This window comes from Hesperophylax consimilis, chromosome 4 (genome assembly GCF_061612785.1).
Source record: "Hesperophylax consimilis isolate HC1 chromosome 4, BYU_Hcon_1.0, whole genome shotgun sequence".
Lineage (NCBI taxonomy): Eukaryota > Metazoa > Arthropoda > Insecta > Trichoptera > Limnephilidae > Hesperophylax > Hesperophylax consimilis.
The window spans coordinates 39,455,096-39,527,184 of record NC_142839.1 but is presented as its reverse complement, the minus strand read 5'-3'; the positions used below and the strand labels follow the sequence as shown (position 1 = coordinate 39,527,184).

Here is a 72,089-nt window from a genome sequence, read left to right as displayed (position 1 = left end):
TTCTAGAGGCGATGACTTAGATTAGGTATTATCAGCGCCTTGTAAATTCGGCGCTCGGAGCGTACTGCTCCAATTGTACCAGCGTAGGCTCGGCCCTTGCTGTAAATATAGATTTTCAACTGAATTGGACCAACCATATAGAAACAAAAACTGAAAATAATCTTAGATACTAGTACTGTTTTGATAGCTCTTGAAATATTTGTATCGGGCCGCAAGTTTCTTGTGAACGAAATAATAGAAAGGGGAACAGAATGGAACTCTGCAAGGATGCCACTACAATATTGAAAGCTCTACCTTGTATTTGGTGTCCTCAGTGTTCCTCCTTTCTGCCAGCACAAAAACTCCACGGCGAATTGCACTTAACCCGGAATTGAACTAGCAACCTGTAATCGGTTGCGCGGTAGAAAAGGTAGTGTCTAGGTACATCCTGTCTCCTGATGACAAAGATGATGGAACGGGTATGGGGGTAATTAGGGAATAATCTATATGTTAAAGATAACAATCCGCCCGCCAAAATTAATTAATTTTCCAACACCAATCGATCGAAACTGGTCGATTCCGAAAAGAAATACAAAAAATATGGAAAGAAACCTTTCTCCAACGTTTAATCTAATCCTGATAAACAAGGTACATGTGAAATTATAGATTACACGTCCATGACAATGAAAAGAACCCGTAAAAACTTAAATAAATCTAAAGGCGGTTGAATCACAGATAAGCTACAAATGCATTGAATTCATGAAAAACAAGAAAATATAAGAACATAATTTTAAAGAAGGCAAACTAAAAGAAAACGTTACCCTATATGCTATAGGTAACAGACAATGCTTTATTGCAGGCCGCATATAGACACCATCGCTAAATTGAACGGAGGCTACTATTACGATCCCGTCAGAACCCGGTATCACTTATTTTATCCTACCAATCACTGCTTGGAACCTTTGAGGCCATGTTTCGTTAAAACTAATTGTATAACAATTCTAATATAAACATTCTATATCCCTTTTCACTATCCATTCCCAACATTTGCTATTTGAAAGGGGACGAGCCGTCTTTAGAATACATGAGTTCCTAACACCTTAAAAAAAGTTTTAACTCTATAATTTTTGTTTTTGTTTACATGGCTAAATTCAAATGTGAAAATCTGGCCGTAAATACGTACATCTTTAGAAAAATATCTAGAAAAAATATATATTTGGTATAATTTTTTCATGTATTTTAATCTAACTTTTAATATTTTTAACTTTTCTATTTTCTTTAAAATGTATTTTAATCAATCAGTTTTTTGTATTGTTTTTTTTGGTTCAGGCTTATTTTTTAATTTAATATATATAAGTGGGTACAGTGATGTTATATAAGTATATATGGTTACAAAATATATTTATAGCAATCTCACCATAGAAGAAACTGGTTCTTGGGCTTGGTGGGCGAGTTACACTAATTATAAGGAAAATACTAAAACATTATGCAATAGGTAAGTATATATATAAAAGGAACAATTGAAACTTCTGGTATATGTGTAGTTGTACATATATAGGATTCTGTTACATACCAGTTATTGAGCAATAAAGAGAGTAATTAGGAATATCTAAATACAGTGGAGATGAATATAGACTGATAATAAATACAGATACAGGGAAAACAGGCAATTATTTAGTTAATTATTTCTGAAAATATAACTTCAGTTTTATTTTAAGTTTGTTGATATCCTTTAATTTCTTTATTTCAATTGGAAGGTTGTTGAAATACTCTATTCCTAAATAGGTATAGTTATTTTGCATTTGTTTGGTATTACATTTTGGTATTTTGATATTGTATTGATATTTTTTTGATAGGTGGGTTTCAAAGTTTTTGACTATATTATCTTTATAAATTTGGATAACTGCATTTTTCTTGAAGATATCCTCTACTGGTGGCACCCCGAAATTCGCAAATAGCGTTTCTGTTGGATTCGTGAAGGGTTTCTTGAAGATTAGCTTCTGGACTTAAGTTAAATCTTTATTTTTTATTTCTTATATGATTTCTATATTACTTCTTAGTTTTACCATAGCCATACCATAATATGGGCAAAGCCTAGTATGGTAGTTGAGAAAATCACTAAAATTGTAATCTTTTTAAATTTATAAAGTAAAAATAAAAAAATAGTTCGTATCATGTTTAAAATTCACCAAAAAAGATACTTATACATATTAACTTAACAGTCATCACCTGTAGTATTTACTCCTAGACAGAATTTTACCTGTCTTTTATTTCGCTTATAATTTCGTTTTATTACTATTTATAATTCTTCTAGAAAATTTACACATTATTGCTTATTTATTACTTAACACACAATGTTTGTGAAATACTTAAAATTTTATCTAAAATATTTTTTTTATTTTTTTTATTATTTATTATAAATTTTTAAAGATACAGGTATATGCAGTCCCACAAAGCTGTCACACATGACGGCTTGTCTGTAGGTTCTACAAATAATATATATAAAACATTTTTAATTTTTAATACATGTATGACACAAAATTATACAATAAACAATATCACAAAATAATATATATCAAAGTACAAGATTTTAATAATATATATTAAAATCTTAAATCATACAAATATGTTAAAAATTATTATTACACTCATGCACAGCCATTATACCATTGTGGGATTTTTTCACATACTATTTTTTTTGTTTGTAATTCCTTGTAAGTATTTTTTTCGCATTTTATGTGTATTTTATTGTTCCAATAAAACAAAAACAAAAAATTAAATAATTTAATAAGAAGTCGTAACTAATGATGAAATTCAATTAGAAAAGGGATTACCTTGCCTCATGTATTTAAGATATTATACAGTGATAAGAACTTCAAGGTATATTATTCTCGTCAAGGAGAAACTAAATACTAAATAACATCAATCGCGCTAGTCACTACTACACAGCATTTATATCAAGCATATTTGCTTACTAAAATTCTCGCTAATTTAAAGTACTCTATTCCAACACCGCCAGAGAAAATGGCCGTATTAAATCAATAACCTATAAAGCAGATAATGTTTGAAAAAAAATAAACATGTGAGATATAAGTCAAACAGCAAATTATGCAAATACGGCAACCGGTAGCAGGTACCCAAGGTAAATAGTAAATTTATTGTAGTGTGGCAATCTACCAATACATATCGATGTACGAGTATGTGACACCTCTGGGATCTGGCTTAATATCTGCTTTACACGATAGTTTTTTAATACCGATCCCCATATCGGGATTCATATGAAAAATCTTCGCTTACACGATCATCATTGTCATACTTACGATTACATACAGATAGTTGCAATTAAAAAAGAAATAATATTTTAAGACGGTACTAAATCGTCAAATGGTTATGTTCAACACCTTGGAATCAAGATCGCAATGATGAAATCATCCGTTACTGTCATTTGCAAACAGTGTCACGTACTTGGTCGTTATCCAATCGATGTTTTTGTTTACCCTTTCGTCGTTCGAACCTTCATCATAATAATTTTTATAGAGGTACCTATGCCTTGTCAAAATTGGCTACCTGATCACCGTATATTGATCGATACTATATTTGTATGTTATTTTATCAATAAAATTATGTTATAATATGAAGTTAACACACTTAAATATTATTTATTCTATGAAATAACAGTACGTTTTTAAAGTTCTCGTGTATGATTTAACAATATGATATACAATACCTAACAGTAATACACATTTAATAAATACACATTGCAGTCTTTTTTTATTAATATTCAAAATATGAAACTGAATAAACATGCAACATGTTCACATAATATAGTGACGTAAAACAATCATGTCCGCCATCTTAAACTGTACGAAAACCGGTAACAACATAAATATGCTACTAACGGTACCGACTACCAAAACTACGCAACGCTAGGAATAGACAAACTTGATGAAAAAAAGGATGGTGTAAAGCAGTCATTAGGCTGTATGATATGTGGTGACCTTGCGCGAAGGCTGTACGGCCTAGAGCTAGAGAGCCTACAAATTAGAAGGAACATCGTTTCTTCGAATAACCGTGACCTAACCAAACTATGGGCCACAATATTATTTACTCACCAATTTCTTATCACAATTTAGTGCGGATATCTAAAGAATTCCGGCAGTGTGCCAAAAATGACTAAATGCAAACAAAAGTGGGAACTCATTATAATCTCAATTGTTGATTGTTGATTGTTTTAATTTATTTATAAATACATTATATTTGACATATGGCTGCCTGTTTCATGGTGACCAATGGAACATTATTTTGTATGAAGTCTAGTGTAAACATATGAATTAAATACATAAACATGACGAAAATTGAAAGACTTGGATAGAAAGTAGAAAATATAAAAAGACATGCAGAAGTATTAGATACGTCCGTCACTCCTGGACACATTGATCCTCAGATTCCTACCCACTTCTCATACATTTTTCATTCCTAGAACATCATTTCCCAAAAAAACCCTCCACACAGCACCCCCAAAGATGATAAATGCCATGATGGATTTTTTTTTCCTGTGTGGAGCTAATGAAAAAAAAACTCGTTTTTAAGTAGCATTTTTTTGGACAATACCATCTCGAGAGGCCATATAAAGCTTCAAATAACTTGATTGTTGAAAATAATCAACCCGCAAAAAAACGTGTTTTTTTGCTAAAATACATCTATTATAAAATGGCTTTTAAAATTAAAAAAAAAATGGTATGACTAGGGATCGAACCTTTCTTCCCAAAAACTGGAGCCGATGACTCTAACAATCTCGCCAAATGCCGATCTGGTGGGAACGATATTTACTTCAAATATTGAGTAGTGTAATTTCATCGGATTTCAGAGAAATGCGAATATATCCGCTGTGTACGTGATTACCACCAAAAGCAGAATGCATTATCGTCGACAGCGAGTCTCCCATCTCCCAAGTTTCAGCTCGATCTGATTTCGGAAAGTGGATTCATTTCCACTTCCAAGATTTTGTTACGTAATACAAGTTACCCTATAAAAAGGATGCACACTAGCCCCAATTTCCCCTCACTAGTTGCGACACACGCGACCAGATGGTCGAAATACGTGATCGACTTGGACCACCCAGACTGCTCGCGGTCAACACGGGCGGCCCTAAGCGCGCTTCGGCAGTGCAAATCCGACCTTGGTCTTAGCAACACGGTCGCTCACGATGGCGAAAACCCCTCGCGGGCATGGCTTGCATGATTACGCAATAACGGACGCGATCTCGTTCCAGTTTAACTAGATACATTTCGCCATCAAACTAGCAGTCATGTTTATTATCTCGGTTCGAACTAAACTCAATGGAGTCCCGTTCTCGTGTAAAATCCCGAGTGCATATTACCACACCATCAGTACCGCTGCCTTTTAAGCGCGGGAAACCTGGGTCAACATGATGTACCACATCTCAAGGCGAATCGTAAGCTTTCAACCTTCCCCCTTTTCTTGTGTTCAATTCTCGTAAATTCATGTAGAATCCACGCTTTATCTGGTCGTCACAAATTAGTAGAGAGAGTTAGTAGGGAGATCTATGTCAACCTGTATTTCTCGAGACAATTAATATACCTTGTGCCTTACTACCCATGTGTTATTATTGTGTGATAAACCTACCTTTTGACCTCCTAACCGATGGACGAGCCTGATGACCAAAGAAGCTGCCCGCCCCTGATAGTACACGAGCCTCATCTCTCTACCATTTTATCTGAGCTTAGCCAATTTAATAACCAGGTTCGATTCCCGGTTTAACCATATCTTAGCACTGGCGCAAAAACGTGGTTTTTTTTGGTAATTAATCGTCCATCGGGAGGTCAAATTGGAAATAATCTTGTACTCCTTCACTCTGTTTTCATGCCTTGTTTTGTATTAACCTTTGAATAACAATGTTTTCTTCCAATAAATCTTAGCTATTCTACAAACCATCGCGTCAAATTTAAAACAACCGTGTCACATTAAAACCATTTGGTGTCAAATTACAAGTTTTACGAATCGTCACTCGACAAAATTTTAAGTACCGGTATTCCATCACAAGGTGCGCAACCAACATTTACTTCTTTTCGGACATCTCAAACATCACATAGTGATCCAAAACCACAATGGTTTACTTTCCAAGTGCAACTATTAGAGAGAATGAACTACAATAATCTACAATTCAACAGTTTCAAATCTTGTACATGATACAAAATAAATTCCTTGTTAGTGGAGCCATAAGCCAGCATCGTTCTGCAAAATACATAGACAAGGAAAACTAACGCCCTTCTGTCATTTGATAATTCCGCTTTATATGTAATAAAGGTGGGTAGAGTATCCTTTTTGAAAGAAAAGTCTTGAAAGCCGACTTACCCTTTACATATAATTGAGATTCGCGATTGACGTAAACCCGGACCCTCGGCGCTTCTCCGCAATGGCCTGTCGATTGTCCAAGGGAAAGGGAATCTTTACGAGTAAATAACCAAACACTGGTTCTGCTTAAATTCAGACAATTTGTCTCGAATCACAAACAACCCTCCAATTAATTGTTGAAAGAAACAAACAATACTCTCTCGAAATCTGCACTTTGAAATTTTTTTTTTCGGAAGAAATTTTTTTCAAAAATTTCCTTCACTCATCTAGGACTTTGAACTTTTTCGGAAATTTTTTTTCAAAACGCACAATCTCAGGGACTTTTCCACTAAAATTGCAAGGAGACCCCTGGCCGTTTTTTTCTCAAATCAAAGACTTGGAAATTTTTTTCAAAAAATTCCCTTCACTCATCTAGGACTTTGAACTTTTTCGGAAATTTTTTTCAAAACGCACAATCTCAGGGACTTTTCCACTAAAATTGCAAGGAGACCCCTGGCCGTTTTTTTTCTCAAATCAAAGACTTGGAAATTTTTTTCAAAAATTTCCTTCACTCATCTAGGACTTTGAACTTTTTCGGAAATTTTTTTCAAAACGCACAATCTCAGGGACTTTTCCACTAAAATTGCAAGGAGACCCCTGGCCGTTTTTTTTCTCAAATCAAAGACTTGGAAATTTTTTTCAAAAAATTTCCTTCACTCATCGAGGACTTTGAACTTTTTCGGAAATTTTTTTCAAAACGCACAATCTCAGGGATTTTTCCATAAAAAACACAAGGAAACCGCTGGCCATTTTTTTTTCCATAATTGGAACTTTGAAAATTTTTCGTAAATTTTTCAAAAGCGCACTATCTCAGGGATTTTTCCATCAAAAACACAAGGAAACCGCTGGCCATTTTTTTTCCATACTAGGACTTTGAAAAATTTCACAAAATTCTTCACCTACCATCACAAGCAAACCCCTGGTTTTTTTTGAAAAACAACCAGCCACACACTCAGACAATTCTTTTTTCTTCTCACAAAGTCTAAATCAACTTCCACAAAATGAATCCTCAAAACAACACCTTAGGCATAATAGCCAACATCTGCTCTCAAAGTACTCAAAGTTTAGAAAAGGAATTAAAAGACAGGAATATTTCTCCTTTCAACAAAACCAAAAACGTCCTGATTAAGTACGCAGCATTTCACAACAGGAAATACATAAAAGGACTGCAATTTCAACCCGGCAGTATAATCTCTGACGCAAACAGATACAATCTACGCAGGAAACATGTTACCTTTAAGGAAAACGACACAGTTTGGAGACGCAACAACACACTTTCACAAGGTGCTTTGTACTTCTCTGCAAAACTAGCTCCTCGCTTTGTTAAAGCAAAAGTGCTGAGAAAAATCTCAGATGTAGTGTATACCCTATCAGACGCCTCTGGTAAACACATCGGTAACTACCATGTGAAAGATATTGTCAAACTAGGAAGCGTGGACACAATAGACACCACCTTCACTAGGTCACACACACATAGCTAACAAACTTTTGGCTCTACCTTTGTCCCACGAGATTTGGCCCTCGTGCAGACAAACAGCATGTCTCATCGCGTTAGTTTCATATAAAAACTCGCATTTCGACCTCTGCAAGGTAACCTTCTCATTTTTTCTAAAAACACAGAAGTGTCAACTGTGGCTTTTAATCATTTCTCACCCATACATGTACTACTATGCTCTTTTGTATAAACCTTTTGTTATTTTTGTTTCTTTGTCACACCTCACCGTGTAATGTATATAAATTGTACTCATATTTTGTACATATTCTTCTCTGGAACTGATCATTCCAGTCAAGAGACTTTTTCCACCTCCAAAACGATTGATGCTCCCGGAGTCATGACCCTGGACATCAGTTGTCAGTCGTCACCATTCTGACACTTACGACACTAAATATATAACTATTTTTTGTCTTAACTACCACAAAAAGTCACGTACAACATTATATGTAAATGTTTTTTTAATTCTCTCATGTTCTTTGTTTTTCACATTGTTTTTTCACATTGTTCTTTCACATTTGTTCGTCACATTTGTTCCATTGGGCTCCATCGTACATAAAACAATGACCCTTTGCAACATACACCCAATTGAGGTGAATTTTCTACCCCTGTAACTTGTAATCATAATGCGTGTGTAAATTCCAGTTTGGTATCGTCATTTGATTCATGTTTACAAAGGTGTAACAAATAAAAGTTACAATTACCTTTTTTTAAAGTTTTTTCAGTTTTGTCTAAAAAATTGAATGGCGCTCAATATTCCCATTTGCTCTAATTTGTTGTTTTTTCAGAATTTGATATTGACACGTCAATTCTGAAAAAGGTTGTTGTAAAGAAGAACAAACCCCGTTTTGTCCTCCTCATCAATAACAATAACACCTTTCGGTCACATTGAGTATGTAAAATCTTAAGATCTCAACTTTCTGACCCCAATTTGTTATATTATGTACTATATTTTGACTTAAATGACATTAATTTGCCTTGTCAAATACACCGAGCCAGGTCACTTATATTAAGTCATCCTGTGTCTCTACGTGCCTCTTGTATCTACTTGTAACATAAAGTTCACAACATTCGTGTTTGTGGCAATTTTGGCAACACCAAGTGTGTTCCCCGTTTTGTGTTTGGTCATTTTAAGTAAGTAAAACCCTAAAAGGTCTTAAATAAACCACTACAAACCTTTTTGTAAGCAAAGAGTAAGTAAAACCGAGTAGGTCTCTTTTGCTATATGTATGTCTTGTCTAAGACATCCTTATAGGCATATGTTTTGTATTATTGCCAACTTAAAGCATAAACCCAACCAAAGGTTATGCCATCTCAACATTTTGTAAGCAAAGAGTTAGTAAAACCAAATAGGTCTCTTCTGCTATACTGTGTGTCTCGCGTAAGACATCTTTAGGCATATGTCTTGTATTATTGCCAACTAAACGCATAAACCCAACCAAAGGTTATGCCATTGTCCTTTTTGATAATACCAATAGCCACTACTTGATTGTTTTTGACATTGTGTATGTATCTTTTTCCGGTATTGAAACGGTACTTTTTTTATTATTGAACGTTGATATGTTATTTTCATGATACATGAGAATGTTACAATATCCACCATGAGACGAGGGATCGTTATAAAATCTAACGCTATACATGAGAATGTTACAATATCCACCATGAGACGAGGGATCGTTATAAAATCTAATACTATACATGAGAATGTTATAATATCTACCATGATACGAGAAGTTCGTTATAATTACTTTTTTTACTGGCTCACATACACTGTGGCCAAAGAGATAATTTGTTCCATAAATGGTTATAAATATCTATGTTGTACCGTCCTTTCAATACTAGGGTTCTTTCGTAATTCGTTCAATTTCTACATGAGACGTGGAAACGTTATAATATTTACCATGATTCGTGCGAACGATACAATATCTTGTTGTTGTTTTCTTTAAATAAGTTGACACTCTGTACTTGTTCTACCAGACGTAGATCATTTTACCCTGACTTGTCGCCCTTAATTGGGACCCTTTTGTATTACTCATGACACTGAGGGAAATGTCCTTCACTGTAGTGAGAAATTTTTTTGTTCTCTTCAAACAAACATGAAGCTGTGCATTCAGCAATTTTTTACGCTAACTGATACCTGTGGACTTCTTGTCAAGCGGACCCAAGAACCATCCACTATCCATTGACCATGGACTAGCCATCAGCTTCACTGTTGGTTATGAGGTATCGTGTCGTGGGAGTTAATTGAGACAGTGACACAAAACCACCTAACTCGTTGTCTGGGAGACGAATAAGAAAAACTCCCAGGTTTGTGAAGCTTGAGCAAGGGTCTGTCATGTTCTCACAAACTGTAGAAGATTAAAAACGACCCCTGATCTTTCACCAAATACACGTGAAAGATTAGATTGTTATTACTGTGTATTCTCCTTCACCTTTTCATCAAATTCATGTATATGTGTAAAGAGTTAGGAAATTTGCTGGTTGATATATTTCGTCCTCACATGGAGATCGAATTGAGAATTAGCTCAGTCACTATCAATTTTCGCTACTCAAACCCTCCATCCTTCACCCTTCCATCAAATTCATGTATATTTGTAAAGAGCTAAGAAATCTGCTGGTTGACCACATTTCGTTCTCTGAAAGAGATCGAACGGAGAATTAGCTCCATCACCAGCAGACCTTCTCGCTCAACGCCATTTTTTCCTTATCCCTCATTATTCTTGAGGTTGATTTCATGAATCTGGAAGGTGTACCCTACGCACATAGCGTATCGTCTGTCTATAAGACAATCTTTATCCATGAAATTTGCTTCAAAAAATTTCCTTTTTCACCCCATTCCTTGGTAATCAACACATTTCTTGTAATTTTGAAAGTCGTAAGATGTTATCGCTCAAGCGCTAACACCGGCCATGGAAGGCCAACTTCTTTCAGAAACTTGGTGTTACTACGGCACAACCTTGTAAATCAAATAGGTAACCTCACGCCAGTCGTGATAGTTTTTTGTCTCCCCAATCTCGGGATACTCATGGTATAGTCAGCACACTAGATCTCTCTCTACTCTCTCCTCTCTAACCAACAACGTTTTTTTGTCTTTTTGTCTTTTCTCTTGAACACAATTTGTTTCTCTCCAAACGTTTTTTTTCATCATTGGTCTACCAGGCAGGTAAACTTCAAGAATTTTTACTTTAATAATAACCTGTCCCCGGATTAAAAAGAAGACCAGCAGCCCTCCTCATCACCTGCAAGCTGAGCTTCACTTCTTTGCCGCCTTCACTTCCATCACTCACTTCTCTCCAATCTCTGCGTACCAAAAACACCCGACCGCACCCAAATTAGGTGTGAGTCGTGCGTGCAGTAGCAAATCAAGTTGTCTCATCATTCAAACCACATTCAAAAGAACCAACCTCAGAGCATGCCAGCTCAAGGTTAGTTATGTTCCTGCAATCAACCATTTGCCGTTGTGCAACCAACCACTTGCCGTTGTGCAATCAACTATTTGCCGTTGTGCAATCAACCACTTGCCATTGTGCAATCAACTACCTGCCGGTTGTACAAATCAACCACTTGCCATTGTGCAATCAACTACCTGCCGTTTGTACAAATCAACCATTTGCCGTTGTGCAACCAACCACTTGCCGTTGTGCAATCAACTATTTGCCGTTGTGCAATCAACCACTTGCCATTGTGCAATCAACCACTTGCCATTGTGCAATCAACCACCTGCCGTTTGTACAAATCAACCACTTGCCATTGTGCAATCAACTACTTGCCATTTGTACAGATCAACTACTTGCCGTCGTACAATCAACTACGGGCCATTGTACAAATCAACCACTTGCCGATGCGCAAACTCAACATAATAGCCATCACACGCATCAATCATCAATCTACTCACTGGTATAACTCCAAGTTTTTACCAACTTCATTTCACCTTGACAACCACTGCTCCACCACATCAGCATAATGGAATTCACGCTGGTACAACATCAGAACCCGGATACTTCTGGCCCTCAGCATCACCATCTCTCAACCACAACCAAGAAGCACAGTTCAATTTCTATGGCCCTAGTGATACTTGAGTGCAATCTCAAATGGGTCAAGTTACAGTGAAAGTGTAACTTTAATAACTTCAGTGAAATTACGTCTACTTGGTACTCAACAAACACTACGCTCTTCAAACTTAGCTTACAGACCAATGAAATTTTAGAGTCAGGTTGTTGTCTTTTCATCACTGCATAACCTTGTATGTTTGTCTTTTCATCACTGCATAAACTTGTATGTTGTCTTTTCATCACTGCATAACCTTGTATGTTGTTCTTGTCATCACTGCATAACCTTGTATGTTGTCTTTTCATCACTGCATAAACTTGTATGTTGTTCTTGTCATCTCTGCATAACCTTGTATGTTGTTCTTGTCATCACTGCATAACCTTGTATTTTGTCTTTTCACCATTGCATAACCATATTTTTTTTTTCTCTTTGTTTTTTTTGCAAATCAACACTGTTTTTTTTCTCTCTCTACTCACCTCACGACAAGATGAAGAGGATTTTTAGTGCCTAAAGCTTCATTACCACGTCGCCTTTTACTGGCGGAGGGGGAATGTGTTACGTAATACAAGTTACCCTATAAAAAGGATGCACACTAGCCCCAATTTCCCCTCACTAGTTGCGACACACGCGACCAGATGGTCGAAATACGTGATCGACTTGGACCACCCAGACTGCTCGCGGTCAACACGGGCGGCCCTAAGCGCGCTTCGGCAGTGCAAATCCGACCTTGGTCTTAGCAACACGGTCGCTCACGATGGCGAAAACCCCTCGCGGGCATGGCTTGCATGATTACGCAATAACGGACGCGATCTCGTTCCAGTTTAACTAGATACATTTCGCCATCAAACTAGCAGTCATGTTTATTATCTCGGTTCGAACTAAACTCAATGGAGTCCCGTTCTCGTGTAAAATCCCGAGTGCATATTACCACACCATCAGTACCGCTGCCTTTTAAGCGCGGGAAACCTGGGTCAACATGATGTACCACATCTCAAGGCGAATCGTAAGCTTTCAACCTTCCCCCTTTTCTTGTGTTCAATTCTCGTAAATTCATGTAGAATCCACGCTTTATCTGGTCGTCACAAATTAGTAGAGAGAGTTAGTAGGGAGATCTATGTCAACCTGTATTTCTCGAGACAATTAATATACCTTGTGCCTTACTACCCATGTGTTATTATTGTGTGATAAACCTACCTTTTGACCTCCTAACCGATGGACGAGCCTGATGACCAAAGAAGCTGCCCGCCCCTGATAGTACACGAGCCTCATCTCTCTACCATTTTATCTGAGCTTAGCCAATTTAATAACCAGGTTCGATTCCCGGTTTAACCATAACTTAGCAATTTGCATTCATTCATTCACAAAAACAAAAGTAAAATTAGAATAGATGTATAAAAAATAAAACTAATAATACTTTTCCTTCATTCAAAATTAATTTTACTTATTTTTCATCATGTGTTGGCAAAATGTCGTGGACCGCGAACAAAAAGACATTCGATAATTAGGTGTTTCTGACTTCTCTATTTTTTTATTAATGACTAAGAGGTGAGTTTTGAGTTTCGTTTTAAATTAGTAAAATATAGTTAAAACAAGTTAGAAGGTCAAAATCTTTCAATTGGTAAAACTATGAAAAATTGGTGAAACCCTCAAAAATTGGTATGTCAAATACAACTCTAAACATACTAAAAAGTGATGTGATGGAACGTAAACAGAACGTTCAAATTAACAAGAGAAAAAGCAAACCTCTCCCAATCAACCAAGGAGTACCTTAAGGTAGCGTACTAGGACCATTACTATTTCTAATATATTAAATATCCCTGTCGAAGACTTAAAATACAATTTCTTATTACATACTCTAAAAATACATACATTAGAAGATAGACGTAAAATAAACGATTTAACGTTCTTATTCAAAATACTTAACTCTAAATTCGACTGTTGTGAACTCCTGCAACTTATAAACATTCATACACCCACAGTAACAACACGACAAAATACAATATTCTACAGCAGCACACATAAGCGTAACTACATTGCCCACTCTCCGATACAACGACTTCACACCGTGGGAAATCATTACTTGGGTGATGTTGACATATTCAATACCAACTTGGCAAGTTTTGTGGATCATTTAAAACATTTATTTCAACAATACTCCTAAACACATCATGTAAACTTACAAATAGCTGTAATTTTCTGTTTTTGTTTCTTGTGTTTGTATGACTTGTTGCATAGCTTTTATCAAATGTAATTTTATTCTTATTTTTTATGTTTCAAAGTATCTTTAAAATTAAAATTATACTACCAACCATGTAAAAGCCCTCTGGGCGTTAAATAAATAAATAAATAAATAAATATCAATGATATCTGTAACCTAGAAACCAGAGGAAAAACATTAGTTTTGCTGACAACCTACAAAGAAGCGTAACATGAACTTGGCGTTCTGCAAAAGTGGCTTTGAAGAAATTCCCTCACACTTAATATCAATAAAACAAAATTCTTTATTCTTAAATTACATACATGCCAAGGAATCTATCAACATAATCAAGGTTTATCATGCCTCTGTCATACTATAGCACACTCCAAAAAAATCAAATATCTTGGAATGATAATCTCCGATGGAACTCACACATTGACGCAATTAAAAAAACTCACCAGATTCATATACTTCTTTAGAAACATCCATAATATCTTCAACATAAACGGCATTAAAAAAGAGTACTACGCTTTATATCAGTCACTAAGGCTGGCCGCATACATAAGTTTTCCGTATTCGATTTCCGAATTCGTTTTCCGTATTCGGAATTCCGTGAGAGCGCAAACGTTCGTTTTTCTTCATTCGGAATGTATAAATGTCAGTACCAGTGTTGCCAACAAGGGCGATATATCGCCATTTAGGCTACTCAGAGCGAGAATCGGCGCCGAAAAAACCTAAAAGGCGACTGGTCGCCAATTAAGCTACTTCAAAAACATCAATTTTAAACATGTCCCGAAATTCTCTAGCCACCCCCCCCCCCCATGAAATTTATTTTTCCGGTTACAAATTTTATATTTTCTTGAAATTCTCTAGCCACCCTCCCCATGAATTTTTTTTATTTTCTGGGGACAAATTTTATTTATTTTTTTGAAATTCTCTAGCCACCCCCCCCCCCACGAAATTTTTATTTTCACGTAAAAACATCAATTTTAAACATGTCCCACCTAACAGCAAATTCGGCTATTTTACGCTACCTTATGTATGAGAAACGGCGATATTAGGTCAAGATCCGTTGGCAACACTGAATTACGAACGGAAATTTCCGTACGTTTGCGTCGGCACAAACAAACTGTATGCAATAGCTGCGTTCCACGTGACGTCATTAGGTTTTTTCCATTCGGTTTCTCAGAACGCGCCGGCTCGCATTCGGAACGTGCGTAAGGAATTTGTTCCGTTCGGAACTAAAACGAACGTGTGCGGCAGTTAGTGTATTTTCTACTGATTCCGTGCATTCGGATGTCCGAATACGGAAAACGAATTCGGAAATCGAACACGAAAAACGTATGTATGCGGCCAGCCTAATAGAGTACGGGATAACTGGTTGGGGGTCTGCCTTGATCACTCACACAGAGCAGCTCAACATAGCCCAAAAAGGAGTACTAAAGATAATTATAAAGGTTCCGGTTAGAACTCAGACTGCAGAAAGATTTAAAAACTTCCTATATAAGTTTACAATGCAGAAAAACTTTACTCAAAACATATTGAATATAAACTGAAAAAAACGTATAACAATACTCCACTGCCCAGCATAAATAGAGCAATAAGCCAAAATATACTGGTTACTCCTAGCTTGAATACTTCGTTTGGACAGAGAAATATTAAATTCTATGCTACGAAATTATACAATGCTCTACCAAATCAAACAAAAAAAATAACGTAAGTTGAATGGCTGAGAGAACAAAGTGATATTAAACTTACAAACATTATAAAGACGATGTAAAAACAACTAAATATGTACATAAGTTTAAAAACTAATGGCCGCTTCAGAATAGGAAACCCTAGTGACGACTGTGAAAAAAATGAATTTATACTTATTGAAGTGAAACTTCTTTACGCGCGTTATGCAATTTCGAGGACCGGAGTAAAACCAACTCATGACCGTCATCAAATATCGTGATCATTTCGCTATAGGAGCCTAGCCAATATTATATACCTATTTTCGGTCGCTCTCCTAACTCAGCTTCGCGGTCTAGAGGCAAAGCGCCCGATTTTCGTCGTGAAGAACCGAGGTTCGATCTCCGCTTTAACTATTTTTTTTTCTTTTTGTGATTTTTTTGATAATAATTTTTTTTAAAGTGATAAAATGCTCTCGTGCTGCGACTTTTAGATATTTTAACTATATGATATTTTGGTACATTAATAGTAATAACATTAATAATAATTATTAATGTTATTAATAACATTATTAATAACATTAATAATATTAACATTAATAGCATTAACTGTAATAACCGCGGTCTAGAGGCAGAGCGTTCGACACTCGTTATGCAGGACCCGGGTTCGAATCCCATATTTTTATAACTTTTAATTTTTTTATCACATGCTACTTATAAATATGTCAATAGACAGAAAAAAGAGAGAATGAAATGAAAAGAGAGAAAGAAGAATACTAAAAGTTTCACTTCCGTCGTGCGTAGGCTTGCCACACACTGTATTTTATACTTTATACCCACATCATGTATAAACATTGCCATTGAAACTAATTTAAATACATATTTTTGATCCATATAGTTCCCGCGAGATTAGGTAAGAAGAAAGCAAGAGATAATAATGTATGCAGACGACTCCGGATCTCCGCAGCGCTATCAGCGGCCTCGCGCGTAAACACTAAACACCGATTCCGCGGATTATTTGAAAGAATCCATAGCATCCTTATCGCTAAAGTCTGCACGGCCCGATCGAGTAGCCGCGACCCTATCTCCGCTCTAACAGTCTGCCAGCCTCACTCGGCCCAGTCCTCACTCCTCAGTTAGTCCGAGACCGCCGTCCGCATTGTCCGCAAGGCACCCATCCATCGCGCAGTGTACATAACGACGACAGGTGGTTCCCTGACCGATGTTGGTCGACTCAATATAACAGTGTTTACAAGTTAGATTTATTTTATCAGCCCGACCATGGCTCCCAAGAAGACCTCCGTCGCTGACAATGGAACCAACTATTCCTTCCCCTACATGAGGGAGGTGAACACCAGGACCAACTGGGAGAACATGAAATTGTCCTGCTGGGACCCCAATGAGCAAACTGTCTTGGGAAGGGACTTGAAAGGATGGGGTAAGTACACTCTTCAAACAGGTTATTCTATAACACTTAAAACAACACCCTAAAAAGAAAGAAAATAAAATTTTAACAAAAAATACATATTATAAATTTGTGTTGATTTAAAGACTCAGCACTCAATTGATGAATTTTTGAAAAATTCGTTTTTTAGTAATATAAAAAAATTCAGCCTGCGAATGTTTGCGATCGCAAAACTCGAAAAGTATTAGTAGACCGATATTGCTGAAAATTTCAAAGTATGTTCTTATTGGTGCCAGGAGTGTTTAGAGTGTGGTTTGCGTGATATAAGAACGTGGGGACGCCCGAGGAATACTTAACGCAATATTTCTGCACCGGAATGATATAAGGAGTCGAATGAAAGTCGATGTAATGTAGTGTTTTTAACAGTAACATAGTAGTGAATGGTAGAAGTCGGAGACGTCCGAGAAAGACATAAGCAATAACGAAGTGTCCACTAGTTATTTATAGTAATTTATTGAATGATTTCTGAGTAGTGATTTACTTATATTTGTTCCATTGACAGCTTCAATGTGTTCTCCTTGATCTGATACAACTTATCAGCCAGTATAATAAACACAAAGTTTTATTACTTTTAGAATAAATAACCTGACAACTTCTACTGATAACCTACCATACTATTGATCCTTGCACATGTACAACGCTTGGAAATAATTATCGCATAACAACGCTTCGTGAAGACGTGCTATCAAAAATATTAGTGAATATTATTTTGAAAATCTTTCTAACAGTATAAAGATGATAATTCAAGAACTAGAAGTCTTTTATAATTGAATTCTAATAAAGATGTTCGTCCACAGGGGCTTACCGGTTTCCTAGGTTACTTAATCAGTTCATTCAGTCTTTTTTTTCTTCTTTCTGAAACTAGTTATTCTACTACAAAATAAGGAAAAAGAGCAGTTTATTTATTTATCTATTTGATTGTCACGTCAAATGGTTTATTCTTGATTACTACGATTAAGATGTTTGTGTCAATATTATTCAAACGACCTTATCAAAACTATTTCGTCTGAATCACCTTTAAAACTTGATGTAAAAAAGTACACTGGTGCAGTATACGTAATGCAGGTAACATTAAATGTATTACTTATGTCAAAGTAATAAATATACATAAATCTATTATGAATTGACACTTCTCTGAATATAACTTCTGAGTTGATGATAAATTAGTTGTAAATGGATTTTTTTATGTCAGCTTTATAAGTAACGCAATCATTGTTCAAAGAGCATATTGAACAGATTATTTGACATCGTAATAATGTACGTATTTTATCAAAAACAAAATATAACTGATTTTTACTCGTCGACTAGTTTTAAAATACCCCTAAATTCCAATAAACAAAAACAGTTACAAGCTAATCGGAATTGTATACTTTAGATTTTTCTTGTATTTACTCAATTTATCAGAAGTTAGTAATTATGAACAGCCACAAAAAAGTAACAAACATGCGATTGGCAGCATTTCATACAAAATGTTTTTCAAATGTTGAATTGTCTGTGACATCAAATAAAACAACATAATATTTTTTAAATGTGAATATCTCACAACAGTATTACAGTACTATTTTTTTTTCTTTGTTGCTTTAGTATGTACAGGTATTAAAACTCAGATATTATTGTTGAAAACTGTAAGATGAGAACAGTCTGGAACCATTAAGACTTTTTGTATATTGGGGTATGTACTATGTTGTAAGGTTGAAGGTAGAGGATAGGCGTGATAAGGGGAATAGAAAGGTGGGGAAGCACCTAGCTATTCAGATTTGGTCACCAAACACGGCTAAAGTCATTTCAAGCAATGTTTCAATTCTGAATTGTGGTCTTACACCAGAGCGATACTGAGAGCATCTTCCACTCTAAAATATATAAATTGTTAAATAACACAAACTAATCAATTTTACTTGCGCACGCCGGGATTTGAACCCGCGACCTTCGAATTGCTAATCAAGAGCATTACTCCCCAACCACGGATGCCGTCAATTGTGGTGCTGTGAGATTAGATAGAGTAGGGAGGGAAAGAAAATTGTGAAGACAAATACGGCTCTAGCTATTTCAAGCAATATTTCATAACATTTTTTTAATATGTTCGGATTATCACTTGGGCAACATTGTTTTTCATCGAAACCATCTTACCAACAAGTTATTCACATGCAAAACAACTTAAGCCGTACGAATACATTTTATAATCCGCTAACATTTAATTAACCCGCTCTCTGCGGGTTATTCCCAGTCGATTTATTTCACGTCAATGCACACGAAAGTAATAATAATCGAGTCACAAGTCTCCGCTCGTGATTAGCATTTAAGTTTAACAACCAAACTATCAGTAAATGTGTTTACGATATTGTAAACATAACCAAAGTCAACAAACTACAGATATTCTGCGTCATACTCTGTAATAACTTTATGATTGTGTCTGTAAGAATATCATACAAAACACACACTGTATTCTTGAGAATGAGGTTCCAAAGCAACAGAAACAACTTGTACAAAATATAGCCTTTAGTCCGCATGCACGAGTCGATTACTACAATACACAATAAATGAAACTTCAGATTTTTTGTCGGTTTATAAATGCAAATTGTTCATTTCATTGTAATTGTTCCGCTAAAATTTGCACCCATGTTCCAATGATTTTCAAATATGGTGTGCGTTTTGTTTCAACCAATTAATGTACGTATTACATTTTCTAAGTACCTACATCAATTCTGACAGCAGAAATTACGATGTCTGTTTTCTATTGAAAATTTTCCATTCATATCCAAGAGGTTACAATGTCAACTAAATTCATATTTCGAAGGTCAACAACAACACACTTCATACGAATCACTTTTCTTACAAATTTGCCTACAAATAAACGGTTTTGGCACACACACTCCTTGCCTTATTCAAATTCATACATGTTCACGCAATATAAAAGTGAGATGAAGACCAATGCAACAAGTCAGCGGCGTAGCTATAGCATTCACACGGGAGGGTCTCGACCCCGGGGGGGGTGAAAGGAAAGGTGAGGGGGGAGGGATGAAATTCATTGTAAAGTTTTTTGAGACATATATTTTCTCAACTTATTATTTTTTATGATGAATTAATACATTGATGAAAGAGATAGTGCAAATAATGTTGTTTTATTTCTCAGAAAAGTAACCTACGAGCACTATTTTATTTTTTTCAAACACAGTAACCAGGCCTATGGGGGGTTTGTGCCCCATAACAAAAATAAAATAAAAGTGAATTTCAATATTACCAGTTAGACAAGCGTACCTAAAAACATCAAAACTCCGACAGTAAATTCAAGCTTTGGACAAAGACACTACCAATACCATGCTATAAAAGCATTCAACAGTGTAAAACTTGAAATTAAAATTGAGGAAAGTAAAAATAAATTCACACACAAAATTACAAAATGGATTAAAGAACAAAAAAGACAATTTTACCAAAATGTCATGGCATAAAATAAAATAAAAACCTACACGTAACACACAAAACCAATATAAACACATATCACTCACAAACACACAAGATTATATTTTAAATGTATTATTTTCTCTTTAAATGTATTATGTAGATTATATTTTCATATTATAAAATGAAGGCCTCAGCACCGGCAAGCCACCCAGTGAGGCCAACATTACTGGAAAATTTTAAAATGTAAAAAATATTGTACCAAATAAAAAAAAATGATGTATTTAAAAAATAACACGAAAACCATATGCTTAAACAATTTTCCTCGTATATTTTTTTAATATTTCCAAAAAATACTCTTCTTAATATCTCTGAAAATTTACTAATAAACCAAGCAAATTCCATCAAATTCCTATACGTATATTTAACAAAAATTTAAGTCAAAAGATTGTCTTTGGAAATTATAAAATTACTCCCTGATAACGCATCATTAAATTCCGCACGAAGATACGAAGTTAAGTCAGTGTTTGTTAGAGCTTAAGTAAAGCCACTCCACTTATCTGGCCGCGCATAGGTTAATTTATGAAACTCACTTATCTGCGTCTACCTGTTCGCTAATTATATTTATTTCCACACCAATTTTGCATTTGAACGCAACCAAACTGGTTCAGCTTAAAACAGTTCATATAATACGAGTATTTACAGCTTCAACGCACCTACGATATACATTATACCTTTGCATGGACTCTCTCATGTACTTTGCGCCACCTTCAAACCAGTGTAATTGAAATTAAGCATTGGCTTGAAGAAGTAATTTAGTTAATTAACATAAATCTGAGGATAGTTCACCTTCCAAAATCAGTTTAATATTTTCTAAAAAAATACGCAGTGTGCTTAAAACTCTTGACAGGCCAAGATGCCAAACAAAACGTCTGTAGCAAAGTGGGTCTTCCGACGACCCCATACATTTTTCTGCATATGGGCTTTTAAACTATATAAATCCCAATTATTCAGTCAATTATTAATGGTAACTTATGTATTTGCGCAGGAATACTTAAAATACTAAAATTAAATGTTAAGTATTTAAGCTAATATAAGGAGAATAGTAATTTTGGGTACTACCTAATCCCCCACTTGGCTGCTGTGATGCAATAGTGTTACCCGTACTTGAGTTTCAGTTAAATGAAGGTTTTTGATGGTAGCGAGGTTTCTCTATGATTTGAATTAGATGGGATATGCACTTGACCTTGTCCACAAATTAGAAATGAATGTAATTATTTGGTATCGAAAATCTTGAGACGTCATTTGATTGCTTTTCAACATAATCAACAATAAATCATTAAAGATGAATGTAAAATTATTTATATTGGTTTTGTGGTCTAAAAGCCTATTGTTAAAGCTTTCTATGATTTATTTCTACTGCTTTTGAATTGTGAATACAAAGATATAATTATTATCTTTGTTTATAACAAGTTTATAACAAATGATATATTAACCTTGTTTATAATAAAAGATGTATTATCTTTGTTTATAATCAAGGATATATTATCTTTATTTATACCACGTTTATAATCAAAGATATATTATCTTTGTTTACAACACGTTTATAATCAAAGATTTATTTTCTTTGTTTATAACCCCTCTTCGTACATGGAAAAAAATACGTTAAAAAAAATATTGCTAATTTATTAAAAATGTGGTCAAATTGTTCGTATTTCTGTTAAAAACGGGAGTGCAGGCCTAACGAATAAATTGAGCGATTTTCTAACAAAGTATCAGTAAATCGCGAATTTGTTATGAGGACGGCGGAACACGTTTTCCGCCGTTCTAAAATATTGATATTATTGCAGTCCATCATATTATCAGGTAAATAACACCTCCATGAGCACGTTTTCCAATAGATTCTGTATGGACTCATATTTTATCACGAAATGGATTGCCATCGCGTCTTTAAAAGAGTATTTCAATAAATCAGTCAAGCTTATTTTTCTCCCTGTAGGAAATTTTTAAAATGGAAACGATTTCATTACGACGTGAGGTTGAAGTCTAAATACATTTACTTTGAAATAATAATTAAATTGATAGGTTATGTTATAATATTATGGTTCTGATTTCTGATATCATCTTAGAAAAGAATAGTCCATAGTTATAAGTGTCCACGTACCCTAGACTTTCTGGGTAAAATATATATTTTAATATGTGAGTAACATCTTATAACAAAAAATAATCCCAGGCTTTCAGTGTATGTCTGAGAGTTTTCTGAAATTGTTGACAGATTTGTTCAAATATTTCCAGGAAAACTCACTTTACTACAAGCCAGTTTACTTAGCAATGTCAGTGTCTCCATATAATATGTAAATGTCACAAAGCAAACCTGTTGCTTCATGCATAAATATAAACGAATATCATACGGTACCCAGAAGCGTATTGAGTCGGAAGGATACTGTTACGATTCCTGACGCAGCACGTGTACATTATCATACGGTACCCAGAAGCGTATTGAGTCGGAAGAATACGAGTTCGATTCCTGACGCAGCACGTGTACATTATCATACGGTACCCAGAAGCGTATTGAGTCGGAAGAATACGAGTTCGATTCCTGACGCAGCACGTGTACATTATCATACGGTACCCAGAAGCGTATTGAGTCGGAAGAATACGAGTTCGATTCCTGACGCAGCACGTGTACATTATCATACGGTACCCAGAAGCGTATTGAGTCGGAAGGATACGGGTTCGATTCCTGACGCAGCATTTTTATTTCCAATGTTACTATGTAGTAGAGGAGAGGCGTATTTATCGTACCCAGTAAAAGTACCGGGTATTTTCATGCGGTACTTCGACATAACATAACAAATCCCCAAAATTCCTGGTTCCAAAAATACTCACAAGTATTTTATATTGGGACTGAGTATTTATTACTTTCTGTCCCCAGTCCCCAGATACTTAAGAGTATTTTGTAACCGGTATTTTTCGTACCTGTACTCACTGTAGCTATTGAAGGAAAAAAGTAACGCCAAAAGCACCAAACACGAAAAAAAATGGAGTGTTTTATAGTTACCCCCCCATAGATTTGAAATTTTTTTGTTACCTTTCACAAAAAATCTGTAACAACCCCCCCTCCCCATGGATTCCAATAATTATCTGGGGAATCAACTTTACGTAGAAAATTTGTGGCTGTTGTGCAGTAATTATATTTATTTATTTATTTATATAATTTGTACATTTATTTTTAACAATTACAGGTAATATAGCCTAAGACGTTATAATTGTACCATTTATGCAGTGTATATGCAATGCCAAAAATCTCGCAAATGCGCTATAGGACACAAAAAATAAATTTATCTACCGCATTCAAAAAGCACGTAGCTCTCCCCACAGGTGAGTTCATAAATAAATTAGTGCGGCTTGCTCTACTATATAGAAGATTGTGATGACGTCCTTGAGAGTGAGACTCTGGTACAAAAAAATTTAATTGGGCCAGTATCTCATTAGATAGACTAGATAAGTGACCGTTTATTAGTTGAAAATAATATTTAAGCAAAGCAATACCTCTACGTGTCTCTAGGGAGTGGTAATTGGTCATGCCTAATATATAAATCGATGGGTAAAGCCAAGGGAAACGTCCATAGAGCCGCGAGAATAAAAACCTTAAAAAAATTTATGGACTCTTTCAATGCGTAAAGTGTATGTTAATTCATGTGGAGCCCAGTTGAGTATGAGTACAGTTACAAAAAAAACTGTTAAAAATACTGGTTACAAAATACTCACAAGTATTTTATACTGGGACTGAGTATTTATAACTTTCTGTCCCCAGATACTATAATCCTTAGTTCGGTATAAAACACTCTTAAGTATTTTGTAACCGGTATTTTTAACAGGTATTTTTTGCACCTTTCCTCACTGTACCCAGTAATGAAAAGTTCTCACAGGACCCACCTCTACTATGTAGGAATATAAATATCCCGAGAATGAGGGTACCAGTTGCAAAAAATTAACAAAATTGAGGGAGTCCAAAATATAATGATATGAGGCAAAGAATTGGTAAATTGTTTTAGATTCCAAAACTTTTCCAGAAGAGTTCTAAGCAACTATCGAATCTATTTAGACCATGTATAATAATACATCAATGATTTGGACCTATTGTGAATAGCCAACATATATAACGTATTTCTACTTAATAATAATTAAATCTGTTTTACCCTCACATCAAATCCGCATTTTTCTTTCCCCCAGTTTTCTAATGCATGACATTAAATTTGGATAAGTCATGGTGCGCATTATAAAATGTGGATTAAAGTTTAGTGAACCAAGAAATGTATATGTAGCATTCGCAAAAACATTGGTAAAAAATTAAACATTTATTAAAAATTACAATCCTTAATAAGTGAAATCATCAAACACAACATTTCTGCTGAACTTGATATCCAGGTAATGTATCGCATTTCAATATTTACCCTTTTAATGAAATTGTGTAGGCACAATGACTAGCGAGAATTGAGAGACCTATTACATTCACGATTTACTTTGTGATGTTGGCTTTGTGTTAATTTGATTTGTGGCAATCAGTGTTACGTTATTTGTTCAACTTTTTATAACAAAATCCCAAACATCGTCCAACATCAACAACGCAAAGAGTTTCATAAGTCTTCTAAAAATCTAGATAGGCCACAATCCTATCTTAAAAAGGAAATTGCCACGTAATTATTATTCCATCAGCCTTGCTCTATTTCTGGTAACGGGGCTAATTCTTGTCCTTCCATAGTTTTCTCTTTTGGATATTCCACCATATTTCTTCCCTTTTTAGGGTAATTAGTCCTAGCTTTAGTTTTCCTGGTGTCCTTTTATCTGTTGATCAACAGAGTTCAATCCAATGAGTATTATATAACGGGCAGTTTAGTGTACCAAAAAGGTTTTTCTAAGCCGTTCAGGCTAATTTTTTCGCTTTTGGGAATATCTCAAATGGTTTCACTGAAGTCATTGTAACTTCTTACTGTTGTGGAGGGAAATATAAACGGTGTTAGAAAGAGAAAACACCACGCTTTATATTCAAATACAGAAGTTAACTACCAAATAATCAAAACCATAGGTACCGACCGCAATTAAAAAAAAATCTTATCTGACTTGAGAATTTACTATCAATTATTTTTAGATGAAACGACAATAAAGTGAGGTGACTTAAAATAAGTGTGTTTTTATATATTTTTTCGTTATCAGTAATTTGTGTTGCAAAAAACGAAAAGTGAACCATTTTTTTATGTTTGCGTTCAAATTTTAATATTTCAAAAAATATAATTTGTTAGCACATTTCATCATCTTTATAAAACAGTATTTAGTTTTCGGATATGTTCAGAAATATTCTATTTATTTGGATATTATTGCAAAGCGGAATTACTCCGACCGTCTGACAGAATATGCCTGAGGAGTTAAAGATGCGTGACATTTCCATTTCCATTTATATGATACAATATGTGTGCTAAAGTCAATGATTTGGATTTCAGATATTTTTCTTGTTTTAACTAATTTAACATGGATGATGTCTCACGAGATACACGGACACGGGACAAGAAATGCAAAGTAAATTAGATTGCCAACAAGGAAGAAATCAAGCACTCAGAAATCTCGTACCAGACCGTCCAACTATATAATAAATCTCCGTAGAAAATACGCTTAATTTTAAAATGGAAATAAGAAAATATTTCTACCACAATCATTGATGTCGAGTCGTGATTGAATAAACTTAAGGGTTAAATTTTGGATTTGAGTCCAAAATACCTACACATACGCCACACATTTTGGTTAAAAAAATACTTTTTCAGTTTGGTAAAGTATTAGGTCCGCGCATCAGTTTCCCTCGATTTAAAACTATATATTTAAGCCCCCACCTACCCAATTTCTACCTATTTATAACAAGTTTCGTGTTAACTCTTTAGGTTTTTGAGTTCCACATTTGTTATACCAAAACAGTAATTTTACGAAATTCCCTCGATATAAAAAAAATCGGAAAGTAAGCTTCGAAAATTATCAAAAACTTCGTTCCGTTTTGTTCCGTTATTTAACATGTTGTAGGCAAGAAAAAAATCACAGTGTATCTTTAAATGCAATTAAATCATTTTTTGAGAGATTTTTGCTCTATTTCAAACGAGTCGTGTTTTATTAAATATTTTCACAATTTTCGCTTAATTATCATAGTTTTTTTAATATAAGCGCGATTTGTATTTCAATATTTCCCTTTCAAACCATTTTTGAACGCTTACTGCGGGGCCTTAAATGTATGTTTGCCACATAATGCCGATTATGTAAAAATATTAACACACGATGATGTAAGCTAACTTAAAAATAATAAGCAAATAAAAAAAAACGGATAGTTTGACTAATTACACTAATAATAAGTTTGACAAGTTGGTATATTTTTATGTAGATATTGAAAATCATTTTTTTTTATGTAGATATTGAAAATCATAACACAGAGTGACATTGTTGGCATAATAATAATAATAACGATTTTTCTTTTTTTTTTGTAACATATAGAGATAATCTTCTTTTCTTAGTAACATATAGAGATAATGATATCCTCACTGGGATCTCCCGTGCTGAGGATGTCATTTACATATTATAATTTAATTATAAGAATTTAATATTACAACATAGTAACATATGAATTTAATTATAAACATATATCATATAGCATATATATTTTTTTTTTTAAATAATTTAAAAAAAAATAGGATAGTGTTTTTTTCTATAGTTCAGTTTAGTAGATTCAGTTTTAGTCTGTGTTTGATATCAGTATATTTTCTATTTCATATCTCCCTATATTAAGTATCCAGCTTTTTATTTGAGATTTAAATGTTATAATGTTGAGGTTTTTGAGTGAGAGTAGTATTTTACTGTAGAGTTTAATACTATGATATAAGAAGCTTTTTTGCGAAAGTTGTATTAGTAGTTATTTGTTGAATAAGTTTTTGACCATGAGATCTAGTGTTTCTATTGTACGTGTTTGTCGTCATTTCTTTGGTTTTGTACTTATGAATGTAATTGAGTATAGTTTTACAATATAGTTATTTAATTGACATGATGTTAAGATTGGTGAAGATTTCGTCAGTGCTAGTTTTTACATAATACTATGTTCGTATCTGATACCACTTACTAAATGCTTATTGAATTTTACAGGGTAATACTTATATTATAACGAACATTAATCAGTGCAGTTTCTTGTGGAAATATATACGGATAGTCGTAAATTGGATTCAAAAAGCCCGAAGCGTAATAAAAATGCTTCATTACACGAACATATTTTTTCTGAGAATAATGAAGTATTCTCAGACAATAATGAATCTCACTTGTGTTAAAAAACACTTATTTACTATTTACTCAGATTGTTCTAAAGACAGAAAATTCTGTACAGTAACGTACCACTACAACAGATGTTGTGCGGTGCTATTGATAAAACAATTTATAATCAAATAATAAATTATAATTAGTTTATCTGATTTGTTGAGGAATGAGAATACTTCTATTATTTGCACTGGGGGAAGGAAATCTTAAAATATCATCAATAATTCGAGCACTTGGTCACATTGATGAATCTTTCAAAATAACATCGATAATTCGTGCACTTGGTCACATGGATGAATATTACAAAATAACATCAATTATTCGTGGACTTGGTCACATTGAAGAATTTTGATATAATTATAATACTTACCTATACTTTTTATTGTTAAATGTTGACTTAATTACTTCATTTCTTACAATTAATACATGTTATGTCAACGTGGATTACATTGTGTGTTTAGTCGGAAATTATTGCATTATTATTTTTTTCTTTTTCCGACTTTATGGCCGGGTTAAATCTTCCCCACAGGAAAACTAAACCCTTCCACACACTTTTCCACAAATGATCATCTAATCAACTTACATTATGCAAGTGCATTATTTATATAAGCATAATAAATACAAAACAATACAAGAACAACACGTCAACCCACCAGAGATCAAATGGGAAAATAATTCATCGACTCCAGATAATTTCATATCAGAGGGTTCGGCTCGGTAGAACTCCTAATTGGACCTATAAATCCTACTGATCCCTCAATATAAATATTTAAAAAATCATTCGTAATCCTTACATGTATTTAAAATGAATGATTTTTGCATTTTTAAATATAAAGTCTTTGACAGATCTAATACGCCTAAATTTTGAATGAGATAGCTAGATATAATGCCAGTAGCCAAAATAACAAATGGTAACGTTTTTATAGTCTGAGAATGCCAAATTCTTTTAATCTCATTTCCTAAATCTGTGAATTTTCTTATTTTTTTAGAAACAGATTTTTTGAATATTACAGGAATTTGAAATAGCGACATCAATTATATTCTTCTAATTCTAATTAATTAAGTTATTTTTTAATTTTGTCATGCAAAACCATATCGGGTCTATTATGACTAATCGTTCGGTCTGTTAGTTTAGTTTTATCATAATATATTTTATATTTTATAAAATACATTTTCTAAAAATGAATTTGGTTCGTATTCATAATATGCTTCTATAATACGGCAGTCAATCAAGTTATGTTTAATTACCAAACTTTGGTGGATTATTTTTAAAACTTGATTGTGCCTAAATGTATACTCGGACGGTGCTAATACAGAACATCCAGATATTATAATATGTTCCATAGTTTCCGTAAAAGCCAAACATTTTCTACATAAATCATCAATTTGATTTGTATCTTTGATTATATTCATCCTATATTTTTTTTAGTATTAATGACTCTATCCTGAATGGCAAGGATAAATTCTTCTATTTCTGCGCTCAACTCTCCAATACTGAACCATTTGTTTGACGAAAATTTATCAACATACGTTTGGTTGAGATAATTGAAGTATTTTATTTATTATTTATTATTTTTATTTTTATTTACTATTTATTTGCTGATTGTGTTCATTTTATCTCATTAATATCAACAGTTTAAAATACGGTTGATGTACACTTGAGCAATCTACTGAACTGGGAACCAGTAAAAGTGTCACCTATTATACACATACATTGCATGTAAAAAAAAATACTTAGATTAACAAGTTATCAAATATTACATTTATATAATTATATAAACCTATGTATATAAATTTCGACTACCATAATACGGGCGTGTGTCTAGTGTGGTAGTCGAAAAGCATGTAAAAACTGTACACATTAATATTTCATGAATAAAGAAAAAAAAAAAAAAAAAAAAAAAAAAAAAAAAAAATTTTGCATAATTTTATTTGACCTAATAATTAAATCTCATAATTCTTATTATTATTATTAGAATTATGATTCTTTATATTTTAATATAAATTATCCGTTTGAGCCCTGATTTATTAACGTTCATTCGATTCACTTTCATGATCCTACCATTATATCAAGGTTCCCTAGTATGTATTATTTTAACCATCATAACTTGTGGTGCAATTTTAGTTGATGTTTTTAATATGCCTCTATCGAAATATAAGTCTGTACCGATTACGTTTTAGCAGTTCACTGCATAACAGGTTTTTTGTTTTTGTTTCTTCTTTTTTTTCTTTTAATATCTTTGTACTAATGTGTATTCTTTTTAATGTTGATTGTCAATAACTTATATGTATGTAAATGGCATTTATGACGTTTATTCTAAATTTATATAAATAAAAATGATTATTTTTGTTATTTGTTTTTGGGGTGTTATGCCGTGTTGCGCTAACTCCTTCTTTAGCGAAGAAGCCTTCAGCCTTCTTTAGTAAGCCTTTAGCCTTCTTTAGTAAAGAAGGAGTTAGCGCAACACGGCATAACACCCCAAAAACAAATAACAAAAATAATTTTGGCCGTGAAAATCTTAAATCAAAAATGATTATGTTCGTTTGTTCAAAATCTTATCTCTCTGAAAGATCTTCACTGATTGCTTTTAAATTACGACACAACTTTCCATTCGAATACGCGTACGTTTTTATACAGGTAAAAACATGTTTTTTAAACAGCGCCATCTGTTGGACGTAAAAGCAACACGCGCTATTGCTTCTCTATCTGCACAGACAGACTGAAACCCAGCAACGCGTAACAGGATACAGCGACTAAATAAATAAATAATGTCATAAAAATTAAATTCAAATTTCATTGGAAATTGGCACTACACTCCAATGAAATGCATCAGAAATTTTTAAAATTTCCCAAAAAAAATAAAGGTTTGCGGTTTATAAATAATTAGTTATTATGTTCGGGTTTCAACGTGTTAACATATTGTAATGAATATTGCTGGCGTGGATTGTCAACATTAGTTGAGCAAAATGACAGGAAGGTCGTGACAATTAGCAAGCCCTAACCAATGCCAAATATTAAAAGCAAACACTTTTACTGAAATCTCAGCACTAAGTACATCGCGCACGTCATGATACAGGTAACGCGGATGTTGCCTAGGTATATAAACACACGCGTTAATTAAAAGTGTAAACAATTATTAATATGCAAGCATCATTCGCATTGTTCGTAATGTACACAATTACTACAGTAAATATATAGGTCGACATCTTGGAGTACTGATAGATTCTAAAATATTATTCAAGGACCATATTGAGAATATATTTGAAAAAGGTTATAAACAATTGGGCTTTATTGTACACATTACAAAGCCTTCAACTGTAGAACACACACTAATTCTGCTATATATGTCATATGTAAGGTCATAACTCGAGTTTGTCTCAGTCATGTGGAATCCTCAATATCAAAAATACATCGATCGTATTAAAAACATCCAACACCTATCCTATCGCTTTGGCGATCATCGGTTTGACCCTACCGCTTTATATAAACGCAGAAAAATTTCTGATGCCCTATTCTTATACAAAATCGTGAAAAATCTTATTGATTCATCATATCTATTAGAAAATATTGCATTTCGTTGCCCTAAACACAACACCAGACCGAACGACTTATTTAGAACACCACACTATAAAACCAAATATGCGCAAAACTCTTTAATACGAAATATCTGTAAAACTCACAATGCCTCTAGAGATATACACATTTTCAACTGAAACTTCAAAACATATTAAATGCAGCTTACTATACTGATAACTTCATTTTTTATTTTGTAAAATAATTCTATCATATTAGTGTATTTTATTGTTTTTAGTATAATCATGCGGAAATTGTATTACTACTTGTCTTTACTTGTTTTATAACATTTTTTAATTTCTTATAATAATTATTTATTTTTATATTTCTTCGTTATTTATAAATATATTGTGTAGGTACAGATACTAAATCAACAACTAAACTTAATGTAATAATTAATGTTAATGTTAAATGTATAAATGACTGTTTATTTCCAAAATAAAATATGGTAATAAATAAATAAAATAAAATATGGTTTCTTGTCGCCCCAGAGTGAAATCAAAACTTATTTTCAAAGCACACAATGAAGTATCTTCACAAATAGTTTACTTTTGATACTGATTGTCGTATTCAAAATATTTAAGTTGAATTAATTCATAAATAATTATTGAATTCAAAAATGCTCCAAATAGCTAAATTAGCTACATACAACCTACATATTAAAATCCGTTCTATTTATGTATTAAATACATAAATAGAACGGATTTTAATATGTAGGTTGTATGTACCACAACTGGTTGTTGAACACAGCTGTTATCGGGGGCCTGTACACTCTGTACAGTAGTGTACAGCCTGCAAACGTTTGCCGGTGTAACGTCACAGACCCTTCAGCACGAACGTAAACTAACACAATGTCGCTTTGTTGGCAAATTAAATACGAAAAAAATTTAATCATTACTTGTCACTGTAAAATAAAATATAAATACCATTATTTTCAAGAATGAAAAACCGTGTAAATATCCTACTGTCATCTCTAATAATAAATCTCTAATATCAAGAAAAACGATAAATTTGTGGATGAATTTTAATAAATAAATAATAAATATTTATATAAATAATAAAGTCGATGAAATGTCACATAAACCTAAATAATTAGTGAATAAAAAAACGCTCCAAAATGTTGATACCTAAACAGAACGAATTTGACTATGTAGGTACCTAACCTAACCTAAGTAACTTAGTTTTTGTTTCGTCGCTTTTTTGATGACTTTTCATCATTAAAGGTGTGTTGAATTTTTTATTTTGATGAGTTATCCGGTAACCCAAATAATGAAGCCCTTAGTCATAAGAAATAAAAGTAACAGAAATATGTAGATTAATAATTATTGTAATTCAACAAAGTTAGTCCACGTTTGGTTCCCTCTCAAACAGAGAGATAATGACATATTAAAAAAGTGAATTTAGCCACTGAATAGAATTATAAAACCAAAATAGGACGATTCAGATGTAATTGGTAAAGGTAAATTAACACATTAGTATTAACATGACTTAGCTAATTATAAATGGTGTAATTTTATTTTTTTTCACTTTATCTACCGTATATTTTATTTCACTAATTTCTTTTATATTTTAGCAACTTCACCTAGTGATAATTAAACCACCTATTATGCATGTTGTCAACATTTTTAACTGTATTGTCAATACTGACGAACATCCCAGTGCTATTTTCACGAATTTAATCATGTTAACACTCTGTTAATGCTTAATGAATTTAAAAAAAATACCAGCCCAAGTTACGGACATTTGTAGATGAAAAACGATACCTACATTAAATTAAAACATCATTATTGATATGAAATAGTAGCCATAGAAATATGTAGATGAAATTGAATGCATTGAATTTAACACTTATTACAACTTACGTAAAAGTTTTATTAATCCGTGGGAATTTGTAATTTAAATTTATGATATCATAATTGAGCTCTTATTTTTAAGATAAAAATCAGAATTCTGAATAATATTAAGATGTAATTTAATACATTGTAGATTGTAGTCAAGCTTGGTTCTTGTATTTTCTTTTAAAACGAGACAATACCCTAAAAATAAAGCAGTGCACAAAAATATGCAACGCTCGACCATAGTGTATTGGTTGAATTTGCATTATCAAATCTCTCAAATGAAGTGGGAATCTAACCGACATAAGTTATGAAGTCGTGTAAAAACAATATTTACTTACCTACGATCGACTTGGCCCTAGCAGGCCTAGAAAATCGATTTTTCCGTAGGGTTTATTTTAAATATTTCTGACGAACGTTTCACTAAAATTTCAAATGTTTCTAGAGGAATCCCTCGGGAAGTTACTAATTCATAGTCTAGAAAAATAAAATCTGGTGATTAACACTAGTTTTATAGTTTTTTTACATAAAATATTTTAATATTAAGGTCCTGTTCTTATTAATCTTAAACATAAATAACTCACATCCGTGGGGATCCCTTTAGAAAGATTTGAGATTTTAGTAAAACGTTCATCAGAAATAATTAAAATGTGAGCTCCGAGCAAATCCCCGCTATTAGAGTCTTATGTCGCCTTTATGGTGGGTTTTAAATCAACAAAAATATTTTCACAGCCGGAAAAACCTATCAGAACAAATCACTATTTTAAACAGTTAACGATAGTTAACAATTTATTTTGTTTTTAACTATAGATATTTCGCATCTTTATTAACCACTCGAGCGATTTGTTGTACACTATGCCAAGTTTGCAGAAATGTTTTGAGCGATCGCGTGACATCATGTGCTAAATTTATAGAACCTAAAGATATTGGATAAACGGTGAAATCTGGGAGGATTCATTGGCTTTAAACGGCGATAAACAGTTTCATATGATATGAGGAATAGTGTTAATTAAATAATATGGTAAATGTACATATATGACACCAATCTTTCAAGTGGTTACATTGGAATGAATTCAATTTAATAGCCAAAAAATAAGGATAATTTTTAATTTCACAATTACCCTTATTTAAAAGTAGATCAACGGAGCCATAATAATTATTCTTCTGATAATTAATTAATAATATATAATATATTATTTATTAAACTAGCTGACGTGTACCCGGCGTTGTCGACTCTCCTCTACTCTCAGTAAATATAATAACCATGTAATAAACCTTCCGGAAGAAATTCTATAAATGATAGTTAAACCCCCATCAAACTCCGTTGCATAGTTTATAAGAACTAAGCTCACAAACAGACGGAAGAGTATATTGACTTTTTCATACTATATAGAAATACCAATGTATTGTCATGATTGAATTTACTAAAAGTTTATCAGAAAACGGTCTGTAATCCCGTTTTTAGTCCATTTTTATCCGGGATGTTCCCAAACGTTTCAGACTATTCCCGAACATTTTACAGAATTTCAGAATTTTCCGGTATGTTTTTAAATGTTGTGGAATTTTTTCGAACGTTCTGGACTGTTCTAAAAATTACTAATATCTTCAAAAGCACGCCATTCAGGTAAAAACGGGAACCTTCTTGAACCTGACGGATGAGGGATAGAGGGCTACCACACCATATAACTCCCTTGATCGTAACGGGACTCGGTACACTATTGATTATTCATGGTTAATGTCGCTTTACGAAAATCCTTAAAATATCTTGTTATTTTCGTCTGGGATGAAAATCATAGCTCTTAATCCTTTCTAATAATGTAGGTATCAGTTATTACTCGAAAAATACTAATTATAATAATAATAAATAATAAAAATCTTTATTGTGACAAATTTTCAAACTATAATTATAGAAATACATGAAAGACTGTTTTGTGTACATTGGTTTATAAATTAGATGAGTATATAATTTTATCAACGGAAAGTAATATATAAACAGTAGGTAAAATAAATGCAAATAATAGAAATGTTAATGTGTTTAAAAATGTTTTGTGTTAAGGTTTATCATAGCCCGCCTCACTAGGCTTAGCCTGTGTTGAAAGTGATTATGAAAGCAAATGGTTCGTCTGACGACATATAAAATAATAATTTAGTAATTGAATGCAACTATTAATTTGTCAAGGTGTGGCGACGTAATAAACCCTTAATTATATATAATATTATAATGTACCTGCCATCAGATGACTTCGAGAGGTTATAAATAATTTAAATAGTACATTAGAAGTGAGTGCACATTTCATAGTCACTCCTACAGTTAGGTAATGATTTATATAAATGATAACAAAGACATTAACTTCCATGACGTAATTTAAAATGAAGAATAATAAATTATTCTATAGATGTGTTGTGAAATGGATTAATATCTTACTCCATTGTAATTCAGCGTTAACTAACTTAAATTTAAAAAAGTGACACAGTGAACAAATCCTAATTACCCGGAGATAGTGGAAATGCCAGTGATGTGCTGTCTGGGGAAAATTCCCTAGATATAGGGAAGAAAAAAATCTTAGAGAAAAGGGAAATATAGGGAAATTTAGAACTAAGACATTTTTTTTTACATGTGACATTATTTCTGGTATACAACATGGATTGCTACATTCCTAGTAAACATAATTAGTATCGTATTATATTTTTTAACAATGGAAACACAAAATATAAATATAATATTATTTATTAATCTAATTTGGTAAAATATTATGTAGGTAAATACTACCTGTTTGACTTTACGTACTCAATATGACAGCATATTTTTGGGATTCAATACAGCACAATTACCTTAGTTCCCTGCACTAATGTAGGAAGATTTCAATTACCCAATTACAAATTATCACTGATGCGACATCTCACTTTTGACTCACAGAGAATGTTGTTAACGCTGAAAGAAATGGAGGAGAGGAAGTAAAATAGAAATGTTGAGAATAACCTGGTTTATGGTCACGAAACTTCTGGTTTATAGCCACCATAATATTAATAGTCAACAATACTTTTCCATTTCGTCCTGGTGTAAGTCCTGAAATTAATGCCTGAGTAATATCGTTCATAAACGTAGTCAAAAAACGTTAAGGCGATGAACTACGTCGTGTAATATTTTAAATTGAGCCGCTATCAATAACAACCCTTACGTAGATGGCGATAAGGTTTAAATTCCCGCTTAACACCATCCGCCTGTTTTGATTTATTCAAGAAAAAAACATGGCCAAAAATTGCCTTTTATTTTATTTTGTGGATGTTCAGGCATAAATATTTTTTTTTTCAATCATTTTATAGATGACTTAATTTGCAACATTATACAATAAAATCATAACCGAAAATGGGTTCGTAAGTAGGAGATTTTGAACTTTAAAGCAGTTTTCATGGGCCTTATACATTATTTTGTCTGGGCTTATAAAAAGACTTATCTAAAAAATACTCGATTATTTCAAAGGCCAAGATGTATTCTACTCGCAGTATTTAATTAAAGCATCTGAAACATTTCTAGGCGACCAAATTTTCAAACTAATACACATGATTTTGCATTACTACGTATGGAATAATATTTCCGTTCTTTGTTCGTATGTTTTTTATTTAGGTATAAAAAAATTTACATCTTTTTATCTAGTATAAACCTTTTAACAACTTATTTCTATGACATTAAGGATACTTTAAAATACATCTAAAACTTATTCTCTATAGTATTTAGACATAAATCATTTAAGATAGAGATTATTTTGGGTTCCTGACAAATTTGTTTTTGGATGTCTAAAATCTCCACAGTTTCTCGTGGGGTAGCCATGTATTGCGAAATTAAAATATACATTCTTAAACATGTATTTCGGGAGCATCTTATTATTCAGCTTAAATATAAATATTGGGGTTTTTTAAATTATTAGCTGTCTCCACTTAACATTCCTAGTTTTTTGTGCATAATAATTATCTTAGAATACCTACTAAAATTCCTTACTGCTCGCATGCCTCTATTTTGAATTATTTGCAATTTCTTTATCTGTGTTTGATTGCACAAGAAAAGGACACTAGAGCAGTAATTTAAATTAGATGCTACCATACCATTATGCATTAATTTACTTGTATTTACATCTAATTTATTTCTTATTATTCTTTAAAATTAACCTTATGTGCATTTTCTTGGCTAATAATTCAAAGTTACAGTTAAATTTAAGTCGATTGTCTATTATAATGCCCAAGTATTTGATTTCCTCTACTTCCTCTAAGTTCTGAAATGTAGTATATTTCCAGGCCGAAGCGTATCTTCTAACCCCTTACTTATAAATGCGGTGTAAGGTGAACAGTGAACTTAACATAATATTAACACCAATATTGGTGTAATAAAGCTGGGCTTTAGGGTTTTTGCTGTACCGAAAACATTTTTTTCTTTGCAAATGTTCCATGTAGAGGGAACATAATTTTCCTTTTTTCTGAATTAACTTTACAGCTTTGAATTAAAGGTATGCATACATATGAAGTCTAAAAATAAGGTACCGTTTCGATCCACGGGTAAACGGATACTGTAAAGTGTAAGGCTTGTATGGCAATGGTCATTACTTGTTCACGGGCGAGGAGCTAGTTCTTTTTGATGAATCGTATTCGGACTCTCAGTATCTGGTCAAGTTATTCGTATTGGTGTTAAAAACGGGACTGCAGGCCTTTAACGAATAAATTGACAGGTTTCCTAACAAACTGTCTGTAAAACATATATGTTATTGGGGGTTCCATGATAACTCAACACAGTGACAATTCAACCCACTTTTAAAACGTGATAGGTATAAAGTCAGTAGAAACAATGAAAAAAATAATTTTTAACCCAACCTAGCCTAACCTAACCTACTTAACCCAGTTAATAAAGTTTTTGTTTCATCACTTTCCATGACTTTATATAACTTTTTAAAGATGTGATGAATTATCATTGTGGTGATTTATCCGGTCACCGTTATTGGAATGTCAGAGCGCGTGTTCATAAAAATTGTAACATATGGTTATTATATTTATCAGAAAAGGGAAACCTGCATAACTAATATTTTATTAGGAAATGGATTGCAATCACGTTTTTAACAGGATTTCAATAAGTCAGCCGTACTCATTTTAAGAGTAAATCCTAAAAAAATATTGTCTTTAAAATTACAGATACCTACTATTTAAACTTAGACTTAGAATAAAGAAAACCCAAAAAAAAGCGATGCGGACGTGTTGCGTGGTCCAAAAGTCTGCTAACTTGGGCGTTAAATATCCCAAAACAAAACTTTGTTTCATCATCATTGTGAACTTCAAATAAGATGGCGATACAAGTATAAGAGAGACAGGCGCTAGTAAAAATCTCAAGGGCGCTGTATCAGGTGTTAGGTATTATCAGCGCCTTAGCTACTTGGCAAGTCGGCGCCCGGAGCCGACTGCTCCAATTGCGCCTGTACACGGAGAAAACTTGTTGATATAAAGTAGGTACTGTTAATTATTCATTTTCCTGATAAAAACGGGACTGTAGGCATCTAACAAATGAATTGACAGAGTTTCTAACAAGTTATCAGTTAAAAGCAAATGTTTTATGAGGACAGCGGAACACGTGTTCATACAAATATCGATATTGATATTTATATTGACAAAATGATATTGTCGCATTCCGTCATGATATTTTTTGGAAAAAAAACAAGTGTTCTCGATACATTCTGAATGACTAATTTTTTATCAGGAAATTGGCATGCTATCATATTTTTAACATCATCATTTTTTTCCGTGTACAGGACTGACCCTGGCAGAGCGCGTGCTAATTGGGCTAGAATCAAAATATATCAGTCAATGGCGATATTGGTTTCCATTAAAATCTACATTTCTAGTGCGTATCAATACGTAACACAAGCTTAAACTGTTTATTCGATACGGAACAGCTTAGGAAAAGATCAAGAAATTTGGATGTTGTTGTTTTTAAATGCCGCAGGAATTACAATATAATTTTGATTTACAATTAGATTACGGTCCCAGCGCAGCGGTTTCATCAGTTGATATCGTAATCACACAGAATTATAATTATACGACCACTAGAAAACTTTGGCACGTTATCGTGTGTTAAAATATATTGTTTTTGGACAATTTGTTTACTTTTTTCTGACAATACACAAGACTCCCGTAGCAACCGAAATATCTGGACTGAAAGATCTGGCAATGAACGTTTTTTTAAAGATTTAGAAAAGTATTCAAAATAAATTCAGAGTGCGCTCCTATTCTAGTCCTAACCTTGTCGTGTCGTGTATCACGTTCATTAAGAGGAAGCTACAAGCCAAAATGTGTATATTCTTTGTATACCTTACATCGTAGGTAATAGGCATTAAAATCGCTTGACAAACGGAGTCTAAAAACGTTCGATTTCAAGCAAAAAACTGGTTTTCATTTATTTTGTAAATAATTTTATAAGAAAGCAAAAAAGTTAATCAACTGAAACTGTCACAGATAATCTTTAGCTATAATACTGTTTTTAAGTTGTTTCCTTTATGCGGTCATACATATCTATTGGATAAATATTTTTTTAGTAGTTTACATTTATATTTTTGATTGAGTAATTTATTTTTTATTTGTATTCTACTCTAGCAAAACGATAGGAAAACCTTCAATTTATTTAAAAAATATTTTTTGGTATTCATAATGAAAACCAATTCATTATAAAGATTAATCAAAATACTCATTTGGCATTAGGCTTCGCCTTAACTACCTTTTCCCCGCCACGCGTTGCTCTGTCTGTACAGTAGGAGAAACAATAGCGCGTGTTGCTTTTACGTCCAACTGATTGCTCTGTTTTAAAAATAAACATGTTTATCCAACAGAATACGCTGTTGTTTTAAAAAAAAGCACGTTTTTTATCTCACACAGTTTTGTCACAGGTGACATCTAGTGGGTCCAGGCAGACGTTGTCCTGCCACAAACCGCCTTCTATGTAGAGAAGTTAAAATTTGTGGTTGTCTGTATTTTTGTATGAGAAATCTGAAAATAAATCTCAACAATCGGATGAAAAACTATCATATATTTCAAGGTGGAACCAACCAAACACGTTCACAAAATATCATTGAAATCGGTTGGTCCGTTTGGTACCGATCATTGTCATTATTTCCAAAACCTTGTACCACTGCTGTTTACCACTCATTCTATCTGGGTACTGATTTTTATAAAATAATTATTATTATAAGTATATAAAATTATATTAGGTAGCCGTTGAGCAGACGCCAACGCCATCAACACTGACTAAGGTTACCCGTTACCATTCCTATAATCATAATAATAGGGTTGCTTTGAATGAATGTCTTTCATTAGCAATATGCCAACAAAGAAAGAATTTGTATGTCTCGAGGAAGCGTATAAATAAAGAATCTTCTTCAGGCTAAACGCTGCTGACAGGGCTGACCCTGAGCCAAACGGCGCCTGGCGCATGAAAAAATTTGGCTCCCCTTGTCAAAACCAGTAAACGCCTAGGGAAGTAATCAATAATATTCGGATGATTTGTATTTTTATGTTGTGCCGTTTTTATGAAAAATAATCTCAAGGGCGATGTGTTAGGACTGTTAGGTCTATGTGTAAGAACACAAATGACGCGGGTTTCGGCTTTCTGATTATCGGTGCTTAGTGCCTGAGTTCGTCAGAGCCTGAGAGCTCAATGCCTGAGTTCGCAAATTTTTGATGACGGTGACATTTTTTTTTTTTTTTTCTTAACCAAAAGCATAGAAAATCAGTAAAAGTCGGACAGCTGGGGTCGATGTGAGGGGTTGAGAGGTTACTCGGCTAAGTGACCAGTGACATGTGCAATTCTTTTTTAATTGTAAAATAAAAAAAATCATCAAAAAACTCACCTGAAACAAAAATTTATTTTACATTTTTTACTTAATGTCAGGAATATTGGTTAGAGTACGTTCCTTAACGCTCTGTATAAATGTAATAGGCAAAGATAATATGTATTATGCCGCAAAAGTGGAATAATAATTAAATCTCTCCTTGGATTTTCATTCTTTCTCTGCCAGTTCCATGCCTCACTGCCATACATCAGGGTAGGTACCAGCACTCCATTGTGGACTACTAGCTTCGCTTCTTTGGACATTTTTTTTGTTTACACCCACCGCGTTCAGTCATTCATTAATGAAGTTACCTGCGGTTATCCTTCTTTCAATATCTTTATCAGTATTTCCATCTCTCGTAAACAAACTTCCCAAATACAAAAACTTATCCACATGCTCCAAGTATTCATCATTCACAACTATATTGCAATAATCTCTAAATAGTATAAAATAAAGTCGCTATCCGCGTCTGTCTGTTTGTGCGCTTTGTTCTTCTAAACTGTGAAACGGATTTTGATAAGATTTTCACTATAATTTAGAGAATTTCTTCCGGAAAGTTTATGCATGTAAAATATGCATATAATATTTATAAAAGTTAGAGAAAAGTCGATGTTTTCAAGACGTAAAAAATATTTTCGGGCGCTCAAATTGCTAACGCTGCCTGGCTAAACCTTACGAGTTACATCAACAAAATGTACTACGGAATTGTATATCTTAAAAAGGACTACAGAAAAGTCCTTCATGGTATATGTATATCCTCCTAAGGATAACCCCTAGCAATGCCGGGTACACGTCAGCTAGTATAAAATATTTAAAAAAAATAACTAAGGTAACAGAAACCCTTAGTGTACACATACAACCTATACTATCTAACATTTAAAAACAAAAACTTTTCCTATTGTTATAATACTAATTCTTTAAAATTATGTACGAGTATATTGCATTATGTTAATTTGTATGTTGAATAACGTTTGTAGTTTTTTAAGACTTTGAATACTGTTTACACATCACCTATTAAACATTATTTTATTTTTGTATATACTTACTCCTCTCATAAACACGAACTCCTGGAGCTCACCGTAAGAAGTAATTGAATAGTTGGAGGGAAAAATTGCATACTTATAATTTGAAATCTTGTATTATTTTGTAATAAATAAATAAATAGACACCTTTGCAACGATTAGTTACGGCTGTATAATTTTAATAAATGCAAATCTGATCAAAAACTCAAGTCGCAGCTTCTTTGAAAACATCATCATTAACCTCAAAATTTATCTTAATTAAAAAAAAAATAATAGCCATCTTTGAAATATCGATATAATAATGTACGAGATTAACTCAATATCGCACAAATTATTGGTTGGCCTGATTTCGTTAATACAAATATTCAAATCTAATTTATTCCTCGTTTCAAAATTAATTATGACTTTTAGATATCTACCGTCTTAAAAATTAATAGCGTTGATATTTTGCGAAATCTTTATCACATTGTTATTATAGCGAATATGAATGCGAATTATATTTTGAAAATATGCACTGTTTTCGTGAAAAATTGACGTAATCGGGTTTTTCGCTACATAATATATTATCTTAATTTGAAGTGTTTCGCTACGTTTGGTGACTTAGCAGGTGTGTCCGGGTTCATGAGGTAAGGTTTGTCTGGGTGGCGGGTCGAAACGAGAGACAGGTTGAGGAAGAACTTTTGACCTCTCAGCCAGACTCTCTCTCGACCCATCGCCTTGTACCGCAGTGGGAGGAATGAATTCTTACGTTCGACACTCCTGGACGCATTGACCCTCAGATTCCTACCCACCCCTCATAACTTTTTCCTTCCTCTCTCCTTCCTTTCCCTAAATATAAGACCCTCCACACACCATCTATGTGGTATGCTCGTATACCTACACAATATATAATTAAATACCTTGACGTCTTTATTTAGAATACGAATAAATAGCACCTACTCATGAAAAATAACATTCGTTCATAATATTGAACACAAGATGTAATGGATAAATCGTTCCAAAATCTTTCATGCAAGGACTGAGCATTTAAAACACTTGCTTATACCTAGATACCAGGACTGAGCATTTAAAACACTCGCTTGTACCTAAATACCAGGACTGAGCATTTAAAACACTCGCTTGTACCTAGATACAAGGACTGAGCATTTAAAACACTTGCTAGTACCTAGATACCAGGACTGAGCATTTAAAACACTCGCTTGTACCTAGATACCAGGACTGAGCATTTAAAACACTTGCTTGTACCTAGATACCAGGACTGAGCGTTTAAAACACTCTCTTGTACCTAGATACCAGGACTGAGCATTTAAAACACTTGCTTGTACCTAGATACCAGGACTGAGCATTTAAAACACTTGCTTGTACCTAGATACCAGGACTGAGCATTTAAAACACTTGCTTGTACCTAGATACCAGGACTGAGCATTTAAAACACTTGCTTGTACCTAGATACCAGGACTGAGCATTTAAAACACTTGCTTGTACCTAGATACCAGGACTGAGCATTTAAAACACTCCTTTGTACCTAGATACCAGGACTGAGCATTTAAAACACTCGCTTGTACCTAGATACCAGGACTGAGCATTTAAAATACTCTCTTGTACCTAGATACCAGGACTGAGCATTTAAAACACTTGCTTGTACCTAGATACCAGGACTGAGCGTTTAAAACACTCTCTTGTACCTAGATACCAGGACTGAGCATTTAAAACACTTGCTTGTACCTAGATACCAGGACTGAGCATTTAAAACACTTGCTTGTACCTAGATACCAGGACTGAGCATTTAAAACACTTGCTTGTACCTAGATACCAGGACTGAGCATTTAAAACACTCTCTTGTACCTAGATACCAGGACTGAGCATTTAAAACACTCCTTTGTACCTAGATACCAGGACTGAGCATTTAAAACACTCGCTTGTACCTAGATTCCAGGACTGAGCATTTAAAATACTCTCTTGTACCTAGATACCAGGACTGAGCATTTAAAACACTTGCTTGTACCTAGATACCAGGACTGAGCGTTTAAAACACTCTCTTGTACCTAGATACCAGGACTGAGCATTTAAAACACTTGCTTGTACCTAGATACCAGGACTGAGCATTTAAAACACTTGCTTGTACCTAGATACCAGGACTGAGCATTTAAAACACTTGCTTGTACCTAGATACCAGGACTGAGCATTTAAAACACTCTCTTGTACCTAGATACCAGGACTGAGCATTTAAAACACTTGCTTGTACCTAGATACCAGGACTGAGCATTTAAAACACTTGCTTGTACCTAGATACCAGGACTGAGCATTTAAAACACTTGCTTGTACCTAGATACCAGGACTGAGCATTTAAAACACTTGCTTGTACCTAGATACCAGGACTGAGCATTTAAAACACTTGCTTGTACCTAGATACCAGGACTGAGCATTTAAAACACTTGCTTGTACCTATATACCAGGACTGAGCATTTAAAACACTCTCTTGTACCTAGATACCAGGACTGAGCATTTAAAACACTTGCTTGTACCTAGATACCAGGACTGAGCATTTAAAACACTTGCTTGTACCTAGATACCAGGACTGAGCATTTAAAACACTTGCTTGTACCTAGATACCAGGACTGAGCATTTAAAACACTTGCTTGTACCTAGATACCAGGACTGAGCATTTAAAACACTCCTTTGTACCTAAAGACCAGGACTGAGCTTTTCAAACAGTCGCTTGTAGCTAGATTATATTTACCGACATGGAAAGTTAACGGAGAAAAATGAGTACGATTGATTTATTAAAATCCCGTTAAAAACTTGATAGCAAGCCATTTCCTAATAAAATATCAGTACATTCAGAATATTCGGAGCACGTGTTCATTAAATTATAAAGACGAAATGCGACCATATTAGAATTTTTATGAACACTTGTTTCGACATCCTCGTAACTCATTCGTTCTACGCTGATATTTTGCTAGAAAATTTGTCAATTCATTCATTCAAGGCCTGCAGTGCTATTTTTAACAGGAAGATGAATAATTTTACCAGATTTGTAATAAATTTGCAGTTTTCTCCGTGTAAGTGCAAGAAGGTTATACTTTCATATTTTTTCAATCCATATTAATAAAAGCTACGTCTACTTATACTTGTTTATTATATTTTGTATATACTTATATCTGTTACTTTTATATTCTTCTAGACGCTTCTAGAGCTTGTATTAATTTTATACATTCTTTCATCATTTTACTTTATCACATAGATCAGATAACTGCTCAACAGAGCTAATCCACCACTGTCTGTGGTAAGCTTCCAATTTGCACATGGTGTTTTTTATTACTCTCTTTACGATTGAGTACATACTTCGGCAGTTTAGTTTAGATCAGAGGTCCCCAAACTTTTTTGTCCGTTGACCGAGCTCCGATTTTTTGTTTTGGACACCCCTTGCTTTCTTAATACTGATTTTTCAGACCGAAATTTTCCTAGATTTCAGAATGGGTTTGTACGTGTGAAATATTCTCGATTGCTCAGTACTGGATTCCACACAATATTTTCGAATCCACTAATTCCCCACACAATATTTATAAATCCTTGGGAGAGTTTGAAAAGAATTTCATAAAAGACACTCATTCCCCAATTACCCACAATATTTTCAAATCCACGAGGGGGGGGAGGGTGGCTAGGGAGTTTCCAGATAATTAATTCCCCAGCATAATTTCGTGTGAGTAAATTTTCAGAATGTTTTAAGATTTCCCCCGAATTTGACCTCTTTGTCAAGAACATACTGGATAATTTCAGAATTTCCCTAGATATCACATCACTGTTGTACTATGAAAACTATTACATTACAATTACATTTTGCCACAAAAAGTGACAAAATGAACCACAAAAAAATAACCCAAAAAATGTGGCCTAAAATTGGCCTAAATGGGATCCACTCTTGTGGACCCCCTGTACCCCCAATTTTTGGCACGTCTTACATAACAGAACAAAATATGTTTTTAATCATTTTCGGAGCATACTTTGCTATTTTTTTCTAGCGAGGGAATTTCATATAATTACCATTTCGACTCTACACCTGTAGGCACCTGAATCAGGCTCCTCTGTCTAAGCCTGAAAGGAATCAGTTTAATCCAGTATTTCTAGTTCAGGTGGGATTTAACCACTAAAATCCGACTGCGGGTAGTTACGAGTAGCATATATCGGTGGGCGAAGCGCCGAACCTGTTTGTTACCTGTTGGTTTTGTTTTCCATTGGAAAAATCGACAGAATTATACAACGTCATTCCACTTCACGGCTCCTGATCGGGCGCTAAGTGAAACTCTAATTCGTTTAATTATAATATCAAAAAAATATTCCTTTGTCGATTCACTCGGTTTAACATCGGGCATGATTATATTCAATGAATGTTTTTATTCAAACAGATTTCTTAGGATATGCTTTGGATTTCACAAAGTGGTAAAGGTTTTGTTATTTTCGTTTTTTTACATCGATGCATTTGCCGTGATTATTTTTACCTGTATAATTTTGTACTCGAAGTTCGATGAACAGTAGACCTAGAGACTAAAAAAGAAAGTATCTAATAAGTAAATAAAATTTCCATATTTTTTTTTTTTTTTTTTTTACAGTATTACCGCACAAGAGTCCCAACTGCTCCCGTCTGGAGCCAGTGAGACTATGGCATCCCCAATTGGGGTATGTTGTGAGGCTGAGGGTATTGGGGAGGGGAGGGAGATGGGGAAGAGGAAGGTGGGGAAGTACCTGGCTATTCAGATCTGGTCACCAAACACGGCTAAAGCCATTTCAAGCAACGTTTCAATTCTGAATGGTGGTCTTACACCAGGGCGATACTGAGAGTATCTTCCACTCTGGAACGTGCCGCAAATATACTATATATTATTTTTAATTAATTAATTGTGAAATAACACAAATTAATCAAATAAAATTTATTTGCGCACGCCGGGTTCGAACCCGCGACCTTCGGATCTGTAGTCAAAAGCGTATACCACTAGACCACGCCGGCCGTCATATGAAATCATAAGATTTGTATGTAGGTACTTAAATACCCATCTACTTAATCATAAATCACAATTATTTCAGGAAAATACAGAAGTCAAAACAATTGTCATTGAGGAAATGACGTTTCTTTTTTTCTAAGAAAGAGATAGAGATAGAGACAGAGACAGAGACAGAGACAGAGACAGAGACAGAGACAGAGACAGAGACAGAGACAGAGACAGAGACAAGACAGAGACAGAGACAGAGACAGAGACAGAGACAGAGACAGAGACAGAGACAGAGACAGAGACAGAGACAGAGACAGAGACAGAGACAGAGACAGAGACAGAGACAGAGACAGAGACAGAGACAGAGACAGAGACAGAGACAGAGACAGAGACAGAGACAGAGACAGAGACAGAGACAGAGACAGAGACAGAGACAGAGACAGAGACAGAGACAGAGACAGAGACAGAGACAGAGACAGAGACAGAGACAGAGACAGAGACAGAGACAGGGACAGGGACAGGGACAGAGACAGAGACAGAGATTAAGATATAAAAAAGAGACAGGGATAGGAACAGGGACAGGGACAGCGACTTGTGGCAGAGATAGAGATAAAGATACATATATAAAGATATAAAAGAACCATAATATTGAAAGGAATGCCGATTAAAGTCCGAGGATTTTACATTTGAAAAAAGAATCTTTACTGAACAATTAAAATGGCTTCCATCCTGAAACCGAAACGGAACGTACAAACAATTTTACAGACAGATGAAATGCAAAACGGGCGAATCAAGTATAAATTCTTTTTCTGGCTATAAATAATGTATTCGGTAATGAACACATACCTAATAATTATTAGTAACACAGCGGGCAACAATCTTTTTGTAGTTAAAAAAAATTTAAACAACAATTAGAAAAAGTAGGAAGGAAAAAAATGATCACCAGGAAAAACTTAAACATTGTGTTAGTATTATTTTTTAGCATTATTTTTTTTTTTAATTTTGCATTTAAAACACCTAGCGTGAGCATTATCTAGCCCCGCGCGTCGCTACACCTCTGGATTGACATTTTATCATACACGGAGAAAACTTACCAATATAAAATACTGTTAATCTATTCATAATCTGGGCTAATTATTCGTGTTCCTGTTAAAAACGGGACCTCGGGGTTTAACGAGTTCATAACAAAGTATCTGTTATATGCGAATGTTTTACGAGGACGACGGAACTCGTGTTTATACAAATATTGATATTGACATACTGATATTGTCGCACTCCATCATTATATTTATTAGAAAAAGGAAACGTGTTCTCGATTTATTTTGACCGTCAATATTTAATCTGGAAATCGGCATGCTACCACTTTTTTTTGTAACTGAACAAAAAATCCTTAGATCCCTGCGATCTAAATCGATTTGAAGGAAATCCGATGTAGCTAATTTACACACGAAATTTCGACTCCAAGCCCTAGACAGGTCAGTGAAATTTATTATTTGTTGTTTTTTAGGAACATTTAGTGTAATAATAGAGTTATAACATATAATAAATATTGATGGACGCAAAATAAAAATAATGTCATGAATCCATTTACAAAATGTTCTCAATATGCGTTGAGTATTGGAGACAGAAATATATAATTATATATCGCCATGTAGACATCAGGAACAAACGAAAAATAACAGTAGGTAATTAGTTCAAAATTTTATTATTTTATTTTTAAATAAAATGCCATTTGATTCAGTTTTAAACATGAGTATCAGAATATATCAATTTCATTGAACTTACCATTTTTGTTATACAGACGACACAAGCAAAGGAGAGGAGTTGAAAATTGCTATATTGCTGTTCAATATTTCTAAACAAAATGTTTCATATTTTAGTTTTTATGTGGGTCTTGCATTAAGGCGAAGTACTAGTATTGATGCTAAATCATTTGTTTATGGATTGAAAATTTGATAGTTGGAAATATTTTATATTCTTTAATTAAAAACTGAGAGTAGAATCTAGGGGGTTTTGATAATTATTTGATAAATGTTTTTATAAGGCCAGAAAAAATGAAGTATCGGGCACATAAAAACTATTTTGAACATCAAAATCTCCTACTTATTTCCGGTTAGAGTTTTATTTTATTATGTGGCCAATAAAGTACTTTGGAAAATGATCGCAAAACATTTAAATATTTATACTTGAACTTGGTAAAATTAAATAAAACACACTTTTTAGAAAAAAAAATTTCTTGTATAAATCATGACAGGCGGCTGGTGTTAAGTGTAAATTTAAACCTTATCGCTATCTACATAAGGAGTGTTTTAGTTAGCGGGACGATTCCAAATGTCGTATAACCTTAAGTTGTATGTTAGAAAATAGTTATGATTCCATTACATTGTTTAAGTAATACTTTGTTTAAGAACGACCGTTTGAGTCCATTATTTTGATATTAGCGCATTTTAATCTTCATTGTCGGTTTTAGGTATTTAGAGTGTTACTTGTTCGCGTTTTATAGGACATTGTCCTAGTGAAGAGTCTCTGTAAAGAAAGAATTTCATTGTAGGTATTTAGAGTGTTGCTTGTTTGCGTTTTATAGGACATTATTCTAGTGAAGAGAGTATGTAAAGAAAGGATTTCATTGTGGGTATTTAAAGTGTTGCTTGTTCGCATTTTATAGGACATTATCCTAGTGAAGAGTGTATGTAAAGAAAGGATTTCATTGTAGGTATTTAGAGTGTTGCTTGTTCGCGTTTTATAGGACATTATCCTAGTGAAGTGTGTCTGTAAGGAAAGTATTTCATTGTAGGTATTTAGAGTGTTGCTTGTTCGCGTTTTATAGGACATTATCCTAGTGAAGAGTGTCTGTAAAGAAAGGATTTCATTGTAGGTATTTATAGTGTTGCTTGTTCGCATTTTATAGGACATTGTCTTAGTGTAGAAAAGAGTTGTTCTGTAAAGAAAAAATTTCGAAAAAAAGAAAACCAATGATAAAATTAGGATTAATTCGGACACACAACACACGTCCGTCCCTTCAAGAATACGTTTCCATTATTAGCATAATTAAATATTTTAATTTTTCAGCCAAACTCCTGCTGTTCTACGCCATCTTCTACGCGGTGCTGGCCGCCCTCTTCGCGATATCCATGAAGGGCCTTCTAGCCACCATCAGCGACACGGAGCCAAAGTGGAAGTTGGACGCCTCTATTATTGGTAAGCGGAGATTTAATACCATTTTCTGCTGGTCCTGAAGCTGCCTAAAGACACAGACCAACCGATTCTTCCATCCGATCGTCCTATCCTTTCCAAGCCCGTTGTCCGTTGATAAAAATTTGTCTGGATAGTCACACCAAATGGACCCACATATACCACAAAAAGTGGCCCATTGAAAATTATTAATGCTCTCCTGCAAGAATTTTCTTCAAATATATAAATTTCTTAAAAAAAAAATTTTCCATATTCGATTTTGTCATTACAAGAAAAAATGTCAAAAGTAGTATAGTTATGTCACTGATCAAAATCAATTCTTGATTCCGTAAGATTCGTCGTTCCCACCACCACACACAGCAAGAAAATATCCTTTAATAAAATTAAGATAATGTTGGTAGTTCTTAATCGAACAATACAGTTAAAAATGACGAAAGTTGATACAGTCGATTAGCTTAGTAGTCAGAGCCATACCCCGGCAAGACAAAGGTTCTGGGTTCAATTCCAAGATGTTACCGAATCTTTTTCTATTATACATTTTTCGTTTTAGAGTCAGTGGTTAATATTGTCTTTGATTAAAAAATAACTGAAGTTATTTCAACAATTTTACCAACCCGAAATTCATTTTTAGAATAACTGAACAAGTATGGTCTTATTTTTAAATACATCTATTAGAATTTCACTTTTGTTTTCAATATTGAATGAATGCAAATCTTTAAAACGGAAATTATCCCATTTCCCGACACATTATCGAGCTGAGACTCGGCAAATAGACTCGTTGTCGATGACAATGCATTCTACCAAATGGTGGCAAACACGTACACACACGCGGACTTCATATGCATTTCTCTGAAATCGGATGACATTACAGCAGTACGGAATAAATGTTGGTCCTACACGATCGACATTTGGCGAGGTTGTTAGTGTGGTAGACTGGGAAAAAAGGTACAATTCATTTTTGATAAGCATTTTTGATTCACGATCTACTTATATTAAGTAAGTTTGAATATTTGTGAAAACATGCTTCGCATCTGTTAGGATGGTTGTTTCATAGATTTTGAACATTTCATCAAATTTCAACGTTCATTTGCGAGTTTTGTGAATGTCCTATTCAAGTTCTGTTATTATATCACTATGGGCCAGTTACTTGACAGAACTGAAATAATAACAGAACTAGAAAAGAACTTTCACAGAACTTGAAAATTAACTTTGAAATTTGAAGAATCGTTCACATTCTCTGAAAGAACCCGTCCTTAATGTAATGAGTTAATTGACAAATTAAAAAAAGTTGACATGCAATCCATAAAACCATTTTATTACACGTAAATCAATGCATAAAACTTGTATTTTATTCGGGATCAGTTTTACGACCATACTCCAAGCCGCGAGGGAGAACAATAAAAAACACAATTAATTTTCTTCGTCGATGTTTCAATTAGCCATTCTGTTTACCTGGAAACTGCTACAGCTAGTAGCGCCTAATTATCAACTTGTTGAAAACATTACTTTAATTTTTTAATTTAGTTTTTTTTCATCCGTAATGAATTTTTTTTTAAATGTGAAACCGCCAATGTGAGTCCCAACATCTGAAGCTAGTAAGACTATGGCATCCCCAATCGGTGTATATTTTGATGCAAAAGTACCTGGTTATTCAGATCTAGTCATCAAACACGGCGAAATTCATATCACGCGGAGAAAAATGATCCTGTTAAAAAAGTGACAACATGTTTACGGTTCCTGATAAAGTATTAGGCCTTCAGAATATATTGAGAACACGTGTTATTTTCATAGTACAATATATTTTGTCAGTATCAATATCAGTATTTGTATGAACACGAGTTCCGCCTTTCGCATAAAATATTTGCTGGTGACTGATACTTTGCCACGAACTCTTTCAATTCAATCGTTATAGGCCCGCAGTCCCATTTTAACAGGAAAACGAATAATTTTTAATACATTAACAGTATTTCACATCAGTAAGTTTTCTCCGTGCAAGCAACGTTTCAATTCTTAATGGTGGTCTTACACAAGGACGATACTGAAAGTATATTCCACTATGGAACGTGCCGCAAATATACTATATATTATAATTTAGTAAATTGTGAAGTGACAAAAAAAATTATTCAAATAAAATTTTCTTGCGCACGCCGCGATTTGAACCCACTACCTCCAGAGCCTTACCCCTCGACCACGAAGGACTACAATGTGTGTATTTGATTTTATTTGTAACGTTTGTCCTCATACTTAGGTGTAATGGTCTTCAACCAAGTCATTTTAGCACCCAATTGATTTTTTTAAATCGAATGACAAAATTAATACATATCTGTGATTATGGTTATTTTAAGTCACACGATTAAGTACAGCAACCGTTCAAATCATCCCATATCTAAGATTATCCAATATTGTTTGTATTTATCTGAAAATGTATTACAAACTCTGTCAACAAAATGTTACCTAACGACATCGAAAAAAATCATGATATTGGTTTACCTATTTTTTTTGCAAGGACATTTAATCAGTAATAATTATAATAAGTTGTTTTTTCCGCAGGTACAAATCCCGGAGTAGGCTTCCGCCCCCTGTCCGATGAGACAGAAGAAGGATCCCTCATCTGGTATGACTCCAAAAACAAAACTCAGATTAATAAATGGGTTAACCTGCTCAACGAGTTCCTAGAACGTAAGTATCCCCCGAAATTTTTTTTTGAAATAAATCAAAAAAATCATTCTGCAGCATTGCTGGTAGTTTACCAGTGTTCTGTTATCGAGTCAATATATCGAATAAAATATATAACGAATCGAATCGATGCTTGAAAAAATCTGATAAATCGGACGTGAAGAAGTAACCTCACCTCATGAACCCGGGCACCCCTGATAGCGTAGAAAACCAAACGTAACGAACCACTTGGGGCGACATTTGGCCGAGGTGTTGATGTCCAATGAATGATTTTGAAGAGCAGTGTCGTTGTTAGGAGATTCATCGGAGATTATTGAAAAGATAACGGACAATATAAAAATGTTTTTAAAATCAAACAAATAGACGTGTCAAAACCATCGAGATGTCTATGGTCAAAACGAATGTTCATACATGAAAAAGAAAATTGTAAGTTTCATCATAGATATAAATGCAATAAAACTTCAACGGAATTTTTATTTTATCTTTTCATAACAGCCTGGAAAACCATACTTACCTATCTACGTAAGTATGGAAAGCTGAGTCGTGCAATAAATACATAGATAACACCAGTTCATTTCAATTGTTATCTCAGTCTGAGAATACGAACATAAATTGAAAACGTATATTCAGACATAATTTCAGTTTACCTTACCTATCTGCAGGGTCTGTATTTTTATAAAATTATTGTACAACAAATCAATCATACATTTACAGTACAAGATTTCTTATTTTTAACATTCTTAACATTTGACAAGATAAGTACTTGTACAAAAATAAGGTCAAGGAGTAATCAAATACTATCAGATATTTATGCAATCCAGTTGATTCGTGGTCAGCGATCTAGGAAAGCACCCCAATGGCTTCATTCAAACAATCCAGACAGTCCACACAATGAAAACAAACATTCCCAACTACCAAATAAATAATTAAGCTTTCTAAAGGGCAAAATCAAGTAAATGAAGTCATTTCTGACTATAATAATAATTATTATTAAATTAGATCATTTCTGTGTAGTGAAATTATTACTTGATGCTTGTTCCCCTTGTCTAGAGTATTAGTCGCACGTCTCTGGGATTCAGGGCGAGCCTAATGGCCTCGATCAAATTACTATAATTGCGCTGTCCAATAAGATATTACGATTCATAGAAACTCCGGTTTTCGATTGAACGATATCTTCATCATTCACTGCGATAATGTAGATATATTTAAGTCAAGTTTTATTTAATAAATCTTACAGTGAAATAATTAATTAATGCTCATTTTCGCAGTTTACACAAACAACAAGAACCTCCCCGGTGGAGGCAGGAACCAAGTGGTGTGCGACTTCGACCGCCCGCCGACCCCTGGCAGCGTGTGTGAGGTGGACGTGAGCTCCTGGCACCCGTGCACCACAAATGACTCCTACTCGTACGACCACAGCTCCCCATGTATATTTGTAAAGCTGAACAAGGTAAGAGACTTCACACACAACAAGAACTGAGCAAGAACCGCCTAATTACCCCAATTCGTGCGAACACTGCTCGCTGTGCATCTTCCTCAAGCTCACGAGGTAAAATACTTCAATGACAACAATGATTCCTACTTGTACGGCTAAAGTTCGTCAAGCAACTTCATCAAGCTAAACAAGGTAAGAAAGTTCACTGACAACAAAATGTGATCAGTAACCGCCCAATGACTCCTACTCGTACGCACACACAGCTCGCCATGCACCTCTTGTCAAGCTGAACAAGGTAAAAGTTTTCACTGACAGTAAGAAGCGAACAGGAACCACCCATTTACGCCTATACTCATACGACCACAGCTCACCGTGCATCTTCATCAAACTTAACGAGATAAGAGACTTCACTGATAACAAGAAGTGAGCAGGAACCCAACTATGACTCCTACTCGTACAGTTAGCTAATTAACAGTTCCTACAGCTCCCCATGCACCTTCGTCAAGTTGTGCAAGATAAGAGACTTCACTGGTAACCAAATGGGAGCAGGAACCGCCCAATGACTCCTACCCGTACGATAACAGCTCGCCAAGCATCTTAGTCAAGCTGAACAAGGTAAGTGATTTCACTGACAACAAGAAGTGAGCAAACACCCAATGACTCCTACTCGCACGGCCACAGCTCGCCATGCATCTTCGTCAAACTAAACAAAGTAGGAGACTTCACTGAAAACAAGAAGTGAGCAAGAACCAGACGCTGCACCATTTCGACGGCATGCGGGAGGTATGTAACTGAACGGTGTGGAGGCAAACACTGCATCCTTAGACTTAGGTAATTGATGGCAGGAGTCGAAATTAAAAGTAGTTAGAAACCTCAAGAATCATAAGATTGTAAACAAAACAAAATGCTTTTTGTCGAGTCCCTTTCACCCAAAAAAAACTCAACAATCCCATTTTGAAACGTCCACGTTTTCAACAAACAATAATAACAAAGCAAACAGTAAAATCTTAGCACCCAAAATCATTAAACACGGGGAGGATGTATGGTTGTCTGAACACTGTGAACTGGAAATTATCATATTTCCTGTCTCGTCCAACATTTTTACCAGTTTAAAAACATATCGGTTAATACTATCGCAATTTTACATTTATAAAGAATTAGATTAAATAAATCCGTTTTACAGGATTGCAAATCCAAAATTTTGTTCAAGCCGGAGACAGGCAGAATAATTCTGTTAAGTTAAGCATCATGACATCAATAAATTAATGACAGTCTGCGGTGACCTTAATTCTAGGTACATTGAACGGAATATTTTCTAAATTTTCCTGGTATCATTAAAGCGAGCATATGGATTATGTTTGCCTTATCTTAGGGATTATTATAAAATAATATTCATTTTGTGTTATGTTTTTTTTCTATGTAATGAATTTTTTATGTAAGTTTAATACCCTAACCAAATGCACAATGGTGATCCAAAAATGAACATTCTTATCTTATCGGAGATTTCACAATCTCACGCATTTTACGTAGCGGAGATAAATAATTTACATGCACGAGTTTTGTAAGTTACTTCCGAAATGTTTACCGTAAATTTATCATCACCCTCGCATAAAAAATAGGTACTTTCCAAAAGTATTACCAATTTGACTTAGCTGTATATTTACCTTTTAGCACTACGAACGCTGCATTTTAATACACGGTGTCCGAAAACTCGTATTACAAGCAGAAAATTAGTGAATCTACATCATATCAGATTTTGGGGTGTATTTTTCTTTGATTTGAGGTTACGTTTTCGAGGAAATCGGGTTCTAAGATGGAATTTGTTATGTAAAATTTAACAAAGATCGTTCGATACGTGGTTAATATCAGCAATTTAATGTATTTTTGTAAAAATGAAAAAAAAATGGGTTTTCTATGTGATGGAGGTTCACCAGTTAGTCTGCTAGTAGTGCGAGTTTCCGGGCACCGTGTATAGGTTGAGATATTTTCAGTTCACCTACTTATCTAATGTTCAAATGTTTTCTTCAGATTTACGGATGGCAACCAGAATTTTACGATGATCCCAACGACCTCCCAGTAGAAATGCCCGATGACCTTAAGTTATACATCGCAAATCTGCCAGCACAAAAGGTAAGCATATTTATGATTCGATTAAAAACCCTTCCTAATTTCTGGACTTTGGGGAGAGCTCCCTGTTGGCAGGCTCCACTCATTGCTCTAATACCAATTGCCAGTATTACAGAGATGACGTGTGTGTTTTTTTGTTATTCCAGAGAAAGCAGGTGTGGATCTCGTGCACGGGTGAGAACCCTCTGGACCGCGAGCTGCTGGGCGGGGGGATGGAGTACGTGCCTGAACATGGGCTGCCATCTTACTACTTCCCCTATGTCAACACTCCGGGATACCTCAGCCCGCTGGTGGCCGTCAGGCTGCTGCGTCCTCCGAGTAAGTCTAAACATGTCATCCTTTTAGCCTTCTCTTTCCATCTTCGTCATCGTCCCTTCTGTTTCCATCTTCACCACAACCCGTCATACTTTTGTCTTCTTCATAATTGCTTTTGCTTCCATCATCAAAATTCGTTAAGTACGGAGAAAAATAAGCATTGTTAATTTAATTAATTATTCGCAATCCGGTTAAAACGGGATTGCAGGCCTTCAATGAATGAATTGATAGGTTTCCTGATAAACTTTTAGTAAAATACGAATGTATTATATAGTCCTAATAGTTTGGCATTTTGTCATTATACATTACCAAGTGTTCCGATGTACTAGGAATTTACTAATAGTTTATCAGGAAAAGGCCTACCCTACAACTCCCAACTACGCCTCTGGACAAACTCCAATAATGAAAGAATACATATTTATAGTGGGGTTACAACGTATTTCGATAATGTGAGTATTATTTGAGCTTATAATCACCATAAATAGCGGCAATTTATTATTTAGGCCGGTATGTCAAATCACTTAATACACCGAGAAAATTTGAGAAACGAATCGAAATTGTGCAAAATGAGGTAGCGTTATATTAGTAGATAAGCTCTTTATCTACAAAACATAAAATCACACTTATAATAATGTCCATCACATGTCAGATGCTCGAATCGTCAATCGATACAAATGATTATTGTATTAACAGCTTGCTGCTATTTCGTAAGCTGAACTTTTCTGGGAGGTCAGACAGATAATGTCAAAGATCGTCAATACGGCGAGGATTTAAATTATTATGACATCAATTTACAGAGGTCGAAATAGAAATTAAAATAGGATCAGAAGATTAGTTAAAAATGGTCACTTTTAAACATAGACGCCTAGTAAGTGCACTGAAAATCATGCATTTAAAAATATCGTAACTGGTATAGACAAACTTTGTATATTTGTATTATCGTATGGAACATAAAGAGTGAAGCTTTGAATTAAGAAGGAAAAAAACACAACCTAGGTCCATGCTTTGAATAGCGTATTTTCAGTGATTTAAAAAAAAAAAATTATTCTTGAAAAAAATATATTAATAAAGATTCTAAAGTATTTTTATTTCATTTTTACGTTGACGAATAAATTTTCTATAACGTTACAATGTGCCATTTTCGATCTGCCACCCAAAACGACAACTTCGTTTTTATTCGTGAATTCGGCGGCGTTGACGTCACGCCAGGCGACGTTGGTGACAGCCGTCTAACCATACATTGGCGTTGTCTATATCATAATGACGTTGTAGCCTATTGGAACCGTTTCTGAATGTGCGGTTTTAGATCGTTTTTCAAATTCATAATTATGAATGAAAATACTAAAATTACATATTTTTAGTAATATAATCATTGAAACAGACGCCCTCCGTGGTTGAGGGCTAAGGCTCTCGACTAGCGAGCTGGAGGTCGCGGGTTCAATCCCGGCGTGCGCAAGTAAATTTGATTTGATTAATTTGGGTTATTTCTAAAATTATATACAGTAATATGCGGCAAGTTCCAGGGTGGAAGATACTCTCAGTATCGCCCTGGAGCACCACCATTCAAAATTGAAACGTTGCTTGAAATGGCTTTGGCCGTGTTTGGTGACCAGATCTGAATAGCCAGCCCCACCTTCCTCTTAGCCATCGTCTTTCCCTCCCCATTACCTTCAAACTCACAACATACCCGATTGGGGATGCTATAGTCTCACTGGCTTCAGACGGTTGGGACTCTTGTGCAGTTTCATATAAAAAAAAAAACAAACTTTAAATCTTCCACACATTTTAACGGTATTCATAAATTGTGGAAATACCCCATTATGAGATTTTTGATAATTTTGTGGTTTTATTAAAGTTGCCAAACGGCTGAATTATACAGGGTTTTCCAATAAGAGGTGTTATTTTGATATTCAATTGTAAAAGATTAATGGTTTTGTTGCTTGTGTGGTATACAGCACCGTCTTGTTGAAAGTAAACGCTGACCAGATCAATATCATCTAATTCCAGCTATAAAAAATCATTAATCATCTCTCCATAGCGCAATCCATTCACCGTAACTGTTGCTCCAGTCTCATTTTAGAAAAAGTAAGGTCCAATGACTCCGCCGGACCATAAACCGCACCAAACAGTCACACGTTGAGGATAGAGAGGCTTTTCAACAATAACTCTCGGGTTTTCCGAGCCCCAGATGCGACAATTTCGCTTGTTGACGAAGCCACCGAGGTGGAAATGGGCCTCATCACTCAAGATGATTTGCATTTGATTCACTCAAGTGAATTTTAATAATTTCAATGCGTTGTTGAAGCGTGTATCGTTCCATTTTTATGAATGGCGTAGTTTCTACTTGTCAAATGTCGAAAAATGAATGCTTCAAAAGTTACATCTACCGAAATAGCGGGCTATTCAAAATAACACCTCTTATTGGAAAACCCTGCATTTCAACACTCACAGAGATTAAAACATTTATAGAAGGCTTGAATACACGTCGACAAAGAGTAAATAACAATTAATAGCGTAATTAAATGGTATTTTCCTCAAGTGCACTTTTCTCTAGTAGCTTAATCTAGATTATAAAATACATTTACTGCGATAATATATTCAGGATGCCCTGTATACTATGTCCTACGATACTACGTAGGCAGGGCCGGCCTAGTGCGGGCGCAATTGGCGCAGTCCGTAATCAAAGAACTATCCTCAGTGCATAAGCTAGCAAGAGCGTTTGTAGTGTATACAGGGTCGGCCCTAAGCGGGCACAACTGTAGCAGTTCGCTCCGGGCACCGAATTCTCAAGGTGCTGATAATATCTAACACCTTATAAATCGCCCTTGAGGTTATTTTTTATAAAAACGGCGCTACACGGAAATACAAATCATCCGAATGTTTACAATGATCACCTACGGTCTCCTGGTTTTGAAAAGGGGTGCCAACAGTTTACACGCGCCAGGCGTATGGCTCAGGGCCGTACGCATATAGGTACTCTAAATAAGAAATAAGAATTCAATTCCCAGTATACTGTCTCCTTCTTTTTTGATAATATGAGTACTTCTGTATTTAATAGCATAATTTTTATAATTGACCTGATGGTGGTATGGAGGTACCGAAACCGGTAGACAATAAAATTTATCAATAAAGTGACCTAAAACCAAGTATTTTCATTTCATTTATTTAAAATTTCAATTCACAATGTGTTTTGCTTCCTTTGAAAAAAAATAATTAAAATCTATTCTACACACCAGGGTTAGCATCAGATGTTAGCGCATTATTTTAGGTGAATCTTCACCAAACTGCGTATTACTAATCTGAACCTCGTTTGTATATTAATTAAATTATTTTAACTCACCGTCTGTCACATGTCATTTTTGATAAGAGTTAACTCTTAACTCTTCCAAGCCGTCTGGAGCTAGAGACTATGACATCCCCAATTATTGCGGTATGTTGCGAGGCTGCATGTAGTAGGGAGGAGAAGGAGATGGAGAAGAGGAGAATGGGGAAGTACCTGGCTATTCAGATCTGATCACTAAACACGGCTAAACCCATAGCAAGCAACGCTTCGAAACGTTGAGACACACTTTTATTCGTTTAAATGTAATCGTTACTGACTTAAATGTCGAGTAGCAAGGCTACAAAGTAAACACAAAGAAACTAATATTACAATACATATTATTGTGTAAGTGTTTCCAAGTATCTGCTTCATAAAGCGATAAACGCGTAGACTGTAAAATTATTCAAATGTAAAGACCACAGATATCGCATTAGTTCGAGGGCAAATGCTATAAAATTTGGTGCAAACTAAGTGTACTTTGTATTTTAAAATGTTTGGTTTTTACAACGCACAGTGGACGGCTTGAAAAAAAAAAATTAACAAAACAATAAAAAAAAATGTTCTCTTTAGCATATCACTTTAGTGATGTGATGATTATAATAGGTACGTCAAGAACTTATTTAATAGCAGTTTTAATTCCTGGGCGAGGGTGAAACCATTATTTACCCTGCCATAATTTGATTACTTGCTGTAAAAAACACACTCGTAAAAAGCATTTAATTTTTGGTTTACCATAATTATACATTAATGAATTAAAACCACTTATAATTGTCGCCGGATTTCTGAAGTACCCTTCGAATGTCAGGATAATACTAAAACTGTCAAAAACTTTGTAATATTGTAATGGAAGGGTAGTTCCGAAACCGATCAACAATTGTATTAAAAGAAAGTAGTTTAAAACAAATTAATATATTACACCAACAAAATTTCATGTAATTTCTTCATTTCGTCCACTGTGCATCGCTAAAAGTTAGAACCCCGTCACAGTAAGATTGCCCAATATCGGTATTTTACGTAAACGGTAAAAAAACTAATGATTAATATGTTTGCCCGCGGGTTCTGAGGTGCAGCTTCATTACTTAATTACTTAGCCGGTTTTATGAAGGGCGGGAAATTACAACCTTTAATGAAAAAGGCGTCCGTGGGGGCCTATTTGCCGCCGCCTGCTCTATGTGCGTCGTGTCAACTAAATTTGGCCCAAAACCACTTAAGCCCGCGATACTCGTAGCTCGTAGCTTCAGCCTTGTCGCTGTTGCCGACCAGCCTCCCTTTAATCTTGTTTGCCGATAATAGACCCAGTCAATAGACACAGCGCTATACGGCTTCAAATTATTGTCATTTATAGTGCGTGCATACCCATGTCCCATACGCCATGTAAACGAGCCATATTATGTTTTCTAGAGTGGAAAAATACAAGTCGAAATATTCTGAACGTAATTAAAAACGTAGTCAATATCAATTCATTTATAAACTACCTCATACCCATAGAGACATGCAATTAGAGGCGCTATTGCATACCTACTCATATCTCGTCTAAACGTGACCTATTATTAGAACGAGATAAGCGGTGCGCATCGATCAGATTCTGTAGGTTTAGTTAGAGCGTACGAGGTAAAAAAGTGGAACCAATTTTTCAGCTTCATGTCTCATCTAAATATAATACATCAATGCTTATACCGCGCATCCATAGCTTAGGTAACCAATATGTAGAAGTAGCAGATATTTTTAATATAACCAAAATAACTTACAAAAATGCATTTCTGATATTTTTTTAGTTAGAACACTTTTAATTTACTTACATTTTGTTTCATAGGATATAGAGTCTGATTGTAAATTTAAATCATAGTAGCGAATAAAATTTTGGCGCCCCTTGTCAAAACCAATAGACGCTTAGGTACGTGATCACTTTTATTTTTATTTATTTATTGGATGATTTTTATAGCGCCGCTTTTGCGAAATATCACCTCAGGGGCGCTGTACAGTTAATGCAGATATTACAAAAAAATATATAAATATTACAAATTGAAATTGAAATTAAGTTAAATAAAATGAAGAACAGAAACAGGTGACACGGAGATGGAGAATCTGCTGCAAGAATCCGTAAGCAATAATATTCGGATGATTCGAATTTTTGTGTAGCGCCGTTTTTATGAAAAATAATCCCAAGGGCGATGTGTAGGACTGTTAGGTGTCGGGTTTTATCAGCCCAATTGGCAATTCGGCGCCCGGAGCAGTCTGCTCCAATTGCGCCCTCATAGTGCCGACCCTGTAATAACAACTAATAAAAGGTTTTATAATCCTTTTTTCGTATTTTGTATCCTTGTTTTATTATGTATTTAAATGTAAATAAATAAATGAAAATTAACAATTTTGTTTTATCTCACATTATTTTTTTCAATACTACCTCCCTTCGTGTGTCTTGTTTTTTTTAAATGCAGATACCTACCTACTAGTGATGCTTCAAATAAAGTTTTAATTGTGGCTAATTTATTCAAATCTATTTAAAATCAGATTATGATGAGAAAAACAACGCTAAAAGGCACCTTCTCATAGTTTTTTTTTCAGATCGAAAGGTTCCAAAGATTAGTAAAGATATTTTACATTATCTGTGTTTCATTATTCCAAACTTTTTTTAAACTTTCGGCAGGTACTATCGATCTTCATAAATAAATTCAAGGGTGTTTTCCTGTATGTTTCAATGAATGAAAACAATATAATATATTAACATGTTTGTATTAAGATGATTTCACAAGGTCATGATTATGCAATGGGGTTAAGGTCGCGCAAATGAATATACTATTTTAACTGGTCGTATATCGACACGATAATAATAATATGTAGGTATATATTCCATATGGAGATAAGTGAACCTCGTTTGAAATGTGATTGATAAGAAGGAAGTTTCGTCAAATATAATTCTGATAGATTTATATGGTCAGTATTATGAACAGACAATTTCATACATTACACCTATTACGTGTATTGCAAACATTAGAATGGATAGGTAGATTTGACTTAAGACATATATTATACCATCGTCGGCTTTTCTGTAGGCCTTTTAAGATATACAATGTATCTCTAGAATGTAGTGCCCGAAAATATATTTTTACGACTTGATTATAAAACATAGACTTTTCTCAACTTTCTACAAATATAATATGCATGTATTATATATGTAAACCTTCCGGAAGAAATTCTATACACGATAATAAAAAATAATCTCAAAATCCATAGTTTTGAAGAACTAAGAGCACAAACAGACAGACGCGGATAGCGACTTTATTTTATACTATTTAAATATTATTTGTTTGCGCCCGTACATACACAATATGAATATGAATAAATCGATTTTTTCGTTTAAAAACTCAATTCTTTCGTTTTATCGATGATTTTATCCGATATATTATTTGTATGCCTTTCTTGAAAAAAAAATGTTTTTTACGGGCGCAAACAAATAATTCGTCTTAATAATTTATAGCATAACTTGCAAAAATTGTATTTTAATAAAATAAATTAATTAAAGCCATCTACGAACGCGTAGATTATAAAGTACGTCGCGATTAACCCTAATAAGAAGCTACGAGTACAAGCCACAAACTGTATATTCTTGGTATACATTATATTGTCGGTTATAGGCATTAACATCGCCTGACAAACGGAGTCTAGAAACGTTTGACTTCAAGCACAAAACTGGTTTTTATTTATTTTGTAAATAATTTTATAAGAAAACAAAAAAGTTAATCAAGTGAAACTGTCACAGATAATCTTAGCTATGATATTGTATTTTTTAAATTGTTTCTTTACGCGTTCATACATTTCTATTGAAAAAAAATACTTTTTAGAAGTTTAAATTTATATTTTTTATTGAATAATATATTTTTTTATTTGTATTCTACTCAAACGAAACGATAGGAAAACCTTCAATTTATCTAAAGCATATTTTTTGGAATTCATAATGTACACCAATTCGTTATAAAGATTAATCAAAATAGTGATTTGGCATTAAGCTTCGCCGCTCTCCAATATTCCAGAGTTTTCCTTTAGACTCACATTTCGAACATAATATTTTAAATACCTTTCATGACAATGCTTGGTTTGGTAAAAGACAATATTGTAAAGAAAATTTTGTTTCTTTTTCGCAAATTTAGCATTTCAGATGTACAGAAAGAGACGTTTTACACAATTTGTTGTTACTTAGTCCTTGAATAAAGATTTTTAAATAACCGAACATGCTCTTTTATTATTTAAATACATTACATACCGTTTTGTGTTTCGATTTTATTTTCTTGATTTCAATGTATGAAAGAAATAGAAACTTGAAAGTGGAAATCAACATACTTCCCGACATCCGATCTAGCTGAAACACGGCAGACAGACTCGTTGTTGATGACAATGCATTCTATCAACATTTGGTGGCAATCACGTACACACACGCGGACGTATACGCATTTCTCTAAAATTGAATGACATTACACCAATTAATATTCGAAATTAATCTCTGTCCTACCCAAACGGGATTCGGCTCAGTTGTTAGCGTTTTTAAGTACCAGTCCGTGGGGAGGAAGGCTCAATCCTCAATCAAACTAAAAAAACTTTGAAATTTGCGAGGTACTAGCCGGCCCAAGAGATCATAAACGCAACTAGGTCGTAAATTGAAAATAGATATACTATAGTAACAAAAAAAAATTCAAGGGTTGATTTTATATATTCGCTTACTTGCCACTTGTCTGCCTATTTAATTTAACTAACTTTACCTTATATAACACCGTATGAGTTGCCCCTTTAGCCTTTAGTCCTTTATCATGTTGAAATATATCTATCTATTTGTATAAATATGTTAGAATAGCCGTGATCTATTACCTATTTTGTTATCCGAAAGAAGTATCTTCATTTTGCTGATAAGAAGTACATTATGTTATACGCCGAGACATGAAGACATAATAACACTCTCAGTAGGTAATAAAGTAGATATCAATAACACTTACCTTATCTGTTTCAGTGAACCGCATCATCAACATAGAGTGCCGCGCTTGGGCCAAGAACCTGCAGTACATCGGGGGGCACCGCGACAGGCAGGGCTCCGTGCACTTCGAGGTCATGATTGACTAACACACACAATAATAACACCACAAAAATCTAATACTGTGACTCCTCAACTTCTCATCTCCTGATACGGAGACTTTTACAATCAGTTCGGATATGTTTTAAGATTTTCACGGCCAATTCATGGTAAAAATTCCGTACTCCGCTTACGTCTTTACGGACAAATTAATTAAATAACACTTAGCTTGATGTCCCACAGGTCGGTAAAAAATCGACATAGGCCGAATACTGCAAGACCCTGCGCATAAAATTAAGTTCGCCATAGTAAGGCAACGGTCTTGCAGCTTCGGTTTATGTCGATTGCTTACCGACCGAGCTTAGTTTCGACTTAATTAGGTATTAGAAGAAAACAACTATTTACGTCGGAGGGATGGAACAATGTGCATTAAAGTTCCAATTTTTCTCAATAAATGTTCAAATTTTTCCAAATTTCAATGCCATATTTAATCTTGTCAGTGTGCTGTCACATTTGCCGGAAGGTTCCGCTTCAATCTACACATGCACAAATTATTATAACCCGAACTCAGAACCTAATAACCTACTTTTTGATTTTTTTCTGCATCTCCCCAGATATAAGCAGTTGTTTCTCTTACTAATAAGTTGAAACAGTGTGTTATTTCAATAATTTGGGTGTATTTAGAAGTAAACGTGGTAAAAACATTTTAACCAAACCTAATACTACTATAATATTTTACTTTTGGGACATTCAACTTTTAAACTTTTCCTCCTATTCCTTGCATCTGCATTTCGGACATCATTAAGGTCCGTCTACACGCTTAATCTTACTTGCACAAACTCTAATTTGCACAAGTAAGCATGTACGTCAAGTCGGCAAAACAGTATGGCTCGCAAAAGGCTTGCACGAATGTTAATTTGTGCAAACTAAATTTGCTATACTTTTCACAAGTAAGTAAATGCGCTAAGGTAGCAAAACTTTATAATGCGCAAATGGCTTTCATGTATACACTTCAAATGATTGCGACTTTTGCAAAAAATGATTGCTCATGCATGTTGCTGGGTGTAGACAGACCTTTACAGAGTACATCATTAAGGAAGAGAGGATATATTATGTACAAGACACAAGAAGATTTATTTTGTTGCAAAAGTCGAACAAAATAATAATAGTTTAAGCCAGAAAGTTTACTTTGTTGGACTGTTAAAAGTAGTAAAATATATGTCTAAACGCATTTTTTCTGTGCTCGCAACTTATTTTATGTGATGATGAAAGTTTGTTTTTTTTCTTTTATTCCTTATTTAGTTTATAAGCAATAATATTTTATTTGACAGGAAATCTATAAATACCCATGCAATGGGTAAAATAAGGATAATTAGTGTTTTTATTAATCAAACAAAGTTTTTTTTACTAAAATACATCTATTTTTATTAATAGATGAATTTAATTATTATATTTATATTTTACTTAGTATTGAACCTTCCTCCCTGGGGACTGGCTCTTAACTGCTGTGAACTTTTAAAATGTCTTTTAAAACTTAAAAAATATATGTTTTTTGACTGAGGATTGAACCTTTCTCACCAGGGACTGACTTACATGAGTGAACACCGCTATCAACTAATCCCCCACATACCCAATTTCTACCGATTTATAACCACTTTATAGTTAACTTCAATATATATTACATAATACAAATATAATAACTATAGTTAAGTTCCAAAAAATATACACGGTGTCCGGAAACTCGTAGTACAAGCGGGAAACTTGAGAATCTACACCACATTGGGAACCCAAAAAAACATAAAGTTTTTTGTTTTGAGCATTTTCACAAAAAAAAAAAAAAAAAACCAAAAAAAAATATTTTTCGGCTATTTTAAGGTTAAAGTTTTTTCTGGTGTGTAGGGTTAAACAACAGATGTTTTAACCCTGCAGAGCAGAAATATTTTATGATTACACCGGGTTAAATGAAGGGTGATTTCAAAATAATGCTTCAAATCCGAGTTTCTTCATTTGTTTTACTTTCAAATAGTTTTAATTAGTTGGGTACTTTGATCTTCAGTAATAATTTATAAGAATTTGATTAAAAAAAAAAAAAAAAAGTCAACTTCTAACTCGATTTACTCGATAACGAAAGCTCAAATCAAAAAAATATATACTACAAAATCGACTCCTAATGTGATGTAGATTCACCAGTTTCCCGCTTGTACTACGAGTTTCCGGACACCCTGTATATGTTATATTTTAAGATAATATCTATACATTTTTTATGCCGAAACGTTAATTATATGAAATTCCCTCGATATAAAAAAAATCGCAAAGTAAGCTCCGAAAATTATTTAAAACACGTTTTGTTCTGTTATTTAATACGTTATAGGCATGTAAATGAGGCATTATATAATGTCATCCAATTTCAGAGAAATACGTGTGTGTGCGCATGCGTTTGCGTGAGTGTCACCAAAAGTTGATAGAATGCATTGTCATCGACAATGATTCTATCAATTAATTTATCCATTCAACTAAGAAAACAAATCGAAATTCAAATAGATGTATATAAAAAAGATTTGTTTATGTCGAAACCAGTTGGCATAAACCTTAAGTTAGTGTGTGTGTTTTTTTTTAATGCTGTAACGTTATTCTTTGCTTTAATGTTAAGTTTTCGTCAAAACTAATTCATTGTGAACATATTGAGCACAGAAAACAGGAAAAGCGTTTATATGCCATGAAATTCTGACTTAAAAATTTTCTTCTTGTATAATATTATGAAGTTAGTTGGTATATTATTATACATAATATTATTTTGTGCCCACTTAAAGTTAAATGTAACGTTTTTTATAATCTAAGCGTTCATATATGATGTAAATTGAATTATTTTATAAAAATACACTTAATTCTTCCAACATACAAATACGATATTGGATTGAATCACCGATACAATATTGTATTTGTATGCCTTTCTTGAAAGAATTGAGTTTCTAGTGATACCTATCTATCTTGTACCTAGTGCATATGTTTGGCATGGTGGTTGTAAATCATAAAATTAGTTTAATTATGAATGTTTAAATAATTAGGCTAAAAAGTGCAATTTGGTTCCAACGATTTATTCATTCTTTCCCTATTTTGTGTTGACTACCAAAATTTCACTTTAGATGTCTTGTTTTTACAACAGTATTTTTAGTTTAAAACTTAAGTGTTATCATTTTATAAATTAAATTATCATTTAAGAAAACGCGATTTTCTTTAAGAAACAAAATTGTTTCTTATCGAATACATAAAAGACAAATTGAGAACTTAGTTTCTAGTACAATATTAGTGTAGCAATTAACAAAACCCTTAAAATGTACTTAGATTAGATTATTATATTTAGACACAAAATTCTAATTATTAGATTTATATGCGAAATTCTCATTCATTTCAATTTCGCTTTGTCATGTTTTATTATGTAGAAATTATTATTTTTCATGAAAAGATTTAAATCTATAAATACATTTTTTTAATGTTTCTTTGTTTTTCCCGTTCGCGTTCCTATACCATTCATTGGATTGCGATGAAACTTTTGATGTTTGTTCTTATTAGTGCCAGGCATAGACATATGAATATTAGTAGACCTGCCCTAAGTGATTAAAAGCGTATTATCCCCACTCCCCATACCGGTTCCGTTGGAACCGGCTGGGCTGGCGTATGGCCTCAAAAGAAATTTGAAAACATGACGTCATCATTCTTGTGCGAACTATGGTCGAGGCATCATCGGTTCATTTTACGAAATAACACGGCAAAATGTTGACTTGTACTATGAAAACTTGTAAAAATAGATGTGAAAAGGAGAATAAACCCAATTGTCGTATTACATTCCATATATAAGCATTATTTTACTTTATTTTAAGCATATTCACATCGTATAATATAGATCAGTTTTAGAAACATATTATACTATCATATCGAGAAACGTCTGGACGCGAAACACAAAGCTGGTTGGTTGCTGGGAAGTAAATTATGAACATTTATAAAAGTGTCTTAACTAAATACTTAAACGAAATATTCGACTCTGAAAATACAACCGAATTTTTTTGCCGAATTTGGACTTCGCAAATTTGTTCATAACGTGGCGAGTAATTTGTGCTCCCATGTAAAAATGTCTATTCATTCCAAAGCAGATTTTACTTTTAAGAAGTAAATGGTGATATTATAATGCGAGATGCCTATTTACTGTCAGATTGGTTTATTGACGAATCACAGTCAGCCTTACGCCCTTCGTTCTTCAACAGTTGATTTTACCCCTCGCCATTATCTTCTCGTCTATTAATTCCTATGTCTGTGGTGCCAGGAGTGTCTAGAGTGTGATTTGAACGGTATAAGAAGTCAGGGAAGCTTGAGAAAGACTTAACCCATTATATCTGCACTGTAATGAGATACGGAGTCGAATTAAACTTCAACATAATGTTCAATCATTTTTAAAAGTAACAAAGTGGATGTCATGATACAAAATGAAGTGAATGGTAGAAAAAATCAAGGATGCCCGAGGAAGACATGAATCAATTCATTATGTGTGGTAAAATGAGATGTAAGTGATGAACGAAGAAGGAGGTGTAAGGAGAATGTATGACATGAAAGTGAATGGTTGAAGAGGTTGAGGATACCCGAGGAAGACATGGCACGATCAAGTGAAACTAATTAAGTTACAATGTAAAGAAACAAGTAACAAACAAAAAAACAACAAATAAAATTTATCACAATACCTTAAAAAGGCACCTAGTTGACAGGTACGTATTCAACATGAGTTAGTACATTATCAAATTGTTCCGGATTATGCTTTCATTACCTTCGGAAAAAAATTCTACGTAATAATGTAAGCAAAAGGAAAATATAATAATAATTTTGTGTGAATTTTATTGTAATATTGTGTAGAAATGTTTCCTGAAAGTAATGAACTTTCCCTTTACAGGGCTTCTTCAAATACATGTTTTTATTGGTTTTTTATATAAATATATTCATAACATAAAGACATTATGAAAACTACCTAATAGAACAGGTCTATATTTTGTTACTTAAGTACTATATAATCGTTATAATACATTAATTTGTAGAGCCGTTGAATCTAGTATTTGTTTTGGCAAAGATAATTTAGGTACTGCTTATTCTAATGTTTGTTGAAAGAAATGTATGTATTCGTCCCGATACGACTTACACAAGCAACTTGTGTCGCGGCGAGTGTTGGGCGTCTCTTTATATATAACACTAATGTCACATGGCCACCATATATACCCCAATGGATTGATAAATAGTCATTGCGATAAAAGTCCCTCGTGTGCGCCTTGCTTAGAGTCAACCGAATGGAGTACCTACCTAATATTTAAAGGGAATTGGCTGGTCTGGAATAAGATCTCAAATGGATGGGTGAATCTTATACTTGAATAAGCTGAAGTTCAAAAATATCATTCGGGAAAACATTTTTTTTGTTCATTTGTCATAAAATAAGTAATAAACATGCATTAGGGCTTATTATTGTGGCTTTATAATTTCATTAAAATTTCATCATTTTTTTCATTTTAGCAAAAAAAATTCCCACTCTTCTGTAGTTAGTTTACGGACTACATTGGTTTGGATGTAATAAAAAAATATTGACATTTTCTCGAATTCTAATGGATTTCCAAGTTGCAAAATCGTTTGATTTCAAAATTGTTTGTTTAATTATTTTATTTATAAATTCGTAATGAAGAAATTGAATTGATTCATAATCTCGATTATATCCATAACCTCCTCAGTTCATTTCTAAATAATAAGTTTGGCTTAGACCTTTCAACAGTTACATAACCTTATGTGCAGAATTCACAAACGGATCTGCTCGGGAGACAGATCTGCACGCATATTCCTGCGACCGGCTCAATCATCAGTCCACACTCCGTCTATCCGTCACGAGCCGATCTGTGTGTGAATGTACGCAACGGATCGGCCCACCGAGCATGACTTTATTCGCAGTCGATGATCATGGGGTCATTCAGTTATGGTATGACGATTTTTTTTCCCTGGATTTCAGATCAAATTTCCCTACAACTTCAAAGTTTGCAGAATTCCCCAAAATACTTAAAAATTACCACGATTAAGTTGACATGTTTTCACTACTAAACTAAAATTTTAACTTTGTGCTTTTTCCATTTTCCCTAAAATGTTTTTTTTTTGCTAGAAGTAGGGAAAATCCCCTAGATATACCATCACTGTAATATGAGATGCTCGCCGCTTGAATGTCTGAATTTCCGGATAACCGGGTGTGTGTTGCCTTTGGCTGATTTGCTTTGCGGACAGATCCGATGTGTGAATTCTGCGCAATATTCTCGGAGTTTAAATATTTGTGAAAATAGTGCCATCAAATATAATTATAGTAAGTATGTAGGTTTTATTATTTATTTTTTACTCTGTTGCACAATAAGTTACCATTTTCCATACAGATGCATTAGATAAATTCGCACCTCAGAATAAAAGCGGCACAACTATAACGAAGTGTTTTCAGCAAGAATGTGTCACAAGTAAATGGTCTTCAATAACGATGCCATCTCATTGTTATTGCTCAAGCAGCGAATTATTGTTCTAAAGGTTTTGGATTCCAATGCTTGTCATGTTAGTATGTTATCAGTGTAGTCGTTTTTATGTTTACAATGCTATTTTTACCTGTTTATTCTGCCGATATCAGTA

General features: G+C 34.0%; 1 protein-coding gene and 1 long non-coding RNA gene across 2 annotated transcripts; both read left to right on the top strand.

The window, feature by feature from the left end:
• Window positions 1–16,897: 16,897 nt before the first annotated feature.
• On the top strand, window positions 16,898–67,127 carry LOC149424708 (sodium/potassium-transporting ATPase subunit beta-1-like). The gene is made up of 7 exons (XM_089631476.1): window positions 16,898–17,243; window positions 50,352–50,480; window positions 53,025–53,153; window positions 54,419–54,600; window positions 56,614–56,715; window positions 56,859–57,030; window positions 65,349–67,127. Exons 1-7 carry the CDS (start codon window positions 17,087–17,089, stop codon window positions 65,456–65,458), a joined length of 981 nt encoding a protein of 326 aa, XP_089487602.1. The 5' UTR covers window positions 16,898–17,086; the 3' UTR covers window positions 65,459–67,127.
• Window positions 67,128–67,639: 512 nt separating this feature from the next.
• On the top strand, window positions 67,640–70,078 carry LOC149424707 (uncharacterized). Its single transcript, XR_016302083.1, has 2 exons — window positions 67,640–68,984; window positions 69,727–70,078. It is a non-coding gene; the product is annotated as an uncharacterized LOC149424707 (long non-coding RNA).
• The last annotated feature ends 2,011 nt before the right edge of the window (window positions 70,079–72,089 follow it).

Excerpts from the sequence above, each read along its gene's own strand:
- LOC149424708 (XM_089631476.1), top strand. The coding sequence starts at position 17,087 with ATGGCTCCCAAGAAGACCTCCGTCGCTGACAATGGAACCAACTATTCC. Across the intron at positions 17,244-50,351 it reads AAGGGACTTGAAAGGATGGG|CCAAACTCCTGCTGTTCTAC; the intron begins GTAAGTACACTC and ends TTAATTTTTCAG. Across the intron at positions 56,716-56,858 it reads CAAATCTGCCAGCACAAAAG|AGAAAGCAGGTGTGGATCTC; the intron begins GTAAGCATATTT and ends TTGTTATTCCAG.